Raw genomic sequence first — 51,961 nt, 5'->3', positions numbered from 1 at the left:
GATGTGTCACCAATAAGAAACAAGTACGTTAATCGACACTTAATTAATAATTCAATCATCTACAACCACATCATTTAGTTTACAAATTTGATTTAAAAAAATTTGGTCTATCTAGCATTACTCATAATCTCTGCTTATAATTTACACAACCACACAATATTAAATATTAAAAAATGTCATTATAATCCTTGAAGAACTACCTTCGAGACTATAAACTTGTGTTAGATTGAAGTATATTTTAGTCCCTTGTACATATAATTACCTCATTTATTAATTATATTTTGATGTTTGATTACTTGTTTTTCTTCCTGATTTTAATATATTAATTGTCTGACGACCTGTCCCTAATTTTACAATTTTATAAATTTCAAAAGAGTGAATTTACGAAAATGCCACTAGAGGCGAGATCGTTGACTTTCATTGACCGTCATTCGTGACGTGTATGGGCTATCACTTTACCGTATTCTCAAAGTACTCAACAGTATGAACGCGTAGGCGCAAGCGAAATCAAAGCCAGCGTTATGACGAAGGTTTTACAGAACTACCAATCCGAAAACTACTTTTCTAAAAATTACTAATTATTATTGTATATATTTCTCATAATTATTATATTATTATTTTAACATTTATTTTCTTATTATATTACTATTTTAAAATTAGTTGAGAAAAGAGGAAGGGAGAGAGAGACGGGTGACAAGAGGAAGAAAATAGAGATGGGGGAAGGAATTGCCCATTCAGGAAAGGAGAACAGGGAGCGAAAGGAGGATGATGGACCAACTAGAAGAAGAAGGTGAGGAGATGACCAATGGGAGGAAAGAACAAGGAGGGAAAGGAGAGAAGGGGGAGAGCAGCCAACCAAGGCCGGATCCCCTTGACCTAGTTTCTGGCAGCTTCTTCCGTCGCCATTTTCGTCTGTTTTCCAACGAGTTGGAGTCTCACACCACCACCATTCGACTCAATGACCTTCCCTCTTCAAATTCCACACAAACTTGATCGCAGTTAGCGGAGATTTCACGACGAACTCATGTTGTCTTATTTGATGAGTCTGAGGGCATCCACGGCGGCGATCTGCCGTTTTTGAAGTCACCATCGTCGACCACCACCATGGTTCCACTCCTTGTGAACCTAGGAACAAGTCTCAAGCCTTGGTTGGTGCGTCAGAGCATCGGAGACAACAAATCGACAACCACCATTTTCTAAGGTTTCCAGCAAATTCGTGGCGATTTGAGGCTTTTTCCGGCCAAATCGGACTTGTCCACAGTATAAAACTTGCTCCACTAATTGAGATCTTCATTCCTGTAAAATTTGGGAATTTTTTGGAGTTATTCAATTTTTTGGCGAGTCGGGGCAGCTGACCGCCACGTGCAGCGGCTTATGGTCAGTGAGCCGATGCTGCCATGTTCTGATTTCAATTTGATCACCGTTTGTTATAGTTCGTTAGTTTTAACCTAAAATGGAATACTATGACACTTAACCATTTTATGATTTGACAATCCTACCATTGGATCGTCACCAAACCTTAATACGTTATAGTACGTAATATTTAAGGATATTAGGAACTGATGGATCGGGAATCTATCGTACGTATGTTCCTGGATGGGTTTTCTAAGTTTGTAAACCTAAATGTTGGCCGTCACTTAATTTTGGTAATTGGCGGAGATCCGACCGTTGGATCGTTCCGAAACTTTAGGATGTTGTTCTAGAAGCTTATTGAAACTCTTGGTAAGTTAGGAATTGGAAATTCGAGGTGAGAATCTTCTGGATCGAGTTACGTAGGGTTGTGGACCTTACCGTCGACCATTGACCGACGGTTGACTTTTGGTTAATGAGTTACAAATCATTCTAAAACGTCTTTGGGGATGTGTTTTATGTAAGTTACGTGTTCTATCGATAAGAATTCTAAGATATGATTTGATAATTGTTCTAGGTGACGATCGTTTGTGATGCCTCGATATTCGTGCTAGGGAGTTGTAAATAGATATATATATATATATATATATGATTGATAGTTCATGCATTTGAAAAAGAATTTCTTACATATGCCTGGATTAAACTAAAAGAATTAGCGAAATGACGAACTTTATGAAATATGCTAAATCCTACGGGATGCGCAGGTAAGTTTATTATGTTGACTAAAATTATTGAATTATTATGGCATGCTTATATTTATGTAGTCTGCTTATCATTGCTGCACCCCGGTGTTAGTGCTCGCCCAGGGCCAAGGCCAGTCTTTCACGTGTATGTTCACCTCCTCACTACACGCTCGCCTTGGATCCAAATAGGTGCCAGTCCTGTCGTACAGGTTGTATTTGGCAACTCTAACTTGTAGGTGAACACAAATAGCGCCAGTATTCACGTGATTATAACACTAGAGCATATATTATGATTACACCCAGTCCTGTCGTACAGGTTGCATTGGGCAACTTCGACTTGTGTGCTAGCATAGATTGATGAGCATCAGTTCAGTTGTATAGGTCGCATTAGGCGACTCCAACTTCTGTGCTAGCATAGATTGTGTTGAGCACCTGATTTTACTTATATTACTGTTGAGATTTTGTGATTTTGGATATCCTGCCCTTAGTTAAGAGATATTGTGCCATAATGAATTCTTGAGATTTTGTAGGCTACGATAAGTATTTTTATACTACGCGTAGTAAGTATATTTTGGAAACTATACTTGTTGTACGGCGAAGGGTTACAATGTTTTCATAAAGGTTTTTATAAAACTTTATTTTCAGGGCCACTCACCCTTATTTTTTTTGCCTCTCCAGGTCTTAGCTGCTGAACTTTTGTATTGACGAGGATTCTTGGAAAATCTCAATATAGGTGGCTACCTTTGAGCGTATAATCCTTATCCTACCTACTGTATTTTACTTATGCTCTGTCATCACGTGTGAAATAAGTTCATTCTCGCTCACCAGCGCACTCTTATATTTAGGCACTTTTAGGTTTAAATTTATTCACATTTTCCACATCACTACACTTTATGGTTTTGTCACCTTCCAGGTGTTGGCCATCACAGCTCGATTTGGAGTCCTAGTGGACATTCCGAGTCGGGGTGTGTCAAATTGCATATGATAGTAATTTTCATTTTATTCCCATAGTATATTTTGCATCTAGACAATGAGGTAATTATTTTTATGTAATATATTTTGGTATACTTTGTGTTCATTATTTATGTATATAAATTAATTGAATATATTCTAATATATCTATTTTGGTATTGACATTTAGGAACATTAGTACCATTGCATATATTTTTGTATATACATTTTAGTACATTAATTTAATATAATATATTTTTAGTACATGCATCTCAGACATTTAGATAAATTAATTTATTATAATATATTTCGATGCATACATTTGGATACATCTAATCATCTTAAATATACTTTTGTTACAAGTATGTATTTACATTTTTTTTTTTTTTGGTGTCATTTTTTTAATGTTTTCTCATTTAGGTATTTTATAAGGAAATAATTGGAGCGACTTAAACAAAATTAATTAATATTAACATGTGTATATTAATGAAACCTTACATGTAGAGAGAACTATACAATATATTTCAAAGAACTCCACTAGTTTTTAAACGTTTCAAGAAGAGATAAAAACACAAAAACAACTAAAGCCCAACCCACAAACATAGGAACAATTTTTTAAAATACTAGCCATACCCCAAATATTTTTATTTATTAACAGAGCACAACCCACACAACTATAGTGAAATTAACGTGTGCAATCAGCTCAATCCCTCATTGAACATTTCTACAAAATCAATTTCAAATAAATGGAGAATCAGTTTTGTATACTTTTTCGTAGAATCACTTTGTGTAGTTTTAATAGAATCAGTTTGTATACTTTGAACAAAACTGTATACATGCCATCAGCTCAACCCCTCACTGACCATTTTGTAGAATTAATTTGTATAGTTTCAACAAACTACATGTATGGCATCAACCCCTACCCCTCTAATGGATCATTTTTGCAGAATCAATCTTAAATATATGTAGAATAAGTTTTGTATATATATGTCTTCAATCTAACCCCTTATCGACCACTTTTGCATAATCAATTCAAATATATGTCGAATCAGTTTTGTATACTTTTTAGTATAATCAGTTTGTATACTTTCAACAAAACTACATCATACTGTCAATCTAACCCCTCATCGAACATTTTTATAGAATCAGTTTCAAATCTATATAAAATCAGTTTTGTATACTTTTTAGTAGAATTAGTTTGTATACTTTAAACAAAATCCCACGTGGTTATTCTAACATTGGACCCACCGGGCGTGGCAAAATGTTTACCCTAAAAATTAGAAAATCTACGTGGTGTACATACTGAGTAACTGTGAGTTAACTACGTTCTTCTTGTGAATGCGAGCATGCCAATTCACAACTGAGCTCGATCAGGGGAGTAGAATGGAGGTGGTGGTGGTGTCAAATGCAATGCTCACTTTTGCACTGAAGCGATTACGGCCGAGGAAGGAACATGTCTCGACCTTGGGTTCTAGAGCCTGAATACAAGGTTATACTAAATCACTATAAAGTTCAACAATTGGTTCGGCTTTCTTTGTGCCGAATAGGGAGTGAGTTGGGAACACTTTACTTTGTCGAAGCTGATAAGATGACATCTTAAGACTAAAGAATATAGAATGTTTTGTCTGCCAAGACTTAGATAGATAAACCAACCAACCAATTGCAGTGTTGTTCACTGATCCAAACAAAGGTGCTCTTGAATTTGATTCTACAGCTCTAATGCTGTTAGTCCAAATTGAAGATGTCGCCAGTCGTCAACATAGTGTTGTTCACTTGTTTGAATTGGAGTTGTGTTGATGGGAAGATTAGGATATTTAGTGTTTTTCTTAGGGGTTTGAGAAGGGTTTCGCCTAGAGCAAGAGTTTTCATGTAAAGCGTTTTGAGTTGTTTGTTGAGTTGAAGGGGTCACCTTTTTTTGTTGCAGAACCTTTTCTATTTATAAATGAATAGATGAAGACCCTAAGATAAAAAATCCTGTCGAGGCAGAGTTTTAATGGGTTTGCACCTACTCACCATCTCCTTGAATATTCCCCTTATCTTTTAGTAGCCAAAACCTCATCTCTAACCAACCTTGGCCTTTTTACTTGAACGTGGATTTTGAAATTGATTTCATTATGAAACTCATTCACCTTATCTAATTACATAGGCAATATGATCTAGGGTGGGCGTGGGTTGGTTTGGATCGATTTTGGGCCAAAATTGAAACCAAACCGACCTAGCCGGTTGGGCCAAAATTTCAAACCGAAACCGATTAAGTTGTGTCTAAAACTGATCAAGTCGGTTAACTGACAGTGGCTGGTTAGTTTCGATCAGTTCTTGATTTGTTTGAAGAGGAAAATACATAACACATTTCTCTCCCAAAAGCTATATAACGCAGCACTAATATGAGTGATTGCTAAAAGAAAAGTACAAATGACTAGCCCAAGGAAAACACCAAAGCAGCAGTTGCTGCCTTCTCCAAATGGTCCCCCTGTTCTTCTCCAAAGACTCTTAAAAGTAACCAGGTTTTGTTTCCATGTGGTGAAAACATGGTAACTCGTAAATAACTAACCATTTATATTATTACATATACTAAGTATGGATAAAATAATTAAATATATGCAGGTCGTTTGGTTAAACCGATTGTCAAAACCGATTAAGGTCAGTGTGGTTTAGTTTAACCACCAGGAAAAAAAAAAAAAAAAACCCCAAACTAAACCAAGGTGCTGATGCAGTTCGAGCGGGTTAGTCGGTTTATTTATTTGTTAAATGCCTAACCCTAATCTAATCCATGAGATAATTCATATTTATCTAAGGCTTAATCTCTTGGAAAATTCAACTCGTGTAGGACTCGACTGAACCTTCTTTGTGGGCTAAAAGCCCATTGGCCTAAAAGATGTCCATTGGGCCGAGTTTCGTAATTCTCGGGTCGACCCTGCTTGGCCCAAACTGTCATTTTAAGTCAAAACACACTGTTCAGCCCACTAGCCTAGAAGATGTCCATTGGGCCGAGTTTCGTAATTCTCGGGTCGACCCTGCTCGGCCCAAACTGTCATTTTAAGTCAAAACACACTCACACATGGATATATATATATATATATATATATATATAATATAATATAAAAAATAAGCATGACTAGCGAACAAGGCGAAGAAAGTACAAATTACGATGAAAGTGTAGAATTTATTTGAAAGAGGTGAGACAACAAACACCCAATGTGTCATTGGGCTTTGAGAAAAAGGAAATGAAATCCAATGTTTTTGTTGTAAACTTTCTTAGTTTATGTGTGATTGTGTAAATCCTAGATTAGATTTGATTCTAGTTATTCTTTCCTATATGAACTTGTATTCCTTGGGTTTGAATAATTTCTTATCTCCCTTATTATTTTAAATAAAGGAACTACGTAGGAAGGAATAACAACACACATTCCCCTACGATTCTACAAACACATCTCTCTCCTTGCCGCCAGCCCCCTTCCCTTGTCAGATAAAATAGGCTACAACATGTTATCAGCACGCTTCTACCACTGTGCTTAGGAATTTACACGGAAGCTTTTTCTGCATTAAACCAGTTCATCCATATCATCACGCAATCAGGTTCTTCCATGTTAGATCCCACATCGCCCAGGGGAGAAGATCCTCTATGCCTTATATGTACATGCCCACCTCTATATAGCATGAGGCCTTTTGGGAGCTCACTGGCTTCAGATTTCATCGGAACTCCAAAGTAAAGCGAGTTTGGGTGAGAGCAATCCTAGGATGGGTGACCCACTAGGAAGTTCTCGCGTAAATTCCCAGAAACAAAACCGTAAGGACGTAGTTGGGGCCAAAAGCAGACAATATCCTGTTACAGCAGAATCGAGCTCGGGTCGGGATGTGACATTCCAAAACAAAGATTTTTATCTCAATATGTTTGCAGCCCTAATAGCATGAACATTCACCATAATGCATGACCCAACTTTACATTTTTCGAATTATAGATTCTACATAAATTATGTATGCATATTGTTGAATTATGTGAATTTGATATTTGCCATGAACTGCATCATATATATGTACATGCATAAAACTATTTGAATTAAATTGAAAAAGAAAGAAACAAAATTGAAATCAGCAGCGCTAGGGTTTTTCGAACGCACGACCTCGACTCGCCCATGCCCGCAACCTGTGTGGTGGAGCCGAGCTCAGCCACTAGCTGAGAGCCAATAGTTCTCTCTTCTGCATGAAAACCAACATGACGTCGTTAATGGCGTCGTCCCTAAAAACCTTTACTTGCCTACAACCGAGTCACGGTACCAAGGCCGATTTCCATCGAAAACCACGACCTGAAGTTAGGATTTTTGGGACAATTTCATCATCTCCGACGATGATCATTAAAATTCCCGTTGAATTTCATTAGGATTTCGATTCGAAATCCCCATGGTTTTCACACCCAAACGTCGAGAAATCAAATTTTCTCCGTTCAATATAAGGTTCCAAATTGAACCCGTTCTTCCCCTGACCAATATTTACCCAGAACACGGCCACCAGCAATGGCGGCGTTCTAGCGACCCTACCTAGCAAATGCTGGGATGTTTTGGTTCTTACCCGAGCCCATGTGGGCTTGGCTTGGTCTACACACGAGCTCTTTGGGCTTTAGTGCTCAATTTGAAGCCCATTGGAGAGATGTACCAATCTGGGCTCCCAGATTGTAACCCATAAATTGAAACTCGACCCAAGCGTGAAACCAACCTAAGGGTTATGGTGTCCAATATGCTGCGATGCACTGGATCACGTCATTTCCTGGGTTCACTGTCCGCGCCACACTGGATCATACCCTTTCATGGGCTCTTATTTTGGATCAGGCTTGTTTTTTTTTTTTTTTTTTTTTTCTCTTGCCATTGGGCCTGTAGCCTACCTAAATCCAGCACAATTTGGGTCTGGACTTCATGACAGAGATCTGCTCGCCTACATGTGGCCTTTGGCCTATATTTTTAAGGCCCGAGCTTCAATTGTTTAATATTTTTAGACAATTTGGGTTTTTTTTTTTTTTTTTCACCCACACTTTAAATTTGGCCCGAAGTCCAAATAATTAATTCAATTATAATCATAGAATTGAAGTTCTATTTCCATATTTTCTTGTTGCATATTTCTGTGCATATATTTGTGTTTGCCTGCAAGAACATATTAACTTGAAGTTCATAATTATTTCGAAACTTGAAGTTTTTTAAAAACATGCCTTGTTCAAAAACCTGATGTTTTCCTTAAAAACATCACCCATGAAAACCTGAAGTTTTTCATGCAAAATTTAAACCAATACATGTCTATTAGAACCTGAATGTTCTACTTCTATGTGAATGGATTGATTTTTCTCTATTACACTAACCACATCTTGTCCATCTAGTAGGAACATGTCGAATTTGAACAAACTCGACTTCACAGCTTTGGAGGTCTCTGGAAGGAACTACCTCTAGTGGGTCCAAGATGTGAAGCTCCACCTCACTTCAAAGAACTTACATCCTGCCATTGAAGATGAGATGAACAACTTGATTGATGAAGCTAAGAAAGCCAATACTATGATCTTCATCCGAAGACATATCCATGATGCCGTACAAACCGAGTACCTTGCTGAAGAGGCTCCATGAGCACTATGGGTTGTTTTGGCTGATCGTTTTGATCACCAGAAGGACGTTTTCTTGCCTGAAGCAAGACATGACCGACAACATTTACGCTTCTAAGACTTTAAGTCTGTGAATGAATATAATTATGAAGTTTGTTGAATTTGATCACTTCTCAAGTTTTGTAATGAAACTTTAACCGAAGAATATCTCCTAGAGAAGACCTATTCGACCTTCTTTGCTATTAATATTGTCCTGAAGCAACAATATAGAGCTTAGAAATTCTCAGATTTGATCTCTGTTTTACTTATTACTGAAAAGTAGAATAAGTTGTTGATGAAGAATCATCAAGCTCGACCTACTGGGGCAACTGGTGTGCCTGAAGTACACTATAGCACGAACCAACACCCAAAACACCAAAAGAAGCGTGGTAGGGGTAGCCAGAAGCCACCTCGTCAAGCTCAACAGAGCCAAGGCCCATCAAAGGGAGGAAACAAAGTCCAAAAGCGCCCAAACCTCGCTCCCAAGGCCCTAAACTTTAAGAATAAGGGCAAAACACTTAAAACCATAGATGCAGGCATGTGCTATCACTGTGGTTCAAAGGACCATTGATCCTTTGTTTTCCAAGCTCCCCAAAAGGTTGTAGTTGAATATCATTCTCGTCATCAAAAGTTTGAATCAAACTTTGTGTAAATGAATGAACCGGAGAGGACCAAGATGGAGATTTCTGACTTTTAGGAGGATGCCACACCTATGGAAGATTAGAATCTTAGACATAAACTATTTTTTTAGTTGAAATAAGACATTGGGGCCGAATTCCATAGTAGTGGCCGAACACCCTTTATTTTTGGTTAATTTTTTAACAATTTTCCTTTATGTTTGGATTATTTGTTGGTGATTTGTTTCTGGTTATTAGGTTTTTTAATTACCATCCTTGAATACTTAAAATTATTTTGAATGGATATTTGTTTTTACTGAACTTTTATGCATCTAATAGATTCAAATTAATTTTTCATTGTCGGTATGACTAGTGGGAAAGTTAGTTGTCTGGCAGATAGCACAACCATATACACCGTTTTATGTGAACACATCTATTTCACTAACTTCACACCTAAGAATGCACCTTTAACAACCCTCTCAGGCCCATCCAACCTAATCGAAGGATACAGTAAGGCACGTATAATGTTGTCCAATGGTACAATTTTGACCATTGATGAAGTACTTTATTCTCCATGTTCCAAAAGAATGTTGCTGAGTTTCAAGGACATTAGAGATAACAATTACCACGCTGAAACCTATGTAGAAAACAAATTTGAATTTCTATACATAACTTCCTATGAATATGGCCAGAAGCGTATTTTAGAGAAGATGGAGTGTATCTCGAGTGGTCTGTATAGTACGACCATACGCCCTATAGAATGCCACTATGTGGCCGGCCCTACCTTTGGGACCGTATAGGAAATTACACTTTGGCATGAGCGTTTGGGACATCCTAGATGAATAGTGATATCCTCAAATCATCACATGGGCATCCACTAACCCAAAGTTTAAGTTCGATTCAAGGAATTGCATGTCAAACATGTTCAATGGGAAAACTTATTATTAAGCCATTTTATGACAAGATTCACTCGAATCCTTTCATTGTTCTATAATGGATTCAGGGGGACATTTATGGACCGATTCACCCTTCTTGCGGACCGTTTAGATATTTTATGGTTTTGGTTGACGCTTGCACACGTTGGTCACATGTGTGCTTATTGTCCACAAGGAACACTACATTCTCCAAAATGTTGGCTTAAGTTATCAAGCACATGGCTCATCACCCTGATTATATGATTAAATCTACTTCGATTCGATAATGCTAGAGAATTCACATCTAAAACTTTTGATGACTATTGCATGTCGATTAGGGTTGAAGTTGAACATCCTATATCTCATGTTCACACCTAGAACGGCCTGGCAGAGGCATTCATTAAGCACTTACAAATGATTACTCGATCGTTGGTCATACGTACCATACTCCTAATCGCTGCTTGGGGCTATGCAATATTGCACGCAGCTAAGTTGGTCCGCCTGAGGCCTGTTGCAACACAACCATATAGTGTCATTCAGTTGGTTACTAGATAAGAACCTGACATATCGCATCTACGCATTTTTGGTTATGCGATCTATGTGCCGATTTTCGCTGCCCTTACGTACAAAAATGGGGCCTCAGCGAAGGTTGAGAATTTATGACGGATATGATTCGCGATCGATTATTCATTACTTATAACCTTTGACAGACGATCTATTTATCGCTCATTTTGCGGATTGTCACTTCTATGAGACAGTCTTCCAGTTGTTAGGGGAGATAAGAATGTCAAGGTTCCTGAAGAATGACACTGAATTATCGTGGATAACTCCCACTTTGTCTCATTTAGATCCCTGCACAGCTCAGTCTGAAACTGAAGTACAGCGCATATTAGATCTCCAGAGCATAGCTCAGAGCATGCCATATGCTTTTACCGATCTAGTGCGAGTGACAAGATCACATATTCCAACTGCGAATGCACCTGCAAAGATAAATGTACCAAATGTATGAGAGACTTTTCTCCTGGAAGCCTGGGACAGCAACTTTGGTGATCCACGTACATTAGTGGCTAGCCAATCATTTGCTCCTACATATAAGCGAGGCAAACCTCTTGGTTCAAAGCATTCACACTTCCAGAAGAGGAAACCCACTGACATAAGGCCCTGAAGAGCCAACCGTGAATCCGACTGTCGTTTACTTATGCTATCCAACTCATGAGGAAATTCTAGATTATGGAAGTGTCCTTGAAGAGATGAATCCTCCTTTCGAGAATCGTGAGATTTCGGTTTATTATGCTAGCTTAGATGATGTGTGGTGTAGAAATGAGATGATCGTCGACGAAGCATTAACATATGTTGTAGCTACTGAGATCATGTTGAGCGATGACATTAAACCTTATTCTGTTGATGAATGTTGACGTAGAATTGATTGGTTAAAACGGAAACAAGCAATCCAAGTTGAACTCGATTTGCTTGCGAAACGTAAGATGTTTGGACCTGTAGCTCATACTTATCCACATGTGCTACAAATGGGTTTTTGTTTGGAAGCAGAATGAGAAGAACGAAATTGTGCATTACAAAGCTAGTCTTATTGCACAAGGCTTCTCACAACGCCCCAGGATTGACTATAACAAAACTTATTCACCTGTTATGGATGTGATTACTTTTCGCTACCTTATCAGTTTGGTAGTTCTCGAAAAACTGAGTATGTAGCTAATGGATGTAGTAATTGCGTATCTTTATGGGGATCTTGATATGGAAATTTATATGAAAGTTCCTAAAGGACTTACATGGACTGGATCAAATATTTCCAAACCCCGGAACACACTCTCAATTCGGCTGAGGCGTTTACTCTACGGTTTGAAGTAAACCAAAAGAATGTGGTGTATTTGACTAGTTAGGGATATATTAATAACAAATTATGCCCTTGTGTGTTTATTAAGAAGTCACATTCTTGTTTTGCGATAGTTGCAGTATTTGTCAATGACATGAATCTTATCGGAACTCCTAAAGAGCTCGAGAGAACTGCCGAGCACCTGAAGTCGGAATTTGAGATGAGAGATCTAGGAAAGACTCAATACTGTCTTGGTCTTGAGATAAAGCATTGTTAAGATGGAATCTTAGTACATTAATCGAACTACACCCTAGAAGGTGTTGTGCCATTTTAATGAGGATAAAGCGAAGCCTTCGAGTATTACTATGGTCGTTTGATCGCTAGATGCAAAACGAGATCCCTTCCATTCGAAAGAAGACGGTGAAGGGATTTTAGAGCCTAAAGTTTCTTATCTAAGTACGATTGGCGTTTTATTGTACTTAGCTCAATGCACTAGACTTGACATCTCTTTCGTTGTTAATCTTTTGCCAAGATACAGTAATGCACCAACACGCAAACACTGGACTGGTGTTAAAGACATCTTCTGCTACCTTAAGGAGACATCTTCTGCTACCTTAAGGATACTATGAATTTGGGCTTGTTCTATCCTTACTGATCCTTGAGTGATGTTGCACCCTATGCTTCTTGAGTCGATTCTCACCTTGTTGGTTATGCCGATGTAGGATACTTACCTGATCAGCAAAAGGCGCATTCTCAAATGGTTTATGTCTTTACTGTTGGAGGCACCGCAATCTCTTGGTGGTCAACTAAACTAACCTTAGTTGCCACTTCGTCTAACCATGCTGAAATTCTCGCGTTACATGAAGCAACTCAGGAATGCTTTAGGTTGAAAGCAGTTGTGGGCCATATTCAAAGCTCCTGTAATCTTTACCCTGCCGTTGATGTCCCGACGACGATCTATGAAGACAACGCAGCATGCATCGAACAACTTAAGAAGGGTTACTTCAAAGGAGACAACACCAAGTACATTGCGCCGAAATTATTCTTCTCACATCAACAACAAGAGCATTAGAAGATCGAAGTCACGCAAATATGTTCACAAGACAATCTGGTCAACCTCTTCACCAAATCCCAGTCCATATTCCTTGACACCCTTCACCAAATTGAACTTGGATCGAAATCACCTTTGGTGATGACTTGGCTGATTGACAACGACTTTTAAGATATCACCGTTAACATCTACGTGATCAACATCCTCACAACCTTAATCTTGAAGAGCTTATTCGACACTTTCCTGGTGGTCTAGTGACTCAAAGAATGGCAAGGTCTGCCTTTAGATAATGAGATTATAACCAAGGTGCATCTATTGTTGGTTGAAAACTATTTCCAAACCCCTTCTTAGACCTTTGCTAAGCCTTGTGCCTTTAAGAATTTAGGGAAAATATCTCTCTTTAGAGTAAGTCCTACTATAAGGAAAAAAAAAATTCTATTGTGCAAAAAGGTATTTAGACAACTTTTTTTAATTAATTATAAAACCCACATAAGCACATAACAGATTTTTTTTACATAATTGTAGCGGAATGATTATATTAATTTGCGACACATATTTTTGGACTACATTAATTGATTTTCAATTTTAGGGACCATCTTGATGGTATAAGACAATTTCAGAGACCATATTAATGGTGTGAGTCAATTTTATTGACCATTTGTGATAAAAACTCGTAAATCTTGTAGGGCTAATTTACGTGCCACATCAACACTTAACTGAATTTTTAACATAATTGTGACGGAAGTACCACATTGATTTGTAACATATCTATTTTCAAGGACTACATTAATTGATTTTCAATTTTAAAGACCATGTTGATGGTAAGGATAGATTTCAGAGACCATTGGTGATAAAAACCCAAAAAATTGAGAGACATATATTTAAGACAGAAATGAATAAAACTAATTCTGAAAGAGGTAGATTACAAGCAAAAAAATCCATAATACAGGTGCGTAGCCAAAAACAATTTATTTGTTATATAGATAGATTATAAAAAATAAAAAAAACATGTGATATAGATACATAAATATTAGTAATCTACAACATAGAGATATTAATTGAATAAAATAGTTATGATATAGGGGTTGAAGGAATTTAATTTCTAGTATTATCTTATGTTTTAAGAGAGAGATATATATATATATATATATAATTTTTTTTTTATTTAACAAACGATAATATATGCACTAAGGGGGTGGGGAGTAGGCTAAGCCTTACAATAGACTTGCCACAATAATATGGTTCAACTTCGCCTTCGACGAGAATCGAATCTAAAACCTTTCACTTACAAGTGAAGAGAAATAACATTAGGCCGTAGTACTAAATGACAATATATTACTTTTTAAAATCTTTATAAGTGGACTATTTTAATAATATCTAGCAAATTTGGGTATTCAAGCTCAAATGAGGTAGTAACTTAATACTCGTCCAGACCCATTGCATAATACTTCCCAAAAGCTAGGTTATCACTAACATATCTTTTTTCAAAAATTTCACTCAAATTGAAAGACGTTTAGTTTATACCTACAAAATAGATTAATACAGTATTGACAATAAACCACGAAATGTTCACACGAGTAATAAAAGGTTGAATGATTTTTATTTGAGTGAGTTTCTGCGAGGATGATATAGGAACAAAGACCCTAAAAAGAACGGGTTAGATGATGAGAGTATATTGTGGAGCGAGCCTAGTACGTGTACTAGTAGTTACTCAAATGGTTAATTATATATATACTCGTTAGTCTAATGAGTGTATATATAGGATAGCATCCAGAGACATACGCTTTTGACACACATTTTGATATATGCTTTTGTAGGGCCTACTCTGTAATGTAATTCAACGATCCTACCGTTTAACTTTCATATCTTACTTCGAAGATCATATATATCAGACATCACTCAAATGCAAAAACATATAATTGTTCGATCAAATTTAGTGTTTCTTTATAGAACTATATTTGTCCATTATCTTCACTACAAATAAATGTTTTAATGGTTTTATTTTGTCTAAATTTTGTAATGAAGATTTTTTAATAATGTACTAAAACATATACAGTTTGAATCATTAAAATCCATTACTAAATGGGCATAATCCTAAACTATGTTATTAGCGAACGGAATGTGTGACGCAAGCTATCACATTGAGCGGCAAAAATAGCTGGGCTTGTACACATTTGATTATACTGTTTTTTAAAACAAAAATATTTATTATGAGTAAAGGAAGATGATTAGAGTTCAAAACTACCCAAAATGCATAGGTAAAAACTCAACACCGTATCCACTAAAATATTAGAACAAATGCAACACTATTGATTATACTAATTTCCTAGCATGTGATGCATTTTCCGAGTATTTTACCTAATACTCTTTGTACGATAGCTGTGCTGACTTGTTACTTAAATTGCTAAGTTACCAATTGACTTGTTACAATTGACTTTCGAAGTCGTCTTATTAAATTATAGAAAATGAGTAAGCAAACCGTGTGTCTTCGTCTGAAGGTTCACCAGTGTACATTCAATCCACCAAATGCGGATCGCAATTTGCTCGTCAAGGTGATTTTCATCAGATGAAATCACGTGTAGCTGTGGCTGTCACTACCATTCTAGAACGGTGGACGTTATAATAAAAAAACCTCATCAATTTACTTATCACTCACATTCTCACAGAATTAGAACATCCATCCATAAGGTTGGATCTTCTTGGAAAACCCAAAATTTTGGTTTTGTTCAGTACTAATACCAGTGAAGAATATGAAGGTACGTAAATACACTACTATCAAAGATACATTTTTTTGTTTTTACTTTATAGCTACAGATAGTTTGATTTTCTCGGGAAATAATGAACTCTTTTCTTCATTTCTTTTGGAAAGATTTTCTGGTCTAATAACCCTAGAAAGTTTACAAATTTAGTTCATATGGTTGATATTCATAACTTGATTACGACATGTTTGTTTGGTTGGTTGCATGATCTACTACAGCAATCCATAACCATTGAGGCGCAGTTTAGATGTGAAAAATGTCGGTCCAAGGCCATGGAAATAGCTGTTACAGAAGACGGTGTGTTTCCTACTCTTTAAAATACAGGCGTTCATGTTAATTTGATCAACAAAGTACAAAACGAAAGAAAAATATTGTAAGCTAAATTAATCGAATTTGTTAAGTATTGCATGATAAAATGTTTTTCAATTGTATATAATCTTGCAGGTGTAATATCAATGGCTTTTAAGGGGGCCAATAGAGATCAAATGGTGATTACTGGAGACGGAGTTGACGCAGCGCGGCTGGCCAAGTCATTGAGGAAGAAGCTTGGCTATGCAGACTTGCTGAGTGTAGAAGAAATAACCGAAATGAAACCGCAGAAGAAAAGTGCACCTGAATGAGAAAAGAAAACTGAACATGCATATGTTACTACTCCACTTCCAGGAGAAATTTTTTTATCTCACCATCCTCAGCAGTTGGAATTCTACATCAGTGACCCACCACCAAGGAGTACTAGCACCATTTTGTAGGGGGAACTTTCATCATTTCAGGGAAGGGGCTGTTTGCTTGGAAGTCATAATCTTATTTTAAATGAATTTCGCAGTTTTGATAATCTAACATATTTAAAATTTAACAAGATCAGGTGATCATTTTGACATGGTGGTTGACCTTTAGCTTGCAATATCTTAATCTCACATTGGTAATATGATGGGGATCAGGTCTTGGGTACTTAAGCAACTAAGAATCCAAATGTGCTATACGAAATTCCTTTGTTTGTTAAGATTACATTGCATAGCTATGCCTTAACATTTTATTACCTTATTTTCGTTGATGCGTATTGATCTTTTCATATTTTTCTAGTGTTGTGTTTTGCTTCAGCTAGTTGCTACATGTCAAGAAAACTATATGTACTCCTGACACTTGTTCTATAATCTAGTGGTATTTCACTTCAATTTATTTGTCAATGAGACATCTTAGGTTACATTTGTAAATAGTTTGTTCGTACTAATTTATTAGTTTAACTTATTGTGAGATTTAGCCTGAATCTCCCACCATTTAGTGTAAAAGAGGTTGTATACGAAAAATAAATGGCTTCTTGTAGGAAATATACTATGTACATAAGTCAGGTAACATTACTTGTTGGTATGATTGATAACCTTATAAAACATTAACGATAAAACATTGCATGAGGATCCTCTGGAAAAAAATACATTACATGAGGACTTGTTCGTTTAGTAATTTTAAATCTACTATATATGGGTCAAGAAATATTTTGTTGTATCATCCTTCTCCGACTAAGCCTACCCATCAATTCTACAAATACATGTAATAGGAACCACAAGGGCAAGCCCATAACTATTTGAAGGTTCTCTCCGATTCACTATAATACTTATTGCAAAATTAAGACGGCCGAAGCAATGCCACTGTTGGCTAGGAAATAATTCCTCAACACAAATCTTTTGTTTGAGAGCGGTTCTCAAGTGTTAGATCTAAGAGTCAAGGAGAGGTCTTTGAGAGGTCGACAATCCTTAGAAACGTTGTTTGTGATGTTAGGAATGCCATTGTTGCCTAATATAAAAAGAAGGGGAAATAGATAGAAATAGACCTTTTTCTTAATCTTGAGGCAGAAATAGGACAAACTAACCATGCATAAGTTATGCACACTATGCACAAAATCCAAATTACTAAAATTCTCACGTATAAATACTAAAAACCCTCAGCTCATTTCAGCATTTTTGTCATTTGGAAGAGAGGCATGTCGAGAGAGCTTTGTAAGCTCCGGGTTTCTAGATTGGCACCCATCTTTGGCTGGTCATATCCTAGATGACGTCTCATAGACGTTTCTTTTGACTTTGCATTTCTCACGCATTTTTCCGACAATGGATTTTGTCCCTCCTCAGGTTTTTGCCATTGCCTTAGGGTTTTTTAGTGGGACTTACTTCCTTATGCAATTTCCTACCTTATTGAGAATAATGTTGTTCATTAGGATCAGTGCCGATAAGTTGACTTCCTCAACTTCTACATGATGCTGAATCCACTTTGAGTATTTACACACTCAGGGGGGAGTGTTGTAAACTTTCCTAGTTTATGTGTGATTGTGTAAATCCTAGATTAGATTTGATTCTAGTTATTTTTTCCTATATGAACTTGTATTCCTTGGGGATGAAGGATTTCTTCTCTCCCTTATTACTATAAGTAAAGGCACTACGTAGAAAGGAATAACAACACACATTCCCCTTCGATTCTACAAACACATCTCTCTCTCAATCTCTCTCCTTGCCGTCGGCCCCCTTCTCTTTGTCAGATAAAATAGGCTACAACAGTTCTATCCAACGTGTCAAGATATTATTTAATCCATATTTTCTATATTTTATTACGTCATGCATGAGATCATAACAGTGACATAATAAGATTCACTCATCATCTTGTGGTTAGCTTTTAGTACAAGTGTTGATGAGGTGCTTTAGTAATTGACTCTATTAAGTTATGATTAAGCAAATCGCAGAAAAGAGTCATAAGCATATATAGAATTCTTTGCTATTTGGCTTATGTGGAAACGCGGTGCATATACTTTGTACCCACAAAAAGTGGATCGCCAGCGTTATGTACAAAACCACATGTTGATTACTTGCGATTTGAGAATAGGCGCCATCAAATATATATAAAGAGATCGAACAAATAATTCTACTTCATCTTCTTCTTCCTAGAATTGCTAGACAAATCACTTCTACTCTTGACAGAGCCATTTTTGTTTTGTAGGATTCAATATGATGGTAAGTAGTCAGTTCAAAATAAAATGTCAAAAGATAGACATTCATGCACGCGTGCGTGTTGATTTTCCGTTGTTGATCTATGTGATTGTCATAATAAGTTTGATGATGATTTTCCTATGTGATAAGAGAAACTAGTGAATCGTTTCCTTAAGTGCACTATATTTTTAATTTTAATCTTTAATGTTTAAAATTCTCCATGTTTTTCTTTTATTCATAGAAAAAGATTTGATCACTTTTGATTTTTTCATTATGAATTGAAAGACTTGTGAGTTCGTTTCGATCAAATTAAACGTCTGAAGCCTACTTTTATTAATGTTATTTCAGCACCAAGGCTAAAAGGAAACGGTTCTGTCGTACCAAGCGAGTGTTATGTATGACTAAACTTAATGAATTGTTTTTTTTTTAATTAACTGCGCAGCAAAAGATTGTCATCGAGGTGCAAATGAGAAGCAGAAGATGTCGTGCCAAGGCCATGAAGATAGCTGCCGTCGCTGATGGTGGTGCCTTTACTACTATTGCTCATATTTTTTACGTTTTCTTCTCTAGCAAATTTTATTCTATACTTTAGTAATTTACAACAAAAAAAAGACTATGAAACGTAATCAAATTTTTACGGGGATTAAGAACGAAATTCGTTTATATGTAATATTTGCAGGTGTTAATTCAGTGGCTTTCAACGAGGAAAAGAAAGACCAGATGGTAATAATTGGAGATGGAGTTGATGCAGCTAGCTTAGCTCTCTCTTTGAGGAAGAAGGTTGGCCATGCTACCTTAGTGATTGTGGAAGAAATTGTACCGGAAGATGTATGATAATTGACAGTGAAAATATTTCCAAAAATAAAATAGAGGAAGCATATATATCATTTATGCCAATTGGTCTGCATGCATGGATACAAGCTTATCATCGATTTGATATCATGCCCAGCCCAAGCATCTTCATGTTGGTGGAATCATTTATCCATGGTGCTACAGAGCAGTTTTATGGTTAATTATGCGTTGCTCTTCAATGGATGTTCACTTACATATATTATTTTTAGTTTTGTTTTAGTTGATTGTGTGATATATGAAAATGCATTAGGAATCTTTCTTACCTACTGCCAGTCGCATAAAACACTATTTATGTAAGAACTGTAGTTCAATTAGCTAAAAATATTTATCTTTGTATAAGATCATATTCTAAGTTTGATTTTTCCTGCTTGTATAAAAAATTCAAATAGCCGCGTCTATGTTAAAATGATCATAGGGTTAGAGAGAGAGAGATGAAATTATATACAAAAGCTCCTTCAAATGTCAACCTTTTCTTTAGTGAAGCATGATAATTTCCAAGACGTAGCCATTGAAAAAGAGTGCATGTATGTATGTAGTGCTCTCTTTATTACCAAAGTTCTTGAGTTATAAATATTTTGGCCTCAATATAATAAGTTGTCTACGTTGATGAATTATTACCTACTTGCAAGTTCAAAGACTTGATATTATTTATAATAAATATATAATTTTCTAGACAACTCTCTAGAAATAGTGTACTTCATCTTAAAGTATTACTATGTCGAGACAAGTTTCCTAAGATGATACCTGAAAAAATTATAACTTATTACATGTGAAGCTTATTTCTATAGGCTAATTGACCAAAGTTACGTCTAATTATTTTATAATTAGTTGGAGATTATTCCCATAGAAAGGTTTTACTGTATTTAACAATCACGTCTAGTTCGTTTGTATGTGTCACATTCAAAAAGTTACTCCAACCGTATATATAGGCATCTAGATTCAGGTCCAAAAACCTAGGCTGTTTTTAAGATTCAGTCCTGTAATATACCTATATCATGCATACTATAAAAAAAATTAGGATATTTATCACAAATAGTCTTTAAAATTTATCTTCACCATCAGGATGGTCCTTGAAATTGAAAATTAATGTAGTCCTTGAAAATAGATGTTGCAAATCAATATGATCATTCCGTCACAATTCTGTTAAAAATTCCGCTAAGTGCTGATATGGCATATAAATAAGTCTCATAAGTCCTTTTTTTTTTTTTATCACAAATGATCCTTGAAATTGACCCACGACATCAAAATGGTCTCTGAAATTGAAAATCGATCAATATAATCCCGCAAATAAGTGTCCCAAATCAATGTACCTTTTCAGTCACAATTCTGTCAAAATTTTTGTTATGTGTTGATGTGACACATAAGTAGATCACACAAGTCCAATTAAATTAAAAAATTACAAATAAGTTTAATAATTTAATAGTAAATAAAAAGTTGTGAACCCAAAAACCCAGTCCTGCAATCACCTCTGATCTCAGTCCACATTCCTCGACACCCTTCATCAAATTGAACTTGGATCGAAATCATCTTTGGTGACGACTTGGCTGATTGACAACGACTTCGAAGACATCACCGTTAACATCTACATGGTCAACATCCTCACAACCTTAATCTTGAAGAGCTTATTCAACGCTTCCCTAGTGGTCTGGTGAATCAAAGAATGGCAATGTCTGCCTTTAGATAATGAGATTATAACCGAGGTGCATCTATTGTTGGTTGAAAACTATTTCCAAACCCCTTCTTACACCTTTGTTAAGCCTTGTGCCTTTAAGAATTTATGGAAAAGATCTCTTTTCAGAGTAGATCCTACTATAAGGAAAAAAAAAAAAAATCTATTATGCAAAAAGGTATTTAGACAACTTTTTTTAATTAATTATAAAACCCACATAAGCACATAACAAATTTTTTTTACAGAATTGTAGCGGAATGATCATATTAATTTGTGACACATATTTTCGGACTACATTAATTGATTGTCAATTTTAGGGACCATCTTGATGGTATAGGTCAATTTCAGAGACCATCTTAATGGTGTAAGTCAATTGTAGAGACCATTTGTGATAAAAACTCGTAAATCTTGTAGGGCTAATTTACGTGCCACATCAACACTTAACTGAATTTTTAACAGAATTGTGACGTAAGGACCACATTGATTTGTAACATATCTATTTTCAGGGACTACATTGATTGATTTTCAATTTTAGTGACCATCTTGATGGTAAGGATAAATTTCAAAGACCATTGGTGATAAAAACCCAAAAAATTAAGAGAAATATATTTAAAAGAGAAATGAATAAAACTAATTCTGAAAGAGGTAGATTACAGGCAAAAAAATCCATAATACAGGTACGTAGCCAAAAACAATTTATTTGTTATATACATAGATTATTAAATTAAAAAAAAAACATGTGATATAGATACATAAATATTAGTAATACACAACATAGAGATATTAAATGAATAAAATAGTTATGATATAGGGGTTGAAGGAATTTAATTTCTAGTATTATCTTATGTTTTAAAAGATATATATATATATATATATATATTTTTTTAAACAAACGATAATATATGCACTAATGGGGTGGGGAGTAGGCTAAGCCTTACAATAGGCTTGTCACAATAATATGGTTCAATTTCGCCTTCGGCGAGAATCGAATCTAAAACCTTTCATTTACAAGTAAAGAGGAATATCATTAGACCGTAGTACTAAATGACAATATATTACTTTTTAAAATCATCATAAGTGGACTATTTCTAATAATAGCTAACAAATTTGGGTACTCAAGCTCAAATGAGGTAGTAACTTAATACTCGTCCAGACCCATTGCATAATAGTTCCCAAAAGCTAGGTTATCACTAACATATCGTTTTTGAAAAATTTCACTGAAATTGAAAGGCGTTTAGTTATTATATACCTACAAAATAGATTAAGTATTGACAATAAACCATGAAATGTTCACACGCGTAATTAAAAGGTTGAATGATTTTTATTTGAGTGAGTTTCTGCAAGGATGATTTAGGAATAAAGACCCTAAAAAGAACAGGTTAGATGATGAAAGTATATTATGGACCGAGCCTAGTATGTGTACTAGTAGTTACTCAAACGGTTAATTATATATGTACTCGTTAGTCTAATGAGTGTATACATAGGATAGCATCCAGAGACATACGCTTTTGACACACATTTTGATATATGCTTTTGTGGGGCCTACTCTGTAATGTAATTCAACGATCCTACCGTTTTAACTTTTATATCTTACTTCAAAGGTCATATATATCAAAAATCACTCAAATGCAAAAACATATAATTGTTCGATCAAATTTAGTGTTTCTTAGTATAACTATATTTGTCCATTCGCTTCACTACAAATAAACGTTTTAATGGTTTTGATTTGTCTAAATTTTGTAATGAAGATTTTTTAATAATGTACTAAAACATATACGGTTTGAATCATTAAAATCCATTACTAAATGGGCATAATCCTAAACCATGTTATTAGTGAACGGAATTTGTGACGCAAGGTATCACATTGGGCGGCAAAAATAGCTGGGCACAATTAAACACATTTGATTATACTGTTTTTTAAAACAAAAATATTTATTATGATTAAAGGAAGATGATTAGAGTTCGAAACTATTACGATAATTTAAGAAGGAAAGAAATTTAAAGCAAAAATGCATAGGTAAAAACTCAACACCGTATCCACTAAAATATTAGACCACATGCATCACTATTGATTATATTAATTTCCTAGCATGTGATGCATTTTCCGAGTATTTTACCTAGTTCTCTTTGTACGATAGCTGTGCTGACTTATTACTTAAATTGCTAAGTTACCAATTGACTTGTTACAATTGACTTTCGAAGTCGTCTTATTAAATTACAGAAAATGAGTAAGCAAAACCATGTGTCATAGTCTGAAGGTTCACCAGTGTACATTCAATCCACCAAATGCGGATCGCAATTTGCTCGTCAAGGTGATTTTCATCAGATGAAATCACGTGTAGCTGTAGCTGTCACTACCATTCTAGAACGGTGGACGTTATAATAAAAAACCTCATCAGTTTACTCTTCACTCACATTCTCACAGAATTAGAACATCCATCCATAAGGTTGGATCTTCTTGGAAAACCCAAAATTTTGGTTTTGTTCAGTACTAATACCGGTGAAGAATATGAAGGTACGTAAATACACTACTATCAAAGATACATTTTTTGTTTTTACTTTATAGCTACAGATAGTTTGATTTTCACGGGAAATAATGAACTCTTTTCTTCAGTTCTTTTGGAAAGATTTTCTGGTCTAATAACCCTAGAAAGTTTACAAATTTAGTTCATACGGTTGATATTCATAACTTGATTACGACATGCTTGTTTGGTTGGTTGCATGATCTACTACAGCAAACCATAACCATTGAGGCGCAGTTTAGATGTGAAAAATGTCGGTCCAAGGCCATGGAAATAGCTGTTACAGAAGACGGTGTGTTTCCTACTCTTTAAAATTTAGGCGTTCATGTTAATTTGATTAACAAAGTACAAAACGAAAGAAAAATATTGTAAGCTAAATTAATCGATTGTTAAGTATTGTATGATAAAATGTTTTTCAATTGTATATAATCTTGCAGGTGTAATATCAGTGGCTTTTAAGGGGGCCAATAGAGATCAAATGGTGATTACTGGCGATGGAGTTGACGCAGCACGGTTGGCCAAGTCATTGAGGAAGAAGCTTGGCTATGCAGACTTGCTGAGTGTAGAAGAAATAACCGAAATGAAACCTCAGAAGAAAAGTGCACCTGAATGAGAAAAGAAAACTGAACATGCATATGTTACTACTCCACTTCCAGGAGAAATTTTTTTATCTCACCATCCTCGGCAGTTGGAATTCTACATCAGTGACCCACCACCAAGGAGTACTTGCACCATTTTGTAGGGGGAACTTTCATCATTTCAGGGAAGGGGCTGTTTGCTTGGAAGTCATAATCTTATTTTAAATGAATTTCGCAGTTTTGATAATGTAACATATTTAAAATTTAACAAGATCAGGTGATCATTTTGACATGGTGGTTGACCTTTAGCTTGCAATATCTTAATCTCACATTGGTAATATGATGGGGATCAGATCTTGGGTACTTAAGCAACTAAGAATCCAAATGTGCTAGACGAAATTCCTTTGTTTGTTAAGATTACATTGCATAGCTATGCCTTAACATTTTATTACCTTATTTTCGTTGATGCGTATTGATCTTTTCATATCTTTCTAGTGTTGTGTTTTGCTTCAGCTAGTTGCTACATGTCAAGAAAACTATATGTACTCCTGACATTTGTTCTATAATCTAGTGGTATTTCACTTCAATTCATTTGTAAATGAGACATCTTAGGTTACATTTGTAAATAGTTTGTTCGTACTAATTTATTAGGTTAACTTATTGTGAGAATTAGCCTGAATCTCCCACCATTGAGTGTAAAAGAGGTTGTATACGAAAAATAAATGGCTTCTTGTAGGAAATATACTACGTACATAAGTCAGGTAACATTATTTGTTGGTATGATTGATAACCTTATAAAACATTAACGATAAAACATTGCATGAGGATCCTCTGGAAAAAAATACATTACATGAGGACTTGTTCATTTAGTAATTTTAAATCTACTATATATGGGTCAAGAAATATTTTGTAGTATCATCCTTCTCCGACTAAGCCTACCCATCAATTCTACAAATACATGTAATAGGAACCACAAGGGCAAGCCCATAACTATTTGAAGGTTCTCTCCGATTCACTATAATACTTATTGCAAAATTAAGACGGCCGGAGCAATGCCACTGTTGGCTAGGAAATAATTCCTCAACACAAATCTCTTGTTCGAGAGGGGTTCTCAAGTGTTAGATCTAAGAGTCAAGGACAGGTCTTTGAGAGGTCGACTATCCTTAGAAACGTTGTTTGTGATGTTAGGAATGCCATTGTTGCCTAATATAAAAAAAGGGGAAATAGATAGAAATAGGCCTTTTTTTTAATCTTAAGACAGAAATAGAACAAACTAACCATACATAAGTTATGCACACTATGCACAAAATCCAAATTACTAAAATACTCACATATAAATACTAAAAACCCTCAGCTCATTTCAGCATTTTTGTCATTTGGAAGAAAGGCATGCCGAGAGAGCTTTGTAAGCTCCGGGTTTCTAGGTTGGCACCCTTCTTGGGCTGGTCATATCCTAGATGACGTCTCATAGATGTTTCTTTTGACTTTGCATTTCTCACGCATTTTTCCGACTATGGATTTTGTCCCTCCTCTGGTTTTTGCCATAGCCTTAGGGTTTTTTAGTGAGACTTACTTCCTTATGCAATTTCCTACCTTATTGAGAATAATCACTACAAGAAAAATGGGCTATGGATACAAAATTGAGGACACATAGGAGGAGTTTGTGTCCTTTGAACACTAATAGGGTGAAACAGTGCGTATTTTATGAAGGGCACTAAGTATTGTGCCCAAATGTAAAAAAAGTGGACACAAACACATTATTGGGCACGAAAACCGAGACTTTTGTGCCCAAATGTCCATCCAGCTTTCACGTGTCCCTTTAATGTCAGAAATGAAAATTTAATATTAATTTACGAAGACACGATAGCAGTTTTCATGCCCTCTAATTTAATATATTTAAATAAAAAGTATGTTTTTTGTGTCCTCTCCATATTTACTTTTTCCTATTCCACAATAATAAGATTATTTATTAATTTCAACTAACACAATAATATTTTCATGCCCTTTGTTTTAAATAAAATAAGAATACCACTCTCTTTGGACCAAAAAAAAAAAAAAAATACCACTCTCGCTCTTGTTAATCTTCACTCTTCACTCTTCACTCTTCTCAATTCCTTCCTTCCGCCTTTCCTCTTTCTTTTTGCCTTCCTTTTCAACCCCAACATTTCCTCTCGATTCCTCCCGCCTCTCTTCTGTCTCTCCCTTTCCCAATCAACCCAAGCCTCTCACCAACCCTGGGCTCTCCTCGTCAACCACAGCCTCACTTAAACTATCCTCCATTTCCTCCTCAATCATCTTCCTCCCTCTCGTATCCTCTATCTTCCTCTACTCTTTCACGCAACAACGCCGCCATCCACTAGTCACCAATGGCCGCCAAATTATACCTCCATAATCATCTTCCAGTCCTCTTTCCAACCCCTAAGTTTGTTTCTACAAATTCATAACCGAATTTTCTCAATTTCAGATCTAAGAAATGGTGACCGTGGGTTTTCCGACCAATTTCTGGCTAAGCCTGCAGGAATTGGACCTCGACCTAAGAGGTAAAAATGATCCTCTCCTCATGGGCTGTCCTCCAATGTAAGTGCTTTTCCAAAATAGAAATTTTAGTTTTGGGATCAATTCTAGATTTCAAATTTTAATTCCATTATAGATGTCAATTAGTATTGTATCCCATATTTGAAATGTTGTAAATTGCTTCTGTTGATCCCAGATTCACTAATCGGTAATTTTTTTTAAGATTTGCTGGTGTGAATAAGAAATTTAAAGTCCGTTAAAAAAAAAAAAAAAGCAAAGCACAAAAATAACTGAATGGAGTATTGGTAGTCCATCCTGTGAGAATGGTTTTGCATTCGACTATATTTGTCTTGGTTTCTGATGAGTGATGGCTATAGAATCCATGCGTACCCGATTAATATTGTAGTCTGTTAGCCGAGTGGGTCTTTTAGTCACTAAGATCAAGCATGAAATGATTGATTGCGTTTGAAAATTTGTATGAAATGATTGGTGGGTTTTGGAATTGTTGATGGAATAAGTCATGGGTTTATGAATTTGGGGTTTATATGTTGTCAGTTTCTGGCGTATTTTGATTATGTATGCATTGGTATTAATGGTGGGAACTAGAAGGTCCATTTGTCCAGTCCAAATGACCGGCTGGATGACAACAGAGTTGCAGAGAGGACAACTTCTCACTCCTCTCTTCCTCTTAGACTTCGATATAGTGGCAAGGCTCTTCATTTTTTCATTATAATCACCCATTCCACTTCCAAATAAGTCATATTTTTGGGTATTGTGTCTATTCATCTGATTGTTTTTGTTTTTTAGCTTTTAGCTCATTTGTTTCTAATATAGGAACTGGGCTATAGTTGGACTTAATTTCAAGTCTATTCTGTTATAAATTTCGGGGTTGAATATGGGGATTGTGTTTCAGAACTGTGATTTAATATGTTGTCAAATTAGATTTGGGAGTTCATGTTGTGGCTTTGAAGTTCAAAGTTCTTCTTGGAGAGGTATTAGTAACTGTTAAAAACTAAGACTTTTCATTAAAAAAGAAAAGGTTGTGATCTGTTATTTGGGTGTTTTAACTTTCTCTTTGTGGTAGGGAATTGTTCAGCTGGTGGAAAATGTGTACAATGCTTTGTGTTATGTTTCTATGAATTGTTCCTCATTTTGTATCATAGGTTAGTTTAAGGATGGTAATAGGATATTTCTTAATTGTTCTTGGACCTGCCTCAAATTGATAATGCATTATCCAAAAAGTAATAATGTCTAAGTAATGGAGTAGTCTTTTCAAAAAGAAGACGTTGAGCAAAAAGAAGACGTTGTCAAAAAGAAGACTGCAGTTATTCAGGTTAATGCTTGAACAAAATGAAATAGAAAATGAAAGCATTAAGTAGTCATCATGTCCTAATCCTGTCAATGATAACTGGATTGACATGCATGCATATAATGTACGAGATCAATACAAACATCCAAATGTCTCAAAAACTACATCTCACAGTTTAATTTTAGTTCAAATGAGTACACATTTGACATAAACTAAAGTATTTTTTTCTTCCAATTTTTCAGGCACGACGGTTTATTACCCTCATTGATGTTTGTGTTTATATATAGTGCACTATATTTTTAGTCATTGTAACTGTGATTGCTTAATGATTGTGGTTGTTTTTGGGATCTTTTTTTGTGTCTTAGGCTGAAGAACATGATTGAAATGAACCTGATCGTGTGACTTTTTCCAAAAATGACACACACAAAAGGACCTAAGCAACTCCCAGTTGATGATGAATCTGCCAAAATGATGGTAATTTGTACATTTTCACTTGACCAAATTTATTTCCAGCAATCTTTAATGAAATTTTATGCATTTACGAATGATTAAGGCTTTTTCAAACTAGTTGGCGTTTGAAAATCTAGAAGTGGAGGTTCGTGAGCGTGGTGAAAAGGTAACAACAAATGTTCACAATAGGATTTATGCAGAAGTGCTGGGCCTGGAGAAGCGAAATCAAGTGCAGGGCCTTGGCCTTGGAGTTAGTTGGGCAGATGTACCAGGAATTGTTACTGAACAGCGAGGTATTTCTAGGGAAGTGAAGTATCTTTGGGAAGCTTATGAAGCTCAGAAACAAGCCACTACTGCTGCAAAAGAAAAAATGACTCGTATGATGCATGAGGCAAATGAGAAAGCGGAAAAAAATGAAAAGAGAGCAAGAAGAAAGCATATAAAGGCTTAGGGCCGAACAAGAGAATTTGAGGTTAGCAAAGGTGCAAATGGCTGAGCAATTGAAAGCCATGTTGCCACATGTAGGCATCAACATTGGTTCATTTGGAGTGGGTGCTCTACAAAGTACTTCAACTCAGCAGCTCACACGCTCAGATTTCAAAGCGTTTCGAATGTGGAAATGACAAGAATGTGCAGTATGGACCTCCAATTTCTAGTGCTATGATGCATGAGGACTACCAAAGTGAGAATACTGGTTAGTTGTCATCAAGCAGCCCTTGTAGATGTGTATTTTGTTTATATATTGCTGGTTTAACCATTAGTACGTTTGAATTAGGGATACAAGCTTGGATATGTTATATTTTGTTGTATATAGAGAATCCCCGGTATGTCCAACATAGGATAACATGTATTTTTTGGTTTAACATTTGGATGGGTTGTATTGTTAGGTTGCATGAATCGGTCTCAGCCAAGAACATGGGTTATGTAATATATTAACTTCACTATTTTAGTGCTAATGTTGATTTATGTTTAGTTTGTAATGGATGATTTGTAAGTTTCTAAAATTTAGTGAAATTAGGTTCTGTGAGCAACCTGATGATTTCTATATTTAAATAAAAATATCCAATTGTGCTGGAGTTTTATTGTATTTTTTTAAAACATAATAGTGGCACAATTTTAAAGTTGTGCCCTTGCTTTAACATTTCTATAGTAATCTAAGCCTTTAAAATAGCAATTGTGCCCATCTTACACCATACATTTAGTAGCCTTTATTAGAGGTGAGACACAATAAGGGTTGTATTGTGCTTAGCTTTGGGCACAAAACGTCAAATTGTGTGCTATAAGCAATGGTGACGCCCATAGAGGGCACAAATACAAACTTAGTTGTTGCACTGTTGCTATTGCTTTATGAGCACAAATGTTGGTGCTTTTTGGCCTCAAAGGGCACATATAATTTATTGTGTGCAGTGCTCATTTTTTTTGTAGTGAATGTTTTCCTTAGGATCAGTGCCGATGAGTCGACTTCCTCAACTTCTGCATGGTGCTGAATCCACCTTAAGTATTTACACACTCAGGGGGGGTGTTGTACTTGCAAATGTTTGTGAATTACAAGTCTTAGTTCAATACGTAAGAAATTGTACATGAAATGCACTGCATGCGCATGCTATCTCACTTAAGGCATTTGCATTGCCACAATCTTACTTGAGGCAATCTTTTTTGTGTACAGGTTGGATGAAGAAAGTAAGAAAAGGGAATGTCAACAATAAAGTTGTGGGATCTTGGTGGTTAACCTAGGTTTCGAATCATGCGGAAAAGATATTGTCATGCAGTTTCCTCAATTGTGTATGTTTGTGCTTACTTGTATATTTTGTAGGCATATAATTTGAATTCTTTTTTTGTTTTCTAACTATGAGAGTAAGCATGTAGATATTGTTGGCGAGACACTAGAATTGTTAGCCTTTTGTTTACATATGCAATGATATGATTGCCAGTCTTCCATAAGATGTTTTATCTTTTGAAAGAAACTTTATGTTATGTTGAATTTGTCCCTTTTTTTTTATGTTGAAGTTATATCGTGGATGTTGTTGATTATGATAACTTGCAAGTCTCAAGAAGAGAACTTCATGATCTCTTAAGTAATGCATCGCTAAATAGCATTCCGCTCTTGGTACTACATAACGAGATTGACAAAAAGGAAGCTCTGTCTAAAGAGGATTTCTCATAAGAAATGTAAGTGAACTTTTCATACTTTGTAAGGAATACGATTGCCCATATGTGGTGGTTTACTTTGAACAAATCAATGTTTATGTTATTTGTCGCATATGAATGTGTTTGTTTTACATATGAATTGTGTTAGTTTTACATAGGAATGATGTGTTAAGCAACAGTATGTTGCTGTCCAGGGATCTCAAATCCATCATTGATAAGGAAGGAAGTTTGTTGGTTCATGATATCCTCCAAGAACTACATTGATAGTTATTGATTGGCTTGTTAAGGATTCTAAGTAAAATATTTTACTTTTTTCTTGTTCGCACTGATGATAATACATTTTTTAGAGTGGATTTCAACAAAGTTATTGAAGTGGTATTTGCTATTTGCCCAGTTGGGTTTGTCGATATCTAACAATCCATCATCATCTTCTGTTATGTGCTTAAGGCTAACATATTGGGGTTGTTGCAGTAGCCTTATGTCAATGTTTTGGTTTATATGTATACAATTTGACTTTGTGAATTGTAAAGTACATACTACTTTCGTTACATATGCTATGATTATTTTGGTTAACAAATTTGACATTGTGAGTTGTGTAATGTGCAAATTGCAATCTTTTGGTTATTTGTGATCGTTGTGGATTATGTTGTAATTGTATCCGCAATACGAATATCATGTCATAAATGATAGAAGCAGCTCCTTGCCCAGTCTCCAATTTTATGCATAGCATGTGCATATAATGTATATTTTATGTGCATGTCATGTGCATTGCGTGTGCATGACATGTGCATTACCTATGCATGACATATGCATGACGTGTGCATATCCTTTGCATGACTTGTGCACCATGATATAGCATTTATGTCATTTACATGTCGTATGTACAATGTATATGGTGTGTATTTACATATTCCATACTCTTCACATTAAGGTACTTTAAGACATGGTAAGCGGTGTAGATAACAAACACATGTAGTCCTTACATTTATAATCATATAATAGTTAGCAAATACATTCCACGATACTGTTATCATCATATAATAGTTAGCAAAACGAGGTTGTACCACCCTGTAACTTGGCGTTAAAACCCTCAATTCCATGTCTCAACTTGGACATGTATGGTGAATTGTTTTGGCTATCTGATAAGTGGAATGTGTTGAAGGTGTTTATGCGATAAGGATTCGATGCATGTGACCTACAAAAGTTGTAGGAACCCCAGCAGTCATTTTTTGTCCCAACTTGAAAGTTGCTTCCAATTTGTGGGAAGAAAAAAGTCTTCCCCTCCTTTAGCTTATATACAAGGTTACATATCACTAAGTACCCAAGCAAAACCTCAACTAAAACCCATTACCTTTATAATATATTATCATTATTGAGGAACCTTTGCAAGTTTCCCTCTCTTTCTATATGGTTTTTCGGTTTTGGAGGGAACCCAAGTTGACAATAAAGGTGACGAGACATAAAGGTGAGGTGGTTAAGATAATCCCTAGGCTAATAGCACATTGTTCCAAGGTTTTCCTTTTTCCTGCCATTTTTCCCTCTCTTGTTTCTATGTTAGGCACAACAAGTTCTTCCATTTGCCAAACACAAGTAATAATGGGTTCAACTTTCGTTGTGTCAAATATTCAGTTAGTTAGGAAACACTTCACTTTGTCTAAGCTGATAAGATGACCTCCTAAGACTAAAGAATATAGAATTCTTTGTCTGCCGAGACTGTGGATAGATAACCAACCAACCAGTTGCAGTGTTGTTCAGTGATCTAACCTGAAGGTGTTGTTGAATTGCTTGGTTCTACAGCTCCAATGTTGTTAGTCCAAACTGAAGATGTAGCCAGTTATCAACACAGTGCTATTCACTTGTTCGAGCTGGAGTTGTGTTGATGGGAGCATTAGGATATCTAGTGTTTTTCTTAGGGGTTTGAGAAGGGTTTCGCATAAAGCAAGGGTTTTCATGTAGAGCATTTTGAGTTATTTGTTGAGTTGAAGGGGTTCCTTTCTTTCATTCACCTTTTCCAATTACATAGACAATCTGATCTCTGGATAATTCATATTTATCTAAGGCTTAATCTCTTAGCAATTTCAACTCGTGTAGGACTCGTCCGAGCCCTCTTTGCGGGCTGAAAGCCCATTGGCCTAGAGGATGACCATTGGGCCAAGTTTCATAATTCCCGAATCAACCCTCCTCGACCCAAACTATTATTTTAGGTCAAAACACACACACACACACACACACACACACACATATCACATAAAAAACTGAAAATATAACTTTAGCCCCTAGAATTCAATGGTGCATTTAAACTATTTACATATTAATATGAAATATGAGAATGAATGTTCTAAAAAACTATACGAATTTGAATTGTTTTATATATTGAATGACTTTACTAATTTAAATGACTATATTAAAGCTTGAATATTTATGCATATTTTTCTCAATTTAAATAATAAAGAAATTAAAGAATCAGATATATTAAATCTTGAATATTTTTTCTCATAATATTAAATCTTGAATGTTTATGCATATTTTTCTCATAATATATCATGTTGAAAGCTAACATAATAATTTGAACACATTTTATTTACCGTTGCCAACCTCCATATAAGGAGTGCTTTGACATAAATGTAAGACTTGAATATTTATGCATATTTCTGAAGAGAAGTATTATTGGCACTCCAAAAATCTCATTCTATACTCATCAAGTGTATTTTTCTTTCCTAATATAGAAAGTTTGGAGTGTAAAATGAAATTTTTAGAGTGCTAATAACAATTCCCTTTCTGAATGCATTGTCTATGTTTTTAAATTTGCATAAAATTAGGCATTTTATTTCAATTTTTTATCTTCTTACCAAATTTGAAATATGAAAAGGCACCAATTTTGATTTTTTTTTCCATATTTTTATCATTTATACTTGAGTCCAGTGCGGTTTTTCAGTGGTTGTGTTATCAAAATACACATTAGGCAGAAAAAAGAAACAAGGTATTTGTACCCTTTGTTTTTATCTATGTTCATTTTGTTGTTTCTTCATATTGTTTGTTAATTAACCTACCATGATTCCTTAAACATTTGTTGTCACCAACTGACATATATTTCATTGTTGGTGTTACTATTAGGTGCAAAATGGAGTGTGCCATTATTGGAAGATATTTTTTTTCAAAAACAAATCAACGGCAATTCCAATACATGCCGACACCTCTTTCATGGGATTGTGCTCTGAAGTGTGTTCGCGGTTTGATGAACTCATAGTTGGGGCATTCCAAATGACTTATGTTTTCTCTGACCATCCTCCATGCTTGTTAAAATCTAATTTGGATGTGTGTGTGTTACATTTGTCATGTTATAATGACAAGCAAAATTCTGTGACTATTATTGCTAATGAGAGTCAATCACGATGTGAAAGTGATAGTGGGTGTTAATGGGAATGGATTTTCCTTTAACTTTTGGGATGGTGCTACACCTAGTAACACCAATGATTTCATTGGAAAATATGTTGCACCACTGACACAAACTTATCATCTCACCCATGGAAAACCTATATTAATCGGGTTGGTCAAAGGTTTATTGGGGGTGGGGTTGGGGGGTGGGGTCTTTGAATTTAGAGACAAACTCCGTAGGTATTCCATTGAGAAGGGGTTTAGCATAGCTTTTTTAAAAAATGAAAAGGAGAGAGTGACAACTGAGTGTTCTAAAAAACTGTCTGAAGGCTGTATGTGGCAAGTGCACGCCACTTTGTGTCACACCAATGGGGTTTTTTTCTTTTAGATTTGTACATTGAACAATACACACACTTGCAGCAGTTTGATTCGTGATTAGAAGTGTGGCATGATGTCATCCAAAGTGGTGTCATCCGTTCTCATGGACCAAGCTTCTTTCAAGCCAATGTTGAAGCCAACTGAGATCATAAAGGATTTTAAGAAATATTATGGATTGGATATTTCCTACTATAATGTGTGGTACAAGAAGGAATCAGCCAAAAAAATGATGCATGGTGACGAATCGTTGTCATACAATCACTTGGCTTCGTACGTCAAAGAAATTGAAAATTCAAATCCTGGTCACATTGTGTGTTGGAGTGCGATGCGGAATCTTCCCGATTTAAAAGGATATTCGTATCTTTCCATGGTTGCATAGAGAGGGATTTGCGTTTTGTAGTTAAATTTTGGTTCTTCGTATTTTTTTTACATCATTTCTTGTTTTCCATGAATTGCATATGTGGCAACTCTTAATTTACCTACCCTTATATTTCCAGGCCTATGTTGTTTCCTGATGGAACATTTATCAAGAACAAATACAAGGTCACTTGCTGTTACTGGGAAAAATGGAAACCAAGGTACTTATATCCAAATATGATATATTTATGTTTTATTCTATTTTCTTAATACATTTGTCCAATCATGTCTTACATATATATGGAGCACATAGTCCCTATAAATTGTGTGTTTACATACTGTATATATTCATCAGTATATAAACTAGGTCATTTTGTTGGAAGATTTTCCACTGCTATATATAAATTTTATTGGTGTCAATTTATATTTTCTGCCTAATTTTTTTACAAATTGCTATCAGGTTTTCCAGTTCACAATACTACTATATTTATAACATACAGTCTTATATGAAACAGGTATATATCTTTTTAGCCTTTGCGGTTGTTAACTCTGAAAGTGAAGACAACTGGTCTTGGTTCCTCGAAAGCTTGTCAAAAATCGTCACTCCTCTAGGAAGAACCATTACATTCATATCTGATAGACAAAAGGGGTTGATCGAAGCAGTGGCATCAGTTTTTCCACAATCACCGCATGCATTTTGTTACCACCACTTGAAGCAAAACATACTTCTTAAGTACCCATCCTCCCTGGGTAAGTCGTATCGCGACTGGATCATTCAGCTTCTTGGGAATGTGCATATGCTCCTACCGAGGATGCATACGAAATGCATATGAGGACGTTAATGGAGGAAGGTGGTGCTGTAATGAGGGACTTCTTGAAAACTCTTCCAAAAGAAAATTGGGCAGCCGCTCATTTTCCAGGCCCAAAGTATGGCGAAATGTGTTCAAACGTAGCTGAATCCTTCAATGCTTGTATTGTCGATCAACGTTTTTTGCCCATATACCAGATGCTTGGATTTTTCCAGATCATTAAAATAGATTAGTAAGTGAGCCCGAAACACGAATTCTAAAGTCAATTGTAACAAGTCAGCACAACTATCCTACAAAGGGTATAGCTAAAATACTCGAAAAATGCATCACATGCTAGGAAATTAGTATAATCATATGTATTGCATGTAGTCTAATATCTTAGTGACTACGATATTTAGTTTCTACTCATGCATTTCGGGTTTGAATTTCTCCTCTTCCTAAATTATCATAATAATTTCGAACTCTAGCCCTCTTCCTTTAATCATAATAATTTTTGTTTTTTTGTTTAAAAACAAAAGTAAAATCAAACGTGGACAAGCCCAGCTCTTGTTGCCGCTCAATGCGATACCATGCGTCACAAATTACGTTCACTGATGAAGGCTAGAAAAGGAGTAAGCAAAACCGTGTATCATAGTTTGAAAGTTCACCAGTGTACGTTCAATCCACCAAACGCGGATTGCACTGTGTTCGCCAAGGTGATTTTCATCGGATGAGAACACGTGCACCATTCTAGAACGGTGGACGTTATAATAAAACCCTATAGGTCATCAGTTTTCTCTTCACTCGCATTCTTACAGAATTAGAACATCCATCCATACGGTTAGAACTTCTTGGAAAACCCAAAATTTGGTTTTGTTCAGTACTAATACTAGTGGAGAATATGAAGGTACGTAAATACACTACTACCAAACCATACAATTTTTGTTTTTACGTTATAGCTACAGCTAGTATGATTTTCTTGGAAAAAAATCAACTCTTTCTTCATTTCTTTTTGAAAGGTTTTCTGTTCTAATAACCCTAGAAAATTTACAAATTTAGTCCATACGGTTGATATTCATAACTTGACCACGACATGTTTGTTTGGTTGGTTGCATGATATACTGCAGCAAACCATAACCATTGAGGCGCAGTTTAGATGCGAAAAATGTCGGTCCAAGGCCATGGAAATAGCTGTTTCAGAAGACGGTTTGTTTCGTACTCTTTAAAGTACAGGTGTTCATGTTAATTTGATCAACAAAGTACAAAACGAAAGAAAAATATTTTAAGCTATTTAATCAAATTTGTTTAAGTATTTGAATGATAAAATGTTTTTCAATTTATATAATCGCGCAGGTGTAATATCAGTGGCTTTTAAGGGGACAAATAGAGATCAAATGGTGATTACTGGGGACAGAGTTGATGCAGCGGGGCTGGCCAAGTCATTGAGGAAGAAGCTTGGCTATGCAGACCTGCTGAGGGTAGAAGAAATAACCGAAAAGAAACCTCAGTAAAAAAGTGAACCTGAACGAGAAAAAGAAAACCGAACATGCATATGTTACTACACTTAACAGGAGAAAAAAACTTATCTCACCATCCACATCAGTTGGAATTCTTCATCAAAGACCCGAATGGAAAATATTAGTATTTTATGATTATTTGAGTTTGCTTGGTAGTTTAGTATATAGGCCTAGCTCATCCAAACTAGAGTTTCGAGGTTTTTGCTCTCTATAAATTTAGCTTATAGTTTAGTATGAATAATAAGTTAATCACAATTAATATAGTCTTTTGGAGTTTTGCAGTCGTTTCAGCATTCTTGTTTATTTAATAATATCTTATTATTTTGTAGTCTTGTATATTGCGCACTCTGATATTCAACTCCGCCACCATAGAGTACTTGCACCATTTTGTAGGGGAACTTGCATCATTTCAGGGAAGGGGCTGTTTGCTTGGAAGTCAATCTTATTTTAAATGTATTTCGCAGTTTGATAATGTAACATATATAAAATTTAACAAGATCAGATGATCATTTTGGCATGGTGGTCGACTTATAGGTTGCAATATTATATCTTAATCCCGCATTGGTAATATGATGGGGATCTGATCTTGGGTACTTAAGCAACTAAGAATCTAAATATGCTAGGCGAAATTCGATTTTTGGTTAAGATTATACATTGCATAGCTATACCCTTAACAGTTTATTACCTTATTTTCGTTGATGCGTATTGATCTTTTCATAGTTTACTAGTGTTGTGTTTTGCTTCAGCTAGCTGCTGGATGTCAAGAAAACTATATGTACTTCTTACATTAGTACTATAATCTAATGATATTTCTCTTCACTTGCAAATGAGAAGTATTAGGTTAGACTGTTGTAAATAGTTTGTTTGTTAGGTTAGACTCTTGTAAATAGTTTGTTTGTACTAATTTATTTTGTTGACTCATTGTGAGATTTAGCCTGAATCTCCCACCCTTTAGTGTAAAAGACGATGTATACGAAAAATAAATGGCTTCTTGTAGGAGATATATGATGTACATACGTCAGGTAACATTATTCGCTGGTATGATTTATAACCTTATACAACATTAACGATCGAAAGATCGCATGAGGATCCTCTTGAAAAAAACAATGCATGAGGACTTGTTCATATAGTAATTTTAAATTTACTATAGATAGGTCAAGAAATACTGTGTAGTATCATCCTTCTCCGAAGCATACCCATCCATCAATTCTGCAAATACATGCAATAGGAACCACAAGGGCAAGCCCATAACTATTTGAAGGTTCTCTACGCTTCACTAAAGTACTTACTGCAAAATTAAGATGGCCAAAGCAATGCCACTGTTGGGTAGGAAATAATTCCTCAATATAAATCTCTTGTTGGGTAGGAAATGCCCATAAGAGTAAAGGAAAGGCCTTAGAGAGGTCGACGACCCTTAGAAAGGTTGTTTGTGATACTAGGCGTGCCATTGTTGCATAATATTAAAAAAATAACTTTCTCCAAGGGAAATGACAACTGGTGTTGTCGGCTAACTTATTTTTTATTTAATTTTTTTGATAAATAAAATATATTGATGAGAAAAAGAGAATACAAGCAAAAACGAGTAGCTGAAAATACAAACACGCAACAAAGAGCTGCAGCTATAAGAAAACAGACAACAAAGCTAACCATGCTACATCAAAGCAGCAAAGCAGCAAAAATAAGCACCAACTATTCATAGTTATATTTCATTCCCGTAAAGTAGAGTCATTAGCAGCAGAATGGGCAATTGTCAAAGAACTCAATCGAAGTCTAATGGTGGACTTAATTGAGTTGAGAACCACCCAACAGGTTGACATAAGTTCTTGAATCTACGGTTGTTCCGTTCCCTCCAAACTAATACACAGTAGCAGCAAGACTTAACTTCAAAACTATCGATGATAGAGATTTTCCCTTACAGCGACTAGTAGCCCACATGACAAAAAAAAGGCCAAGGGACACTGCACTTGAATAGCACTGAAGACCAAATACCATCAGTAAAAGGACACTCAAAGAAGAAGTGGCAATGGGACTCCGTAGAAATAGAGCAAAGTACGGAAGTGACAAGAACTGACAGAGCAAAAGTCAAAATTCTATGCCAACCAAATAATGAAGCTCATAATGGGAATATTTTGATTATACCAAACAAGATTAGACCATCCTACCATAGGCTTGTATTGACGAAACTTATCCTAAGCAGAAGTAGCAGAATAGATGCTAGACGATGAAGGTGTCCATCGAATCATATAACCCAAGCTACAATTTGGCACACTATTAGACATCAAAATTTGAATTTCCAACAACTCATGAGAAGAATTATCAGCCCAGCACCAATTAGAACCATTCTAAATATTGCAAACCAAAGCAGTTTTGGAAGCTTGGAATTTACAATGATATGCCAACCTCAATTGACAACAAGAGGACCTAAAGGATGCCAATTATCATACCAAAGAGATGTTCCCCTACCATCTCCAATTTTGTGGAAAAGGAAAAGCCGAACAAAATCTCTCAATCGAAGATCCTTCCTTCAATTCCACGAGCAATTTTAAGGGATCTTAATCTGCCAAAAGTTCATATTTCTCAAAAGATAGATTCTAGCCCAGACAGACCAAATATTGTCTTCATTGATGAGCAAGTTCCAGATGTGTCTAACCATAAGCACTTTATTCCAGTCAATTAATTTTTTAATCCCAAGACCTCCTTCAGATTTAGGAACACACATCATCCCAAGCAACTTTAGCAACACGATGACTAGAAAGCTTACTAGACCATAAGCATTTTCGGACCCTTTGCTCAATATTGCAGAGAATTTTCTTATGAAGCATAAGGCGTGAGGCCCAAAAAACTTGCTTACTACAAAGAACAGATTGAACAAGTTGTAAATGATTGGCAAAAGAGAGGACCTTGTTCTCCCAAACTCTAATTCTAGCCTCAACGCGCTCGATAAGAATGAAACAATCTTGCAAATTAAGCTTTGTTGAAATGAGAGGCACACCAAGGTAGCGAATAGGCAACTTTCCTACGGCAAAATTGAAAGGAAGCATAATTCTAGAATGCTCATCTTCATCCACACCCGCAAGAAAAATTGAGCTTTTAGTTGGGTTGGCCTTAAGATCAGACAAAGAATTAAAGCTGCATAAAGAGTCCTTCAAGATCTTAGCTGAATGATAATCCCCTCCACAAAATATAAAGAGGTCATCAGCAAAACAAATATGAGCAAACGGGACTACCTAATAGCGCCAATGGTATCTAAAAAAGGGCCAGCATTTATATTAGAGGTAATTAATAAAGAAAGCACCTAGCAACAACGAAAAGGTAAGGGGACAAATGATCCCTTTGTCTCAAGCCTCTCTTACTAGTAAAGAATCCCGTCAATTTACCATTCACAAAAATGGAGAATTTGGGGGATGGGATATAGCAATGGATCCAATTGATCATGACAGGAGGGAAGTTGAAAGCCACCAAGAAGCTAAGGATGAAGTCCCATTCAACCATATCATATGCTTTCATAAGATCAACTTTGAGAGCACACCTAGGAGACCCCTTATCCCTGTGAAGGTTTCTAAGTAACTCTTGGACTAAATAAATACTGAAATGAAAAGCTTTCAAAAGTAACTTCTTACTAAGAATCGATACTATAGAAAACTGGTAGCGGAGCAACAGACAAGGGAATGAACTAAAATTTGGTACAAGGTTGCTGAAGAAGTAAATGAAAATGCTTAAGACAATAGGGGTTCATTTGTTACATCAGACTATCATAGACTAGACTAGACTCAAGGACTAAGTTGAACTGGCTTAGAATAGACTAAGTTAGACTAACTTAGTAAAGCGTTTGATACAGTATCAAACTAAAAACCAAAATAATTAACAACTATAATATTATTTTATTCAATACACATTTAATAATTTCCTATTATTAATTCAAGCATTTTTTTTCTAAAGTATCTAGAACACTCAACATCTCTCCGGAGAATTCTTTCCCTTTCTTCCTCTAAGGTTCCGCCCACCATTATCTCCTTTATTTTCTCCATCTTTTTCCTGCAAAACGACATCCTTAAAAACAATTTTTCCTACAAAATCGTTCAAATTTGTTGTATCGACCAAATATTCACCATCGATAGTCAGCCTTCCGCTTGGTGGTACTTGATGATATTGCCTCATGTTTGGTATAAACCAGAAGGAAACTTAGAAGGTTTTGCATTAAGAAGAATAGGGAAAGTGACGAGAAAGATGCTTGTAGAAACTGGGGACAAAATGTAGCACTGGGGATAGGAGAAGCAAGGCCGGTCTTGAGAATTTTAGGGCCCTAGGAGAGACTTCGAAGTGAGATCCTCGAGTTTTCTGACTTCCAACTCTTAGAGCATTAATATGTATATAAAAGAAATTTGCTAAGTACATGAAAAAGTCTATTTCTACATTAAATATCACTAAAAATAAATATCAAAAGAAGAAAAATGTACAAAGATTACATGTCTCGCGTTTTTAGACGTAAATGTACTAATTAAGTTTTCAAAATCTAATTTTTCAACCAAAATTTTTTCAATTCATAAGATTGCTAACCCATTAATCATTCTTGTGACATAATTGATTGAAGATAAAATTTGATCAACATTAATTTTGAAAATCTTCTTTGTACAGAGCAACTACAACTAGTATGGTTAAGTCAAACTAAAAGAGAAGTCGCTACACAGTACTCTAAAATCCAATCTTTTTTCTATTGTTTATTGTTACAATGTTGCTTTTTATGATCATTAAATGAATGAATGGTTGGATTATAGGTACTGCATCTGACGGCTAAGAAAAATACTAGGGTGAAGAGAATAGTAATTTCCGTATACAGGTAAAACTATAGTTACATGTGCGTGAGGGAAAGGAAATAAAAAATAAAAAAAAACTTTTGTGGAAAATTATATTATTGCCTATAATTATATTTTTGATATTTTTATTAAATTTGAATTGTAAACATTTATTATATACATACACATATAATTTGGGTGTGTAACTTGTGTGGGAATCTTTTTTGTTCGAGCAATATTAAAAATATGACATTTTATTAGCAATTGATGATAGTAAATTTGTTACATGTAAGTTACTTCAAATTTGTTCTTAAATTGGAATTTATTATGCATGCATTGCTGCATCTAGACCAACATGGTGGAAAAAGAGAAGTTTTAGTTGGAACAGGAAGCAGGATTAGAAAAAGGCACGTGGGTGGAAGCATGTATATGATGATGGAATTGCCTGTGTGGGCTAGGCTATTGGTGATTATTTGATAAGGAGTAAATTGTCGATTTATCCCCTGAACTTTTATCTTGTAACATCCCACATCGTCCAGGAGAGTGGATCTTGTGAGCCTTATATGTATATTCTCATCTCTATCTAGCACGAGGCCTTTTGGGAGCTCACTGGCTTCGGGTTCCATTGGAACTTTGAAGTTAAGCGAGTTTGCGGTAGAGCAATCCTAGGATAGGTGACCCACTGGGAAGTTCTCATGTGAGTTCCCAGAAACAAAACTGTGAGGGTATGGTAGGGGCATAAAGGGGACAATATTGTGCTTTATGGTGGAGTCCAGCCCCAGATGTGGTGGGGGCCTGGGTCGGGATGTGACAATTTGGTATTAGAGCCAATCCCTGGCCGGGAGTGTGCCGACGAGGACGTCGGGCCCCTAAGGGGGATGGATTGTAACATCCCACATCACCAGGAGAGGGGATCCTATAAGCATTATATGTATATTCCTATATGTACCTAGCATGAGGCCTTTTCGGAGCTCACTGGCTTCGGGTTCCATTGGAACTTTGAAGTTAAGCGAGTTTGCGCGAAAGCAATTTCAGGATGGATGATCCACTGGGAAGTTCTCGTGTGAGTTCCCAGAAACAAAACCATGAGGATGTGGTAGGGGCCCAAAGCGGACAATATTGTACTACGATGGAGTCAAGCCCGGGATGTGGTGGGGGCCCGAGCCGGGATGTAACACACCTAGCTTTCAATTTCCCCCCTGAACTTTTCTATTGGAAAATTAAGAACTCAAACTAATTTTTTTAGCCGATTTGCCCCTACTGTTAGTTTTTCATATATTACATCCATATTTCTGTTAAGTGAGACCATGCACAACATGTGAGGGTAGTTAAGTCATTTCACTCTTAAAAATGATTAAAAAAAATGAAAATAAATAAAAAAAAAACAAAATTTTCCCTCTATTTTTTCCCGCTAATTCTTATCCTCAATTTTATTTTTCCCTCTCATTCCTATGCATGAGAAATGACATATGGTGTTATTGTCTTTATAAGTAGCTAAGTTAGTCTTTTTCTTGAAGCATGTACTACCATTTTTATTTTCTCTAACAAATTAATAATTTGACAAATACTCATGGTGTTATTGTCTCCAAAGCAGTGCATTAATATAAGAAACATGTTCATAATACTCCTAAAAAAAGGCTCAAGATAATTACATACTTTTCATAATGTCATAATAATCCCAATACAGTTCCATAAAATGATCCTTAAGAAGTTGGAAAACATAACACCCTCAACTTTACTCAGCCATCAGAAATGAAAATAGGTTTAGGTACAAGATTCCAACCAAATGAGGAAGGCCATGGAAAGTGTAGTTGATCTCCACGTGTCATGTGCATTTCGAGCAGAATGTTTGTGCTCTTGTTTTGATAACTAAAACATTATTTTGCTTTTGTTTGGTTAAGTGAAATGCCCACATTTTGTAATCGAGATTCTATGGGTTATATAAGTTTTGATAGACTTTTACTTGTTTGAAAAGTCACGGATAGCTAGGGTTGGGCAATTGAAAAAAAAAACCGACTAAACCAATCAAATCACACTGATGATTTGGTTTGATTTAATTTTTTTTTTTTTTTTTTTTTGAAGAGTAAACCGATCCACACTGACTAAGGTTTGTTTGACGAACGGTTCCTACAATTCTTGAATTGGTAACCGAATCGATCCATGGTTGCTTTTATTTGTTTTAAACTTTTAATCAGTATAGATAGTGTTGTTGTTGCCGCCCCATTTTGGGTATTTAATTAATGAATATCACTTTTGACCCAAAAAAAAAATTAAATAAATTAATCGGAGTAGAGATAAGGTTCCCCTCTCCTTTCACTCACTCACGCTCAACTCTTAGACTCATCGCACCCATCGTCGAAACCCTACCTTTGTCTTCGCCGTCCCTTAAGTTGATCGTCATGCTTCGTTTAATAGGTAATAATCAAAAGACTTCTGCTTTTTGGTTTAGTTTCATCTGTGTTTTTATTCTTTCACCTGCTTTTAGAAAAAAAAATTTACAATGATCCCATTCGTTTCTGCTTTTGGGTTTGGTTTCACCAGCGTTTTATTCTTTCATCTGGTTTTGTGATTTTTTTACAGTGGTCCCATTTGTTTCTTCTTTTGGGCTTGATTTGATATGCATTTCTATTCTTTCATCTGCTTAGGTGGTTTTTTTCCTTTTAAGTGGACCCATTTCTTTGAATTTTTTTTTTTACAGTGGACCCATTTGTTTGATTAGTTGTCTAGATTCGTTGACAATGATTAATGAATTTGATTAATCACTAAAAGTTGATAGTGTTGTTATTTGACTAATCATTAATAGTTGTTTGTGCTATATTTAATTAATCACTAATATGCATTTGTCTCGATTCGGTTAATATGTGTACTTGTATATGACAATATGTATTAAAAATTTGTAATATGCAGTTCAATATGTATTTGTAGGTTTATTTACGATGGAAGGTAGTTCACAAACTCCCTCCAGTGTTACATCTTTCATCCCTTCCAGTTCAAGTCCTACACAGACTTCCATACCCACTCCTGAAACACCACAAGTTGTAAACCCAGAGCGAACAGCTGCACTCCCCCCACTTCCTTCTTCCACTTTAGAAAATATGAAGCCTGTAAGGAAGCATCCCTTGTTTGGTTTTATTTTACTAAATTGCAAGTTGAAATTGGAAGGGAGTGATGTAGAGCCAAAAATAATCAAGAAAAATATGGAAGCGACACGTGGATTTTTGGGTAAAAAGACACGATTACCCTCGAGGCACACTGGGATTTCTACGCGTAAGCAATGGGCAATCATCCCTCAATCAAGTCAAAAGTACCAAAATAGGTATTTGTTATAAACCTATTTCATCCATCCTCATCAAATCTTCTCCACAAGGTAACCTCCAAATCATTCATTTCTAATTATATTAATTAGCTAATTAATTGATTTATTAGCTAACAAATCATGAATCTCAACCAAAAAGCCATCCAAGTGGCCGGTCCTCCTCCTCGCAAAGGGGCCGGCCACATCCCTATATAAACACCCTCATTTTCTCCAAAACCTAAGTCCAATTCTCTTCTAAAATTCTCCAAATTTCTCTAAACACTTTTCCCTCAAATTCTAACTTTGGCATCGGAGGTTCTTCGGCCAAACCCCCCCCCCTCCCAATTCCTCATGTGCACGTGAGGCTCTTGGCCTTGACTTAAGGTGTTTTTTGTTTTGTAGGTACAATTTTGTCCAAGAACAAGAAGAATAAATTTGCATCCACAAGTGAGATGCAAGGGCTGAATGCAATCTCTGTAAAAAGGATTACGCATGTCATGGGAGAAGAAATCGGATATCCACTATGCTGAATCATCTGAGATTGGGTGGTTGTTCGAATTCTCCATTGAAAGTGGATAAAAATAAAAATAAAAACTCTTAAATTTTGCGGAGGGTGGTAACTTTGTTGGATGGACATAAGCAAGGAAAGAAGTAGGCTTGCTTTGTGGAGATGATCATACTGGATGAGCTCCCTTCTAAGCATGTCGAAGAGTTAGGGTTTAGGCGGTTTATGAGAGAGACCCAACCTAAATTTGATCCACCATCTCGTATAACTATATCTAGAGATGTGTGGAATCTGTTTCACGGTCAGAAGGCCAAAATAAAGAGTATCTTGTCTGCCAATTCACATAGAGTCTCTCTTACCACCATCACTTGGACTTTGATTCAAAACATCAACTATATGGCACTCATAGCCCATTTTATATGATACAAGATGACACCACATCTACCACAATTAAATCACCACGGACATAAAAGACTCGTTGTAGAATATCCAATATTACCACGGACATTTAAAGACTGTTATGAGTAAACGGTTTTAACAATGGGCAAATTGGCCCGTAATAGAAAATATTAAAATAATAACGTGCAAGTAAAGCTCGTTGCAGTTATTTGATATGACCACGAGGTAGCTCGATGTTGAAATAAATTTAATCACACGTCTTCTTGAAATCAATCACGGTCTCTGAATTTTGTAGGTTAATTTATTTAATATTACTCTCGAATTTGTTATCAGAACCAACTCTATCTTAATAAACCCAATCTATATACCTATTCCAGATCTGATACCACCAACCACCCAGTCTAACCCATTCGCTTCCTTCGGCGGTTTCTCTGAAATCTCCAAACTACTCATTTCTCTCTCCAAAGCCCCGCTCCCCCTCTTCTTCGAAATCGCAACCGTCTTTTACCCGACGCCCACACAAGAACTTGTCACTGACGCAGAGCCCGCCGGAAGATTCCTCCGGAGAACGACATGTCGGTCGCCGTCCCCATGGCCTCGCCCACTCGCCGGCTCAACTTGAATGACCAGCCGTTCCTCAATTCCAGGATTAGTATGTCTCTCGATTTAACATCTAAGTATGTTTTTTTTTTTTTTTTTTTTTTACATTTCGATTTTGGCTAAATGTGATGAAGATTAAAGCTTCACCTAGTTTTGGTTCAATAAAATGATGCAGGAGAAAGGGATGTGTTGATAACTGATAGGGTAAAGGAGGCAAGTATGCCTTCTCCAAGCATGACCAAGCATAGAACGAGCAGTGTGAAAGTTTTTGGGATCGAATTGTGCCCTGACAATGTGGCTGTTGCCATGGTATTTTGTTCAAGGTGTCCTAGGCCTTGCAAGGCTTGCTGTCAGTTTTTAACTTTCCATTTAAAAGACGATTTGCATCTCGACCTGGCTGAGGTACATTTACATAATTACATTCACACTTTCTGTTGTTTTTCGGAACTGGTTTGCTTTACATTTTTAGCTCTAGTTATTAAAAGTGGCATTCTTGATGAACTGTAAACTCATATTGACGTTGGTATTCACTGATTCGTAAAGAATTTGCTTTGAGGATTCTGATTAATGTGAAAATGGTGCTAACCGGGGTACGATAATGGGATTCTAGCTTTGAATTACTGATGTGAGACATTGTTTTTCTTTAATAAGTGAATTGTTTGTATAGTTTTGGTTCCTGACAAATTTACATGTGAAAGATCTCCCTCAAATTGTCCCGCTCTCATTTTTAATTTTGATGTCCACGAAGACTCAACGATGCTATCCTTGAACCTATTTTTGTTTGTTTTCCTGATTTTTTGGCATTTTGTAGGCCAACTGCTATTATAGTGACCAACAGAAGTAGAAAGAAGGAAAAAGGGGTTAAAATTTGGCTAATTCTGCAAGTGGCTGGGTTTTGCTTAGTTTAAAATTTGGCTATTATAGATGTTTTGCAAGAGGGTTTTGCTTAGTTTAAAGGTCTTAATGCTTCTTTTTCGTTTACTATTGCTTTTGTTAATTTTAAAGCACATAACCAACATTACAAAATAACGTCTCATACAATACTCAAATGGGGTGTATGAATACACCAACGTGATCTACTCAACCTCACGAACATCTCCATATTTTTAAAATAATTTTCTGACACCGCACGCGCCCCCACATACCGGCCAAGGCACGACCACACCCGCCGCCCATGCGTAAGCATGTGCCTGGCACACTGACGGCGTCAGTTAACGCCATTAGGAATATTCCGTTAAATCTAACTGATTCCGTTAACGCCATTAGGAATATTCCGTCATCTTCTCCAGCCAAACTCCGGCGCCGGAAAACCGGGAAAAATTCAAAACTTCATATCTCACTTGTTCTTCAACCAAATTTCACAAAATTGGTACCAAAATGAAGCTTACAACAAGAGGAACAAATCCATACCACTTTCAAGCATCAAAACCAACGGAATCTCACCGGGAAAACACCACCAACTCCGGCCAAACCTGCAACTCACGATCCCAACGTCCAAAACCTTCAAACGAACCACCCCGAGCCTCCTAAGAACCTCACCAAGCTTCCTACAAGCTTGAAATTCCAAAAAACACAAGAATTAACGTGTGCATGAACAGTGACCAAAATCGGGGATCTCGAGTTCGACATGAAAACGAAGGTATCCATACCTGAAATGGGTATGGTTGAACTCCTAAGGACCTCACGAGCACAAATATGTAATTTGTTTCCTCGATCCGTGACGAATCCAAGGGTTTTGGGTGTTGTCTGTACAAAAAGGATAGGAAAGGGAAAGTGAGAGAGTCTCGGGACAGGGTAGAGAGAGAGAGAAATGAGTGTGGTGTGTGTGTGGTCCAAAACCATTCAAGCAAAACCCAAAAACGACCACACAACGAAACAAACATACTAGGGGTAAAACCGTCATTTCACCCCTACGGTACGAAAAGTCCGGGACGGGTTGTCACACTATTGTTTATGGTATTGATTTGGTTAATCTTGTATAGCATATACTAGTGCTTAAATCCCGCGCGTTGCTGCGGGTTTGAAGTTAAGATAAAATGTTAAAATGAAAAAATTTCGGTTACAAAATAGGAACAACGATAACAACAATGAATTTGGAAAAGCCTTAATTGGAAAAGGTTAAATTTAGATAATATAAAGATACAAATTATAGTTATCCATTATATTGTAGCAGTTGTATGTATTTCTGGACCAGGAGGATTACATTCAATTACAAAAAATAGAAATTCCTGTTATAAAGATACAAAAAAACATTATAATAACTGAATTTCTTCTAACAACCCCATCTAATATATTGTGTTCTAGCTTTTGCATACAAAAAATTCAAAAGAAAGCAAACGACTGCCAAAAGAGGGAGAAGCAAAGAAAAATTGAAAAGAAAACGGAAGAAAGAAGAACAAAAGTAGAGATACTACCTTGTGGCGATGACTGACACGTGGACAGGTATAAATTTTTATTGTTTGTTGTGCCACAAATCATGTGGCCCGGTTTTAATCACATTTTTTAAATATTTTTTTTGTCTTTCCATCAGATATACATGGGTTTAAAAAGTTAAGAAGGTAAAAAAAATTTTATTGTTTGTCATCACAGAAAAATTAAAATAAAATGTACAATGATAAATTATACATATACTAAAACTCAGTTCGGTCACAATAAAGAACAAAGAAAAAGTCACTTATTTTAAGTCACTTGTTTTGCTTATGTTTGAGCAGCTCCAGGAATCGATAGATTTCATATCCTGCAAATTCAGACTCTTAACTTCGCTAACTTTATATACGGTTGTAATTTATCGATAGGAGTTGGAGCTATATTTTTCATTTACCTTGGTCAAACAAAGCAGAAATTTTTTAACTTCTCATTTGTTCTTTATTTATTATTTTCTATTTTCTCTACTCTAATTTAAACATCAAATTCATCCAAAAATAGAATTTTTTAACAATTATTTCCTATTTTCTGTGCTCTAAATTAAACACCAAATTTACCCAAGAACATAAAATAAAAAAAATAAGTGGAAAAAAAAAAGAAAAAAAGAAGAAAACAAGAACGACATATTTGAAGTAGAACCAGCACGAAAATGGCAATACAACACCTGGGAAAAACGAACAACACCATTTCCTGAAAATACAAAACATAACCAAATCATGCACCCATAATAACAATGACGACACACACGAAAAAAAGACGAAGCACCATTTGCTAAAACGCGAAAGAAAGAGCAGAAAAAGCAAAGGAAAAATTGATCAGGAAAGAAAGAGTTAAAAATGAAAGACAAAGGGAGAAACCCTCTCAGCAGAAAATCCCCCGATGATCAACACGTGGAAGACAAAAAGCAGAGCAAAACCAAAAAATAAAATAACCAAAGGCAAGGTAGAAGACAGCGGGGCTTCTCACAATTTTTAATATTTGGTTTCCATGCATTCAAATTTTTTTATAATTTGTTATTGTGTTATGTGCCATAAACCTGGATCAACTCATTTTTTTAAATATTTGTTGTCAGTTTTTTATTATTATTTTATCTTTCTTTGTGCCCACACTCTGCTGGAGACTCTGCATTCAAATGTTTTTATAATATTTTAGGGATACAAACCATGTTCCGTGCGGAGGTGGATTGTCTACCCTCCCATTTCTGTACTCTTCTCATGTCCTCTTGTGATGTGTGATTACGGTTAAGTTACATTAATTTTTTTATAGAAATAATAAAATAAAAAGTAATAGGAATATAAAATGTTGATGTGGCTTAACCGTGACTACATAAACAGGAGGGCATGAGAAAAGTTTGGAAATGGATGGGCAGACAATCCACCTCCGTTATGTGCCACCTACTGCAGGAGACTCGGAGTGGAAGACAAAAAGCCAAGCAAAATTAAAAAATAATATAAAAAAAAGACAAAGCAATGGGGCTTCTCACAATTTTTAATAATTATTTTGTCCATGCATTCAATGTTTTTATAATTTTTTTATGTGTTATGCGACACAAACCATGTAGCCTGATTTAAGTCATATTTTTTAAATAATTTTTTGTCAGTTTTTTAATTAATTATTTTATCTTTCTTTGTGCCACAACTCGACGATCATAGACACTCAATCTGGGAGGACAAAGGATGATCAACACGTGGCAATCATGGGCAAGACAGGTATTTTATTGTGTGAAGCAGGCAGCAAAAGGGTAATGGACCAAAAAAATCAAGGGCATTTCCGCCCTTTTACTATTACTGAACAGTGATAAAACTCAATTGAGTTTTAATATATATAACTAGTGCTTAATACTCGCGCGTTGCTGCAGGTTTGAAGTTAAGATAAGATGTTAAAAATGAAAAAATTTCGGTTAAAAAATAGGAACAACGATAACAACAATGAATTTGGAAAAGCGTTAACTGGAAAAGGTTAAATTTAGATAATATAAAGATACAAATTATAGTTATCCATTATATTGTAGCAGTTGTATGTATTTTTAGACCAGGAGAATTACATTCAGTTACAAAAAATAGAAATTCCTGGTATAAAGATACAAAAAAACATTGCAATAATTGAATTTCTTCTAATAACCGCATCTAATATATTGTGTTCCAGCTTTTGCATACAAAAAATGAGGAGATGCAAAAAATATTGTTGAGTTTTGGGCAAAAAAAGATATGTAGAGGTTGTTAAACATGATTTAATATAGATAAACAAAACACGGTAAACATTCTTGATCAAAGTAGTGAAAGGTGTCTTCAGCCCTTGTTGTCATTGATAAAGCAACCTGAACAAAGAGGAATAGAACATAACATATTTAGATAGGATTTAGTATCACTTTTAAATCGTAATGGAGGAAAAGATATAACAACTTGAAAGCATACTAACCTAATCATTGTTTCTAGTGCTGTTGTGTGGCTTTGCAAAAAGCAGAACAAAACCAAAAAATAAAATAGCCAAAGGCAAGGTCGAAGCCAGCGGGGCTTCTCACAATTTTTAATATTTGGTTTCCATGTATTCAAAATTTTTTATAATTTTTTTATTGTGTTATGTGCCACAAACCTGGATTAACTCATATTTTTAAATATTTGTTGTCAGTTTTTTTATTATTATTTTATCTTTCTTTGTGCCCACACTCTGCATTCAAATGTTTTTA

General features: G+C 35.6%; 3 protein-coding genes across 5 annotated transcripts; all 3 read left to right on the top strand.

The window, feature by feature from the left end:
* The first annotated feature begins 15,603 nt into the window (after nucleotides 1-15,603).
* On the top strand, nucleotides 15,604-16,772 carry LOC125472173 (heavy metal-associated isoprenylated plant protein 47-like). 2 transcript variants are annotated; one of them, XM_048573287.1, is made up of 3 exons: nucleotides 15,604-15,830; nucleotides 16,052-16,130; nucleotides 16,278-16,772. In XM_048573287.1, the coding sequence occupies exons 1-3, from the start codon at nucleotides 15,825-15,827 to the stop codon at nucleotides 16,451-16,453; spliced, it is 261 nt and encodes an 86-aa protein (XP_048429244.1). In that variant the 5' UTR covers nucleotides 15,604-15,824; the 3' UTR covers nucleotides 16,454-16,772. The 2 variants fall into 2 exon arrangements, with proteins under 2 accessions (XP_048429244.1, XP_048429243.1); XM_048573286.1 differs by lacking the exon at nucleotides 15,604-15,830 and having other exon boundaries at nucleotides 15,868-16,130.
* Nucleotides 16,773-36,563: 19,791 nt separating this feature from the next.
* On the top strand, nucleotides 36,564-37,540 carry LOC125472174 (heavy metal-associated isoprenylated plant protein 47-like). Its single transcript, XM_048573288.1, has 3 exons — nucleotides 36,564-36,649; nucleotides 36,870-36,948; nucleotides 37,096-37,540. The coding sequence occupies exons 1-3, from the start codon at nucleotides 36,644-36,646 to the stop codon at nucleotides 37,251-37,253; spliced, it is 243 nt and encodes an 80-aa protein (XP_048429245.1). The 5' UTR covers nucleotides 36,564-36,643; the 3' UTR covers nucleotides 37,254-37,540.
* An 8,971-nt stretch (nucleotides 37,541-46,511) lies between these two features.
* LOC125468022 (folate-biopterin transporter 1, chloroplastic-like) lies at nucleotides 46,512-47,406 on the top strand. Of its 2 annotated transcripts, none has more exons than XR_007254115.1 (2): nucleotides 46,512-46,928; nucleotides 47,027-47,406. XR_007254115.1 is itself a non-coding variant. In XM_048573355.1 (2 exons), the coding sequence occupies exons 1-2, from the start codon at nucleotides 46,825-46,827 to the stop codon at nucleotides 47,356-47,358; spliced, it is 411 nt and encodes a 136-aa protein (XP_048429312.1). In that variant the 5' UTR covers nucleotides 46,512-46,824; the 3' UTR covers nucleotides 47,359-47,406. The 2 variants fall into 2 exon arrangements, 1 of the variants encoding a protein (XP_048429312.1); XM_048573355.1 differs by having other exon boundaries at nucleotides 46,512-46,903.
* Nucleotides 47,407-51,961: the final 4,555 nt, after the last annotated feature.

Source organism: the organism of the source record quoted next, unplaced genomic scaffold, assembly GCF_019419815.1.
Source record: "Pyrus x bretschneideri cultivar Hongxiangsu unplaced genomic scaffold, Pyrus_bretschneideri_v1 Contig66, whole genome shotgun sequence".
Lineage (NCBI taxonomy): Eukaryota > Viridiplantae > Streptophyta > Magnoliopsida > Rosales > Rosaceae > Pyrus > Pyrus x bretschneideri.
Note: the sequence above shows the minus strand (reverse complement) of the source record. Positions and strands in the feature narration are given on the sequence as shown.

Bases quoted from the DNA above. Each gene is read 5' to 3' on its own strand.
- LOC125468022 (XM_048573355.1), top strand. From the start codon at position 46,825: ATGTCGGTCGCCGTCCCCATGGCCTCGCCCACTCGCCGGCTCAACTTG. The intron at 46,904-47,026 runs GTATGTCTCTCG...AAAATGATGCAG, and splicing joins GTTCCTCAATTCCAGGATTA to GAGAAAGGGATGTGTTGATA.
- LOC125472174 (XM_048573288.1), top strand. The intron at 36,949-37,095 runs GTTTGTTTCGTA...ATAATCGCGCAG, and splicing joins AATAGCTGTTTCAGAAGACG to GTGTAATATCAGTGGCTTTT.
- LOC125472173 (XM_048573286.1), top strand. From the start codon at position 15,989: ATGGTTGATATTCATAACTTGATTACGACATGTTTGTTTGGTTGGTTG. The intron at 16,131-16,277 runs GTGTGTTTCCTA...ATAATCTTGCAG, and splicing joins AATAGCTGTTACAGAAGACG to GTGTAATATCAATGGCTTTT.